This window comes from Cornus florida, unplaced genomic scaffold, assembly GCF_030987335.1.
Source record: "Cornus florida cultivar Cherokee Brave unplaced genomic scaffold, ASM3098733v1 CherokeeBrave_3.0.0_Hap2_Chr11, whole genome shotgun sequence".
Lineage (NCBI taxonomy): Eukaryota > Viridiplantae > Streptophyta > Magnoliopsida > Cornales > Cornaceae > Cornus > Cornus florida.
In genome coordinates, this window is record NW_026775581.1 from 11,292,737 (window position 1) to 11,364,825 (window position 72,089).

General features: G+C 37.0%; 5 protein-coding genes, 2 long non-coding RNA genes and 2 pseudogenes across 7 annotated transcripts; 5 read left to right on the forward strand and 4 right to left on the reverse strand.

Annotated features, from left to right (window-relative positions):
• Positions 1 to 6,317: 6,317 nt before the first annotated feature.
• Positions 6,318 to 6,416, forward strand: LOC132287339 (small nucleolar RNA R71; annotated as a pseudogene).
• A 13,418-nt stretch (positions 6,417 to 19,834) lies between these two features.
• Positions 19,835 to 20,455, forward strand: LOC132280831 (early nodulin-like protein 19; annotated as a pseudogene).
• Positions 20,456 to 20,556: 101 nt separating this feature from the next.
• LOC132280832 (uncharacterized) lies at positions 20,557 to 21,162 on the reverse strand. The gene is made up of 2 exons (XM_059782586.1): positions 20,934 to 21,162; positions 20,557 to 20,831 (listed from the first exon to the last, which is right to left on the reverse strand). Exons 1-2 carry the CDS (start codon positions 21,160 to 21,162, stop codon positions 20,557 to 20,559), a joined length of 504 nt encoding a protein of 167 aa, XP_059638569.1.
• A 10,353-nt stretch (positions 21,163 to 31,515) lies between these two features.
• LOC132284546 (uncharacterized) lies at positions 31,516 to 33,313 on the reverse strand. The gene is made up of 2 exons (XR_009472310.1): positions 33,160 to 33,313; positions 31,516 to 31,696 (listed from the first exon to the last, which is right to left on the reverse strand). It is a non-coding gene; the product is annotated as an uncharacterized LOC132284546 (long non-coding RNA).
• A 400-nt stretch (positions 33,314 to 33,713) lies between these two features.
• On the reverse strand, positions 33,714 to 35,840 carry LOC132280833 (uncharacterized). The gene is made up of 5 exons (XM_059782587.1): positions 35,799 to 35,840; positions 35,448 to 35,585; positions 35,007 to 35,339; positions 34,534 to 34,847; positions 33,714 to 34,413 (listed from the first exon to the last, which is right to left on the reverse strand). The coding sequence occupies exons 1-5, from the start codon at positions 35,838 to 35,840 to the stop codon at positions 33,714 to 33,716; spliced, it is 1,527 nt and encodes a 508-aa protein (XP_059638570.1).
• Positions 35,841 to 38,722: 2,882 nt separating this feature from the next.
• On the reverse strand, positions 38,723 to 40,520 carry LOC132284967 (uncharacterized). The gene is made up of 2 exons (XR_009472403.1): positions 40,369 to 40,520; positions 38,723 to 38,913 (listed from the first exon to the last, which is right to left on the reverse strand). It is a non-coding gene; the product is annotated as an uncharacterized LOC132284967 (long non-coding RNA).
• A 5,979-nt stretch (positions 40,521 to 46,499) lies between these two features.
• LOC132280834 (uncharacterized) lies at positions 46,500 to 47,525 on the forward strand. The gene is made up of 2 exons (XM_059782588.1): positions 46,500 to 46,871; positions 46,959 to 47,525. The coding sequence occupies exons 1-2, from the start codon at positions 46,500 to 46,502 to the stop codon at positions 47,523 to 47,525; spliced, it is 939 nt and encodes a 312-aa protein (XP_059638571.1).
• A 443-nt stretch (positions 47,526 to 47,968) lies between these two features.
• LOC132280835 (protein ALP1-like) lies at positions 47,969 to 49,228 on the forward strand. The gene is made up of 3 exons (XM_059782589.1): positions 47,969 to 48,215; positions 48,489 to 48,701; positions 48,783 to 49,228. Exons 1-3 carry the CDS (start codon positions 47,969 to 47,971, stop codon positions 49,226 to 49,228), a joined length of 906 nt encoding a protein of 301 aa, XP_059638572.1.
• Positions 49,229 to 50,834: 1,606 nt separating this feature from the next.
• Positions 50,835 to 51,776, forward strand: LOC132285741 (early nodulin-like protein 19). The gene is made up of 2 exons (XM_059787937.1): positions 50,835 to 51,113; positions 51,208 to 51,776. Exons 1-2 carry the CDS (start codon positions 50,942 to 50,944, stop codon positions 51,555 to 51,557), a joined length of 522 nt encoding a protein of 173 aa, XP_059643920.1. The 5' UTR covers positions 50,835 to 50,941; the 3' UTR covers positions 51,558 to 51,776.
• Positions 51,777 to 72,089: the final 20,313 nt, after the last annotated feature.

Genomic DNA, 72,089 nt, shown 5'->3' on the forward strand with positions numbered 1-72,089 from the left:
TATCCACCTTTATCAAGAATGAAAGCTTTCAATGCACTACTAGCTCAATTTGGATATAACCAATTCAATAATCAACAAAGCATGTACCCACAAATGAATGCTAGTATGCGCCTGTGCTAGTGTAGAATCCTAGAGTGAATCTCAAAACAATCATAAAATCAGGATGATGTGGACCACAAGTGTAAGCATGATATCAATCTCAAGAAAAATTTACTCCTAAATGGCATCCACAAGGCATACAAGGAGTTTTGGACTTTCAAGTCAAGCTATTTTTAAATTTTAAGCAATATAGTCCTCAAAAGATCAAAATCATAGCTAGTTATGGACCAATCATAGAAAATCCCTCAAATACACAAGTCATGCTCAAAATTTTGAATTTAAAGCAAACACTACAAATCACACTATTACCCCCAAACTTAAATGGCACAGTGTCCTCAATGTGCAAAGAGAACAAAAGGAAGGAGTATACCAGTGCAACTATAGCAAAGAATAGCTAGAATAGAAGTATCCGAAGTAGGTGGCATAACCCCCCCCCCCCCCCCCCCCCCAAAACTTGAGATTAACTATGGTCCTGAAAATTTGGCACTTAGATAAAACTCATCAGATAACAAAAGGGATAATAACAGTGCACAGTGGATATGCAAGTGTAAATGGGATGGCAACTAAAAATAGAGAGAGGTATAAGGGTGGTCCTGAAAATTTTGGGCAGTACTCTCTTTCACTGAAGTCACTGGGATACACCTGATGGAGTCAATCACAAACAGATATATCAATACAGGGTATGACATCCAAAATATAGCATGTATAAATAGAAATAATATACATCATATCACAGTATCAGGGCCAACAGGTTGGCCGCAAAAATAGAGTAACAGTAATAATGTATCACAGATATATAAAATGACAGGAGTAAAGGGATAGAGAGATTGGGAAGAGGAGGTAGGACGGGCAGGGCATGCTCCGAGGATATCTCGACATAAGTCTCGCAACGTAGCCATGACATCGGTACGGAGAGATGTAATATCAGCTCGAATAGAGACAGCATCCTCTCGGATAAAGACCGTGTCAGTACGGATAGATACTACAGCATCCTCCAAAGCCTGGAGTCGCTCTCCATAGCCGGGTGTCTGTGCTGGAGTCTCAGGTACCGCTGGAGCGGGAGAATGATGATCCTGAGCCTGCTCCTCATCATGAATGGGCAACCCAGCTGGAGAGTGATACTCCTGGTCCTCTGTGGACTGCTCCAAGTTAATATCTATGTGCATGGCATGTGGATCGACTGGTATATCACCCGCCGCCTGCGCTGCTGCTACTGCCGCTGCTTACTCTATCTTCTTTAACTCTAACTCCTCAGCTGCCTCGACAGCGTCGTCCTGCAGACTCTTGATAAGAGCTTTATAGCTCTTATCCCAATCCTTCTTCTTGAATGAACAAGCCCCGGACTCAGTATGCTCCTGTGCCTGGAAGGGATAATGCTGGTCTCTCAGAATCTGTGTGATGAGATAGCCGAATGGGAGATACTTAGCCCTTTTGGGCATAGCCTTGCTGATATGGTCAACATATAGCTTCATCATAACATTCCAGATGAGTGCAGGAATGGACAACTAATGCCCTGTATAGAAGGTGTATAGAGCTGTAAGATAGTCGTCGCGCCTCTATATCTTGTGGCCGGCCATAAAAATATTTCGGTATAGCATCGAATCAAAAAACCATAAGTCGTCTGGCAGATAAGTCTGGGTAGCGAAGATCTCGCCACCGGCATAGTGACTTGTGAGTAAAACAGCCATGTCTGCATATGTGGGCCTCCATAGAGTAGGGTAGGTATCCCTAAGATTGGGAGGGCAGACGTATGAACAACGGCAGGATTTGGAAAGAGTGTCCACCATGATACTGATAGGGTGGCCATTGATGGTAGTCCACAGCTCTACCAAGTCGGAGGTTCTGGAAGAACATCTGGACCAACCTCGGGTATATTGGGTATCTGACAAGGGCTAGCATGGCTAAGATGCCCCTTTAGTCTATATCGCCATATGCTGCTCTGGTAAGAACATACCGGGAGAAGTAGTCTATGTCAAAGACCGACTTGTACGCCACCCGAAGGCGTGAGTATCTAGGTAATGGCCGGTCTAAGTGCTAAGCTGGCTGGCGGTGGTGATGGAGATGGTATGTGCTCAGCCTCAGCGTCAGCCTGTGAAGAAGATGCCTCGGCTGAAGACTGTAGTCGACTGTCAGATGGAGACTGAGGTGGAGTGGGCTCTGCTGGCTCCTCCTGAATGGGGTCTTAGGCATGAGATGGACCTACCTTATCGTCCAAACTCTGCCTAGCCCTGCAGTGATAGTGTCCGCGAGCAACAATCTTGACCCTAGCCATGGCCTGTAAAATAAAATGAAAACTTGTAAAAAGGAAGTCAGTGCCGGTATAAAGAATTAAAGCACAATTTATAGAATTATGTATGTCAAATAAGATAGACAAAGCAGATAAGGAACATGAATCTATGCAAGTGACAAGGAATGAGTGACATGATGTGAAGCATGTTAGATAGTATAAGTATGGAATGCATCCAATGTGGAAAACACAGGCATTGGGCATGTATGAGATAGCATGAAACACAAGAGATGGTGTGTAAAATGTGTGAAGTATATCTGTGAAGTTCGATCGATCACAAAAATGTGAGATCGATGCAAGTTCGATCGATCGAGAGTAAATGAGAACGATCTGTTACAAACCGATTGGAGAAAAAGTTCAATCGATCGAACTGTGAGGTAAAACTCAAAAAGTCACAGATCTGTGACGTAGATGGCACAGGGCCTTCACGAACATGGTCGTGGGCCCATCTACACAACAAAGCATCAACATTAGTCACTTGATTCGGCTCGTGACCCCCGAAATCAAATCAAATCAGGAACTATTCAAAACATATATACATATATATACATATATATACACAGAGGTTCAAAGCTTCGTCTATGGCGATATGTATCATCAAAACAACAGAGATCTAACATTTAAAGTATGGATTCATCAAATCGAAGCTTGAAGTCATAGATAAGATCTCGGATCTTACCAGAATTGAAAGAGAATGTGAGATGAAGATGAGATCCTAGATCCGAGAAGAGAGAGAGATTCAGGATGAGATGAAGATTGGTGGAGTTTCACCGGAGATGGAGAAAAGTTGGGATGCAGCGGCGAAGGGTGAAACGAGGGTTTGAGATCGATTCTTGTGAAAGCGATCAAATGACCCTAAATCAACTTTTTAAAAACATTCCCTTGCCAGTTCGATCAATCGAACTGAATCCTCAGATCGATCGAACTGACATCGATCTCTCTTCTTAAGTGACAAAATATTTTTATGATTTTTGAAAAATATAAATAAAAATAAAAATAAAAATAAAATAAATAAAAGTAAAAATATTTTTATGATTTTTGGAAAATATTTATTTATTATATTATTTTTATTTATTTATTTATTTATTTATGTAAAAATAAATAAATATGTAAAAATAAATAAATAAATAAAAATGACAATAAAAATTAAATAATAAAATATTTTTTTGGAATTTTTGAAATTAAGAATTTAAAACAAAGTCAAAATTGAAAATCAAAGAACAAAGATCGATTTCTCCAAGATCGATCTCAGAATACTTTCGATCGATCGAGAATGCAAAGATTTGAATAAATGTTCGATCGATGAGACAGAAAGGCTTTTGGATGCAGGTGGATATAGGTTCAAAATTTTTTAAGTGTTAGAACTGCAAATCGATCCAAGATAAAGTTGGATCGATCGAAGAACTAAAGATCGATCTAGGAATAAGTTCGAACGATGGGACAGAGAGCTGAAGTATGCAGGTTTTGTTCCAACGATTGGACAGAGAGTGATTTGGAGGTAGGTTTGATGCAAGTGGGAAGTTTGATCGATCGAACTCATTTTGAGATCGATCGATCGAACTTATGTAAAATGCTCAATTTCAACATAAAAGTGCATGCAATCCTAATCACAGTTCCTAGCAATGTATATGAACCCAAAGCCAACATCTAGACTTCGCAAGAAATGAATTAAAGATAGAATGAGGGAGGAATAGGGTTTTGACACCCTACGAAATGCTTTGCTAGTCTTTAATGTCTCTAGCAAGACGTTGGGCTCTTTTAGCCCAGATCAAACATCTTATAGTGCATCCCCTCCTTGATGGGGTGATAAGTGTTTTGAACTCCACCCAACAAATGGTTCCCTAGAGAACTTGTTGGATTAGGCTCAAAAGAAATTTTTGGTCCTTGGTCACAATGATCTTTGGGCTTCCATGCCCTTTCAAAGCAAGAATTTGAAACAATTTTCTTAGAATACAAGGTTGAAGATGGACTTTTTGAAACTTCAGTCTCACACAAAAACTCAATTCCTTCATATTTAAGGTCATGACATTTCTCCACAACATTAACTTCTTCATGCTTGTCAAATGAATTGGGGGTTGGATTGAAGATATTCAACTTCACCTTCATGTGGCCAAATGAGATCTTCATTATCCCCGTCCTACAATTAATGTTGGCATTCGTAATTGCCAAGAAAGGACGGCCAAGGATAACGGGAATTTGGCTCTTAGGATTTGGGACCGGTTTCGTGTCAATGACAACGAAATCAACGGGGAAGAAGAATTTATCAATCTTAATCAATACGTCCTCAATGATACCCCTAGGCTTTTTGATGGATTGGTCGGCAAGTTACAAAACCACCGACGTCGATTTCAAGTCTCCTAAGCCTAATTTGGCATATACCGAGTATGGAAGAAGATTAACTTTTGCTCCTAGGTCAAGAAGAGCCCGATTAATGATATGATCTCCAATGATGCATGAAGTGGTAGGTGAACTGGGGTCCTTAAACTTTGGAAGAGTGTTATGCTGCAAAATTAAGCTTACTTGCTCAGTTAAGACCATTTTCCTAGGTGCTTGGCTTTTGTTCGTCCTTTTTTGGGTGCATAAGTCTTTCAGAAACTTGGCATAAGCCAGAATTTACTTGATTGCATCCAAAAGTGGAAGATTGACTTTCACTTGCCTAAACACATCCATAATTTTATTTGTTTTGGCCTTTTGCTAGTCAATTGAAATGGATCCTTTTAAGGCATCCAGGAATAGAGCTCTTGGCTCAAAAACCTTTTCAGACATTTTCTTTGAAGTCTCTTCAACACAAGAAGTTTTGATATCAATTTGCACATTTTTCTTTTCAAAATTACTTTTCAAATCACTTTTCAAGATATTCTAATTTGAAAAATCATGCATATGCAATGAAAGAGGAATAGGATGAGAAACGGGACGGGTGTCAACTTGTGGTTGCGCCGGTTCACTTTCTTCATTGGACATATCCACTTGGTTGTCCACAATCTTCCCACTTCTCGAGGTAGTCACCGCATTGACATGCTCTATTGTGTGACCTTTCGATGAGGAATGAGTCTCCACAACACATTGTTGCTTTTATGGGACATTCAAAGGCATTTTCCCTTTCTCTCTAGCATTTAAAGTACTAGCTATTTGCCCTACTTGGGTTTCTAGCTTAGCAATGGATTAAGAATGAAAATGAAGCAATTGAGTGTTAGCCTCTAGAGTGCCTAGAGCGGTCAAAACTTTCTCTTCAAAAGCGAGACTCCTAACATTTCCTTGAGAATATGATGGTTGATTAGGAAAATGAGAATTAGAGAATTGGTTTCCTTGTGATTGAAATAGTCTATATCCTTGGGAACCTTGGTTTTGCATCGGAGGTGGAACATACTTCCCTTGGAAACCACATTGGGGAGGGTTTGAGCCTTCCCCTTAGTTTTTCCAAGAGAAATTCATGTGATTCCTCCAATTAGGATTATAATGATTGTCGTAAGGGTTGTTTCCTTGATAAACAAAAGTTGCATTGACTTGTTCATGATGCTCATTTTGCACATGTCCATGGCGACAATTAGAAGTAGAATGTAAAACACTTGAACAAGTCATACATGTCTCATTGGATGCATGATGGGAATGGTTAGGGATGGAAGATACTTGATTTGCCGAGTTTTGGTTAATTAAAAATTAATCAAACCTTTGAGATAAGGATTTCATCTCGGCGACTATTTCATTGGAATGGTTGACTTGATGTAAGCCAACAATCTTCCTTCCACTTGAATTCCTACCATTCTTGGAAGATAAAGTTCGATGCAAAGAATTCTCACTCATGCTCTCATAATGACGCCACACGTCATTCTCATGCCTATCAATGTAAGAGCCACCCATGGAAGTATCAACCATGCCCTTGTAATTGTCCGATAAGCTCTCAAAGAAATATTGAACTAATTGCCACTTGGGCATGTCATGATGTGGACACTTCCTAAGCAATTCATTGAATCTTTCCCATGCCTCATGGAACGTTTCCCCATCCCCGTGTGAAAACTCTCGAATTGAGGTTCTCATGGCATTGGTCTTAGAAATTAGATAGTACTTCTTCAAGAACTTTTGCTGTATTTCTGCCCAAGAAGTTATTGAAAAAGGTCTAAAATTGTTAAACCAATATTTTACCTTGTCTTTAAGGGTGAATGGAATAAGTTTAAACTTTAAGACCTCTTCCGGCATGTCCGTGTATCTCACAGTGGAACATACTTCAAGAAACTTATCCAAATGCTTGTAAGGTTCTTCACTTGGAAGTCCATGATAGTTAGGAAGCATTTGACTGGTTTATGGTTTGATCTCATAGTGGTGTGCTCTAAATGGTGGCAATTGAATGCATGTGGGTGCATTGTATTCATTAGGCACATAGTGATCTCTTAAAGCAAGGGAAGTATTAGCAATTGGAGGTGCAACATGGGCACCTTGATTGCCTTGAATGATGGGAGGTGGTGGAGCATAGATTGGCCTTGGCATTCCCAATGGAACTTGGCCTTATTGTTATGGTGGGTGAATAAATGACCTCGGCATGCCTAATGGTACTTGCATGTTATCATGATGTACATTGGGGTGGAGGATGCCTTGTTGGTTTATGTGACCAAGGTCCTCCACATAGTCCTCATTATATCCTTCCATTGATGAACTGGATTGACTAGAACTTCCTCTTCCCCAAAGGTTTTGAACAACGGATTCAGTATGAAAATTTAGAGGGACAAGAGTGGGTCTCAATGATCTACGACCATACATGCACAATGTAACACAACAAGCAACAAGTAATGAACAAACACTTCACCTTCACAACAAATCAACAATCAACAAACTTCCTTCACATACAATGATCCCATACTCCCATGTTATCAACAATATGCAAGAAAAGTAAATTGTCTCCACGTGGGCTCACGATTTATTTAAGAATTGAAATACAAGCCTCCACATGGGCCGACGATTTAACTAGAGATTGAGTTAAGAAAGAGCTCACAAAGGGTCCTTTAGCACTTTAATTTATTTTTCAGTTTTTAGCCTTGCAAATTTTCTAGAATTTTGCCTTTTTCCTTTACTTTTGCTTAGCTCCTTGCTTGGAATGCTCCTTTGCTCACCTTCTTGCTCAATGCACCTAGTCAAACAAAAACCAACACAATAAGTAACCAAAATGAAAACAAAGTAAAGACACGATCAAAAGAGTACTAATTCCTAATTGATTCCACAAATACGACGTTGCCTTCAATCAATCCCCGGCAATGGTGCCAAAAACATGGTGTGGCTCGGGGCGTCAACCCAAACCCGCGGTTTGTGATACCAAAAGATAATGGTGTAGAGCTATGATGAATGTGGCCAAGTTTTACATTTTGAAATTGCCACTACTACCTTTCACTAAAAATATAGTTAGGGCAAGTAGGGATCGTCCTAAGGGATTGGTGGGTCGTACTACGTTATGGAATCAAGATTAGGGTTAGTAGGTTGAGTGATCAAAAGATTGGTTGGTGGTTGAATTACACTAAGATGCAATTTAAACTAAAGTAGGCAATTAAATGTAATGGAGAGAAAATAAGAGAGAAATATTGGGGTTTAGAGATCACCACTAAGCATAGCTTTTCTACGCCCTTAATGAATGATTAATAAAGGGGAAAACATGTATTGCAACAAAGTGTATATGTATATGTGTGATTGTTTCAACAAGCATCGATTGACAAATTAAGCATATGTTGTCTAAGCAATATGGTGGATAGCACAACATATCAAATTAAGCCATTAATCTATTTTTTAAGCTCACAACCAAACACATCACAAGGTTAGAGATATATGTTACTTGCTTTCATAAGTATGGAACATCAAACAACAAGCATGGATTGTCCTCTCATTTAATACCTAAACTACAACTACACTACAATTAAGTTAATGACGTGAAATTAAACTAATTAAACTAAAGGAGAGGTACAATCCATCAAGAAATGAGTATGAACCATCAAATAAACCACAAGAACATTACATTAAGCACTATGTCTGCACAATCTCTAGATCTATAGCATTAATGCACATAGACATGCATCAATAACACAAAAAATAGAGATAAAAACATGAACATCTATTCTAGCATACATAGACATATGGATAGAATGAAATGATCAATTGGAAGCATTAAACCACATAAATCATTGAATAAACAAGATCTATATATATAAAAGTGTTAAAACATGTATCACAATACAAATCCCCTTAAAAATACATAAATCAAAATGAAGAAAGCATACTTAGGGCTAACTCTAGCCCCAAGAGGATGTCTAGCCACTTATGGATGGTGTCCTCCAACCCTCAAGGGCTAACTTCATGGTAGAGATTGCTCCTCTTCTTGGTTGATGGAAGAACTCCAAACTTGTGTCTCTAGCCTCCTTCTTTCTTCACTAAGAATATCAATAATGTGCCTCTATCGACTTTAAAGCATATCAAGTATCTCCTCTCAAAAAGTGGCTTATATTCCTTATATAGGTAGGTCAAATATCACCCTAAATGAGCTAGGCTCGTACACCAATATTCCTCCCAATGATTGGATATGAGAAAACTTTTAATGAGCTAGAATTTGGATTTTCTCGGGATTTGGAAAGTTCGATCGATCGAACTTGTGGTGAGATCGATCGAACATGGCTGAGATCTATCGAATTTAAGCTGGATCGATCCTCTATGGCGGTGCCTTTTTGGATAAAAACAAATTTGAGATATTTTGAAGATATTTTTGGGAAAGAGACAAATGTGGTAGGTAGGGTGGTACAAATGGATAAGATGGAATCTTTTCGATCAATCGGAAGAAAATTGGATTAATCGAACTTTGTGGGATCTTTGGATAAGGACAAAAGAGCTTGGATCCATCTTGGAATCCGGAGATCAATGAACTTTCGATCGATCGAATATTTGCTAAAATCGATCGAACTTGCTGAATTTCCACCACTTGCTTCTTTTTACTCCCACTTTGCTCCTTTCTTTGATTCATCTCAAGGTTGCTTCAATTATGCTCTTATTTAGCTGAGTTAGCTTATTTTGGGGACAAGTACCTAAAAATGGAAATAATACGAAATCAATCTAAAGCGGAAAAATAAGATAGAAAAAGGTCCTAGAACACCTAAGCTTAAGGGGTTTAAATGCGTACTTTTCAACACTCATCAATAGACATATGGATATAATTAAATAATCAATTGGAAGTATTAAACTACACAAATTATTGTAAAAACAAGATTTATATATCTATAAGATGTCAAGACAAGAATTACAACACAAATCCTTATTAATTACAAAATATCATAGTCTAGGAGGCATGCTTAGGGCTATCTCTAACCCCAAGAGAATGGTTTGGCCACTCATTGATGTTGTCATCTAACCCTCAAGGGCTATCTCCATGGTAGAATTCATCCTCCTTCTCTTGTGTTCTTGGTAGAAACCCTAGATGAGTGGAAGAACTTTCCCAAATTGTGTGTTTCTCTCTCTAATCTCTAGCCTCTTGCCCAAACCTAATCAACCTCTTTTACTCAAAATAGCCCAAATCCTTATATAGGTAGCTCAATTGTCACACCCAATTGTCAAACCTCGTTCACTAGGACATTTAAATGATTACACCACGAGCACACCTTTAATTTGGCTGGAACTCTATTTTTTGCGCAACTTGAGGCAGTTCTTCACAAGGTTGCTTGGATCGATTGAACCATGGCGGCGCACTTTTTGGATAATGACAAGGCTGAGATATTTTTGGGAAGAGGACAAAAGTGGTAGGTGAGGATAAGATCAAAAGGGTTCGATCGATCAAAGGAAAGGTTAGATCGATTGAATAGGAAATTTCCCTGAGGATAAGGACAAAAGGCTTGATCCATTATGGCATGGTTGGAACGTTCACATTGTGATCGATCAGAGCTTGGTTCGATCGATCGGCGAAGGGTTCTTTTCTCCACTTTGCTTCTACTTTGCTCATTTCTTCTACTAGGCTTGAGATTGCTTCTTTAAATGCTCTAATTCAGCTGAATTGACTTATTTTGGTGATAAGTGCCTGAAAAGGAAAATAACATAAAATTAGACTAAAATGGGAAAAGAAGATAGAATAAGGTGCTAGAACATTCAAGATTAAGGGGTTTAAATGCGCACTTTTCAGCGCTTATGATTGAAGAATGTTTTAAAAATGACAAAAATGAGTCTTTGCTTGATGTTAAAACTTTAAATGGTTTGTCTTTTAAAAGGATTTCAAAAAATGTTGTTTTAAAACCAAGTGTTGAAAGGGCATGGAAGCCCAATAGTTTCATTGATACAGGGTCATCAATTTCATTTGAACCAAATTCAATAAGTTCCTTAGGGAATAATTTGTTGGGTGGGGTTCAAAATTCCCTTCACCCCATTAAGGAGGGGATGCATACTAAGGTTTTTTATCTGGGCTAAAAGAGCCCAATATCTTGCTAGAGACGTTAAACATTAGTGCTTCATAGGGTTTCCAACCTTATTCCTCCCACATTTCTCTTCTATTTTCTTACGTCGTCTAGATACAATCTGGGATCATATATGCTGGTTGAGACTTTGATAGGGAATGCATGAACTTTTATCTTCAAATTAGGCATTTAGTGCTTGTTCAATCGATCATAAGAGATATTCGATCGATCGAACATCATCTCTGCATATTTTCATCTCTCTGTCCCATTATGCGAGATTCTCTGCATATTTCAGGTCTCTGTCTGTCGTTCGAACTTTCTGTTTGATCGTTCCAATATCCCTCGATCGATCCAGATATCCCTGTGATTAATCTCAGTTCTATACTTAGAAAATTTTTGAATCTCTAAAAATTTCATCTCTCTCTCTATCGTTCGAATATGTCTGCAGGTTTTCAAGTCTTGGATAGATCGAATTCTGATCAATTATTCTCCGATCATTCAGAGTTCCTTATTTTTCCTTCTGTTGACTTTGAATTTTTAAAATTCAAATTTCAAAAAAAAAAAAAATCCAAAAAGATTTTAAATTTTCAAAATTCAAAAATTTTCAAAAATATTTTGTTGTTTTGTAGGTTCGATCGATCTGAGCACCTTCATGATTGATCCAAGTTCAATCAATCTGATGAACCATGTGATTGATCACACATATCGAGAACAGTTTTTTAAAAAAAAAAAGACCCAAGGGTCATATGGATCGTTCATTTCATCGATCCAAAGCCCTTCTCTTTCCCCCGAGGCTCTCCAGTCATCTTCCCCATCTCCAGCGAGATTCCGGTATCTCCAAGCTCCATCTTCTCCATTTCCGATCTTATCTTTCTTCTCTCTTCATCTTTCTTCTCGAATTTCAGTGAGTTCAAATTCTCTTTTAAACTTTGATGTTGATTCATGTGTTCTCTTGTTGCCATGCTTAGATTCCATGCTTTTACGGTTGATTTTCTTTCCATTTTAGGTTTGCAAGCATGCGTATATATATATATATATATATGTGTATATATAGTTTTTATTTTCGAATTTGATTCGGGGGTCACGTGCCGTTTTAAGTGACCGTATTTTCTTTGTTGAGGTGTATGGGGGTTACGAGCCTTGAAGTGACTATTGGGTTCCACCCCATGTCTTCCACGTCACGAATTAGTTACTTTTCATTTTTCAACAGGTTTGATCAATCATACCAGTACTCTGATCGATTAGAGCACGATCAATCCAATGTATGTGATGATCGATCCAACATGGATCAATCACATTTTTCCATGATCATTCGAACTGCACTGTTTTACATATTGATACTCTTATACCCTCTCCTGTGTTTCATGTTATTATATCTTTGCCCAATGCCTGTGTTTTCCACATTTGTTGCATTTTATACTTGTCATGTCTAGCATATTCCACATTGTTTGATCCTTCACTATTTATACTTGGCTTGCATAACCACTTGCATCAATAGGTTCATGTGTTCTATTCTGTGTTGTCTATCTTAATCTGACAAACATGTTTCTATCTGTTGTGCTTTCATTTCTGTATCTCATATACTATTTCCTATTACTGACTACAATTGCAAGTGTTCTTCCTTTTTGCAGGCCATGACTAGGTTCAAGACCACAACTTACCGAACTTATGACCACCGGGTGAGGCAGCGGACAGAGAAGCCTGAGAAGCCAACTCTTATTCAGTCCGAGCATTCCTCTTCTCCTTTTTCTTCATCTCAGGAGGGTGAGCCCATGCCACCTCCTTCACCTGCTTCCGTGCCACCACCGGCACAGCATGGCATAGTCCGAGACAGGGTTGCTCGAAAGTTTATGCACCTTTCAGTGGCGCATAAGCCTATATTTACTGAGGATTTCTTTGCATGGTCGGCCACGACCAAGTGGTCGTATAACGAGATCCATTGCCACCGTCTTTCTCCCATCTTGGCCCCAGTGACCAATCCAATTTACCCGAGACTTGTTCGGCTGTTCTACCAGAACCTCAAGCCAGCTCCGAGTAACTTGGCAGAGCTGCGGACTACCATTGATGGGCATCTTATCCGTATCACTGTCGAGACACTATCGACAGCATCTCAATGCCCCTATACCTATCCCCCGGGCATTGAGTACCCGACTTTGTAGAGGTCGTCATTTGCAGATATGGCCACAGCTCTTCATAGCACCATTACTACCGTCGACACTTATGCCACTCAGACTTACTTGCCTGACAGCCTGTGGTTCTTTGATTTAGTTTTATACCAAAATGTTTATATGGCTAGGCACAAGATCTAGCGGCGAGCAGATTTCCTTATAGCTTTATATGCCATCTATACAGGGCAGTGGTTTTCAGTTCTTACACTCTACTGGAGTGTCATGATGAAGCTATATGTCAATTTCATCAGCAAGAATAACCCAAAGCAGCCCAAGTTCCTCCCTTATGCCCACCTGATTACACAGATCCTCTGGGACCAGCACTACCCATTTGACCCAGAGGAGTTCACCGACTCTGGTGCGTGCCATTATGGAAAGAATGACTGGAATAAGAGCTACAATCCTCTTATTAAGAGTCTGGATATAGAGGTAGCCCAGACGGCGGAGGATGCAGTGGCAGAGGAGGAGGAGGCAGCAGCAGTAGTAGCAGCAACGAGAGTTGGTATTGACTTGGAGCAGGTGCCTCAAGTGGGATCACTACACCCCTCTCCGGAGCAAAGCCATCATTCCCAAGGCCAAGATAAGCATCAATATTCTGATGACTCCAGATTGCACCGTCGGGATGATCCATTCATTCCTAACGTTCAGGCTCAGCCAGACAGCTTAGGGGAGCGTATCCGGACGTTAAAGGATCTAGCCCTCTCCCTCGGAGCAGATGTGACCACTCTCTGCACGGATGTCACAACAGTGCTGTAGGACATTTTTACACATATCCAGGGTTCACGCCTTGCTAGACCATCTTCTTCTGCCTCTCTCTTTATCTATATACCTGTGTTTTTAGACTATTACTTGATATTATTATTCCATTTTTGCGGCCAGTCTATTAGCCTGATTACTGTGATGTACATTATAGTGTTTTTATTCTTAGATATTATGGATGTTTTGATCTTATATTGCTATATCTATTGATAATTGACTCCATTATCAGGTGCATTACAGTAACTTCAGTGAGAGAGTGCTGCCCATATTTTGCAGGACCACCCTTATCCCTCTCTCTCTATTTCATTTACTATCCCACTTGCACTTGCATGCCCACTATCCACCATTATTATCCCATTTGTTATCTGATGAGGTTTTATTCCTATGCCATCTTTTCAGGACTACAGTTAATCCCAAGTTTACGGGGGTTATACCACCCACTTCGGATACTTGTGTCTCGGCCATTCATTGTTATAGCTACACTAGTATACTCTTTCCTCCTTCTTTTGTTCTCATTGCACATTGAGGACATTGTGCAGTTTAAGTTTGGGGGGGGGGGGGGGGTAATGTGTATTCTTTGCATTTAATTCAAGATTTTAAGCATGACTTATGTATTTGAGGGATTTTCTATGATTGGTGCATGACTAGTTATAATTTTAATCTTTTGAGGACTATATTGCTTAGAATTTAAAAATTGCTTGACTTGAGAGTCCTTGTATGCCTTGTGAGAAATGATTAGATGGAGGTTATTTTGATTTGTAGCCAAGTTAATTTGAGCTTGTAAGTCCTTAGGGTGTTAAAACACCTACTGCCCTAAAGCCATCCGGTTTGGGAGTCATTGACCTAACGTTCGACCTCATGAATCGCTAAAAAGCTTAATAGATGAACACATTGCACTATACTTCCATCTTTGATCCTTAGGGTTAGAAAAAAAAAAAAGTCAAGTGAAAAAATAAGCGCACCTAGTTGAATAAAGCTTTAATAAACGGTCTATTCTTTGACTTGATGATCGGTACTAGATTTGTGTGCTAGTTTGAGGCTGGATGTGATTATTTCTTTAATTGGCTTAGATAGCAACATATTTGATGCCAATTCACTTAAAAATGATTCTAGAGTTGTTTTGATTTGCATAATCATTGTCTTGATGTGTGGAGGACTATACTTGCTTACTTAATGTTAAAATTTTGGGAGATTGCTTGGAAATGGTTGAAAAATTGCATATTTGTGGTAGTTTTTTCCCAATCCTTGTTTGTAATAACGGTACCTCTTTTATGTGAATGAGCTTAATGTTTGTGGGTATCATTTCTGGAAACCCTCACGGGACTTCACTCGTCCACTAGGGGTAACCTAGGGGTTTAAAAGGCTTGTTGCATATGCTAAATGCAATCGTGTTCCCTACGAAAATGACGTTATCTATTTATTATTTTCTAGTTCATAGTTGTATAGTTGTTCATTTCTTATTTTTTTTGTAGTTCATTGCTAGGGACTAGCAATATTTAAGTTTGGGGGTGTGATAAACACTGAAAAGTGCACATTTAAACCCCTTAATCTTGAATGTTCTAGATCTTATTCTATCTTATTTTCCCGTTTTAGTCTAATTTCATGTTATTTCCCTTTTCAGGCACTTATCCTCAAAATAAGTCAATTCAGCTAAATTAGAGCATTAAAAGAAGCAATCTCAAGCCTAGTGGAAGAAAGGAGCAAAGTGGTGAAAAAAGCCTTCTCTGATCGATTGAACCAAGCTACGATCGATCACACTGTTATCATTCTAACCTTGCCATGATGGATCAAGCCCTTTGTCCTTATCCTCAGGAAAATTTCCTATTCGATCAATCCAACTTTTTCTTCTATCGATCGAACCCTTTTTATCTTATCCTCATCTACCACTTTTGTCATTTTCCTAAAAATATCTCAGTCTTGTCTTTATCCAAAAAGTGCACCGCCATGGTTCGATCGATATGAGCAACCATGTGATCGATCGAACTACCTCAAATTGCGTAAAAAACAGAGTTCAACCCAAATTAAAGGTGTGCTCATGGTGTAATCATTTGGAGGTCCTAATACATAAGGTTTGACCATTGGGTGTAACATTTGAGCTACCTATATAAGGATTTTGGCTATTTTGAGTAAAGGAGGTTGGTTAGAGAGAGAGACTTAGCTAGATATTAGAGAGAGAAACATACAATTTGGGAAAGTTCTTCTACTCATCTAGGGTACCATGAACACAAGAAGAGGAGGATGAATTCTACTATGGAGATAGCCCTTGAGGGTTGGATGACAACATCAATAAGTGGCTAAACCATTCTCTTGGGGCTATAGATAGCCTTAAACATGCCTCTTAGACTTTGATGTTTTGTAATTAATGGGAATTTGTGTTGTAATTCTTGTCTTAACATCTTAGATATATATATATATATATATATATATATATAAATCTTGTTTCTACAATGATTTGTATAGTTTAATACTTCCAATTGATCATTTAATTCTATCCATATGTTTATGTATGCTAGAATGAATGTTCATGTGTTTATCTCTAGATTTTGTGACGTTAATGCATGTCTATGTGTGTTGATATTATGAATCTAGTGATGGTCAAGGCATGGTGCTTAAATAGATTATATTTGTGGTTTGTTTAAAGGTTCAGACTTATTTCTTGATGGATTGTGCCACCTCCTTAGTTTAATTAGTTTAATTTTCATGTCACTAGCTTAGTTGTAGTGTAATTGCATTACTTTCTTAGATAGGTGGACAATCCATTCTTATTGTTTGATGTTCCATGCTTATGAGTGCAAGTGGTAAATTTCTCTAACCTAATGAGTGTGCATTAATTGTGGACTTATGGAAAGATTAATGGCTTAATTTGATAGGTTGCGTTATACACTAGATTTACTAGACTATGTATGCTTACTTAGCCATCCATGTTTGATATTTCAATTAATGGCACACACTTTCATTTATAACACACAATCCCCCTAATCCATCAAATATTGAATGTTTAGGAAGGTAATGCTTAGTGGTGAACTATATGTCCCAAGACTCCTCTCTCATATCCTCTGCACCTCAATTGTTTTAGTTATTTTTCATTGCATTTCTTTAGTTTAAAGTGTAGTATAATTCAACCAACAAACCATATTTTGATCATTCGACCTATTAGTCCATCATTGATTCCAAGAATACTACTCCTTTCCCTTGGGACGATCCCTACTTACTCTAGCTACATTAATAGTTAGTAGTGGTAGTGGCATTATATAAATTCAAACTTGGACACACTACATTTCACACACCACTTTTGTGCTAATTTGGGTGCTTGACGATGGCACGGTCAGATTTCAATTCAATTGATAGGATTTTCCTATCCTTTAAATATTTTGAAAGCCCTCCAAAATTTGCTCTCGGTCCGATCAATCGAATTTCAATCCGATTGATCAAATTTTCCTAGACTTAGAAAAATTTTAAGTTGTCAAAACGCTTGGATTGGCCACACTTCAAACAATCATAACTTGGTTATTTCTAACCCACATTAAGCCATTCTTGAGTCTTGATTGATGAATTTTGAGCCACCTTTCCATTGGCATCAATATCATTTTAATATTTTAACTTGAAAGGACTATTTTACCCCTCGTGAGCCTAGGTTTTTGGCATGAACTCGAAGTCAGATTTACTATTCTTTAATAATCCAATGTGGTTATAAATTACTAGTATGACTTCATTATGACTCTTAACTATAGTAAGGTGCATGAGGATCATTTTGCCCTTCGTTAAACTCAGGCTTGGGTAAGAACCCAGATAGTGATTCTGACCCCCGAGTTCGGGTTGTTACAAGTTTGCTATCTGAGCCTTAGGTTCTAAAACTTAAGGACGACGGGTAGGGTTGACCTAGGTGAGAGTCAGAATTTGAATTGATGTTATTACATGCTTAAGTGCTATTTGTTTGTTAAGTTGAAAATCATGTTAAAGTGTTATATGTTTAGTTGTAAATTTCATGAGATTAATGCAGTAGATGTTGTTTCTAAGCATGTTTTAGTTTGGCTAAGTGTGCACTTGTTGGTTGTTCATGTAAGCATGCAATAATTAGAAATATAATTAATTGAGCATGGTAAGTATGATTCTTGTTTTGTGACACACCTAGGTGTCGGAGTATATGTCGTGGTCATTTGTTCACGAGCCAATTGTCTCATTTAGAGTGAGCACGCTATAGTTGTTGACACGATTATGTATTTATGGTGATATGGTGTAATTGTAAGTGGAAGGTTGTGACCTAAGGAAGTGAGGAGTTTTCTCTTTTTGATTTAGCATGTGTTTTAGTCCCTATCGAACAAGTTGCGTGAGTATTTTAGCTTGTTGATTGAGTTATGTAGCGTAATTTCATTTTGATATTTCATTTTTATAGTATTGCGCTTAAGGATGGCGTACAAAGATGGATCTGAGTAGAATTGAAGAGAGAGTGGATGAAGGGTAGTCCCTACAGAACGGGATTCCATTGGAACAAGGCCAAGGTGTAGAAGCGGATGCTAATCCATAAGTACGGTAGATGAGGCATTATTAACGAGAGCTGTGGCCTCATTTTTTCAGAGCTCGACACGTACCACTATTCCATAAGTGGTACGAAGGCGAATTCCTCAACCATAAGAGACAAAGATAGAGAGGAACCTTCAGTGCATTATTCAGTTTGATAAGCTTATGAAGGAGTCGTTTGAACTAGGTCCAGACGCATTGGTTGTGGATAATTGGTTAGAATAGGTTGAGAAGCATTTGGGGGCAATGGCAGTGCCCAATGATTAGTTAAAGATCACTTTAGCTATGTATAAGTTCACCAAAGATATGGTCGAAGACCATGAGTAGTGCTCATGGCATTGACGATATGAGTTGGGATACTTTCAAGGATCTCTTCTTTGAGAAGTTTGACCTGCATCACTCCATTAGGCCCAGTGTGGCGGCTTTCGAATTGGAGGTGTATTCAGAGGCAGTGAGGAAGGCATTGATAGTTGAAGCCGAGGCTAATGATTGGCAAACTAAGAGCAGAGGTGTTTCTTCCAAGAGACAGGAAGGAACGAGGCATAAGAGTAATGTGTCTTCGTCACACAATTAGAAGATAGTACAATCTGCACCCATTGTTTCAGTATCGGCAGGGTCTCATGGGAATGAGATAGTGTGTTATGTCAACATCACAGCCAGCCGAAGGGGCAGTTTTGCAGTGAATACATATTCTCGTTGGTCACTTTTCAGAGCTCAGTCAACTAATTAAATAGAATTAGTTTGCCCAATCATTTTCAAAAAGAAAGGTCTCGATCTTCTTCTAAAGGCCCTGCTTCGGGGAGACTGATGCAGAGAAAGAACGTGGGAGGAGAGTCAGGAGACAACTCTATTGCAATGAAATTCATAGTGCTTTTGGGTATGAGTTCAACTTCACTAACTAAAATGATTTTTTTAGCTAGTTATTTAATTTTAAAAACTTTTAATATTTTCTTACCAAATATGTTTTCATGGATTTGTTTTCAAAAATCTTTTAACAAATATATGTTACCAAATAAGTCTTAGAATAGTATTAAACAAACTTAAAATCAAAAACATTACTTTTGTTTTGAGTCAAAGCAAAAACACAAAACAACTATAATTATCAAAGTGATTATTTGCATAATGTTTTTCATATAAATTTGGTGCTATCAAGTGAATGTTTAAATTAATTTGCTTTCTGCTTTACTTTATTACAATTATTAATTCCACGGTTAACTATTATGTTTATATTTTTAATTCGCTATATAGATTTAGTTCAGGATCTTAATGTAATAGCGTTGCTTGCATTGTTCTCAATCTATTTAAGATGGGTGTGTTGCATTCAAATTAATTAATTAATTAATTGCACTGAAAAGTAAAGTACCTATAGTGTGAGTATAGAGGCGAGTATTCTGATTCCTGGAAAGGGAATTTAGTGCCTTGTTTGCACAACTAGTTTCAAATTTTATTAGATCCGTTATATAACTGCTGTATGGTATACCACTCCATAGTCCATACCACCAAGCTGTATGGTATACCACTCCATAGTCCATACCAAGTGGTCAACTGTAGTCAACAAAAAATAAAAAGTAGCTACGGACCAAACCAACCTAAAATCAATCATGTCCATCTCAGCCTCAACTCACCGCCTTATCTCCTTCGTCCTCCTTGTCCCCGCCGTCTCCACCGTTTGCACTACCGACCACATTGTTGGAGCCAACCGCAGTTGGAACCCCGACATCAACTACACTCACTTCACTCTCTGGGCCAACAATCACACCTTCTATGTCGGCGACCTCATCTGTAAGTACTATATATATATATATAGATAGATAGATAGACATTCACCTCCATCGCTCTCTAGATCTATCACACTCTCTCTCTTTTGTTGTTGCAGCTTTTAGGTATCGGAAATTTCAGTATAATGTGTTCGAGGTGAACCAAACAGGCTACGACAACTGCACAATCGAAAGTGCTGTGGGTAATTGGAGCAGTGGAAAAGACTTATTCTCCTCGACAAGGCGCAGCGCTACTACTTCATCTGTAGCACGGGCAGGTGCTATAACGGGATGAAGGTTTCCGTTCTCGTTCATCCTCTTCCACCGCCGCCTTCTGCCTCCGTTGTGGCGGAGAACAACTCATCAAGTTTCTCTGATCCAGTCGTGGTTTTAAGCAGTGGGGCGCCGTTGGTTGCTAGGGTGCCAACATTGGCATGGCGCTCATCTTTAATGATCATGTTATAAAGGATGATGCACATTTTCATTATATGGCATAAGTCCCCTTTATCCTAAAAACGCATTAGTCCTTGCATTATTGTCCACTTGATCTGCAAAATCCTAAAAGCTCATTCCACATCTTTCCAACAAGCCTCTTGTCTCTGAGCAAAAAGTTTTTCTTTTGCTGTAGTTGGGTGCGGGATGGTCTGCATCAAAGTTGTCCACTTAGGGTATATACCATCAGATAGGTAATACCCCATTCTATAGTAATGGCCATTCACAACGAAATTAACCAGAGGAATTTGGCAAGTAACGGTACTATCAAATACCGAAGAATGATCCAACACATTAATATCATTATGTGACCCCAACATTCCAAAGAATGCATGCCAAATCCACCAATCTTTTGAGGCAACCACCTCCAATATGAGCGTAGGCATATGAAATCATCCTTTATGCGTGCCATGCCACGCCACCGAACAATTCTTCCACTCCCAGTGCATACAGTCGATAGAACTAGGTATACTCAAGAATCCTCTCTCCTCCCCTTCTCGAAGTAGTCGTGTTATGTCAGCTTCATTGGGTGAGCACATGTACTCTTCCACATACACAGCAACAACAACCTTACAAAATGTCATCAAGGTTTCAATGGCAGTGCTCTCACTGATTTTAATATACTCGTCACAATGATTGGCTACACAACCATATACGAGTATACGTATTGCAGTTGTCATCTTTTATTTAGAACATAACCCCAGACGACCTATTGCATCCCTTTTTTGGATAAAGTAGTTGTCATAAGCTTTAACATCATTTAGGATATGAAGATAGTTCTCGTCGCATCCTGAATCGTCCGTGAAAGTACTCTGGTGGATATGTGCAATTCTCGCCAAAGTAATCCTTCATTAGTTGACAATGGCTTTCCTCTCGATCACGATGAATGTATCGCCTCTTACGCGATTTAAAGACTTGTTCTACTATCTTTGAGTTCACTGAATTCAAAATCAAACGAAAGGCGTCTTGATTATGTTGAATCAATGCATCAATAGGGTTATCTGATAAAGAGGATGACGAAGAAGATGAATAACTAGAGCCTGACAAAGGAAAAAATCGTGATGAGGAAGCCATTGGAATTTTGAGATTGAAGGAGATGTGAATTGATATTTTGTTAGAATAAGTTGAGATGAATAAATGATTGTTTATATAAAATGAAAAATATAACCGTTAGAAATATAGCCGTTAAGAAAAAGTTAAAAAGAAAAATTTATTAAAAATTTTAAAAGTATTAAAATATTAAAAAAAAAAAAATTTAAGCAAAAATACACCATTGGAGTACATACAATAACTAAAATTTGAAAACTCTAAAACGCTGACGTGACTATAAGAAATGCTGACGTTACTATTAAAAAATAATGATATGACAAATTCAGATAGCCTAATTCTAGAAAACCCGTTAGAGATGCTCGATGCCGTTAGCCCTTAGCCGTTAGTTCATTGTTGTTCATACTACTTAATTGATTTACATTTTTAACTTTAAACTTGACTTATTCACATTGTTGGATTATTAACTTGACAAACTTTAATCCGTATATTGAAATTTGAATACATACAACACCATTACGTCAAGACTAATGTAAGCTTTCTCCTGGAGTAGGAGTCCGAAGCAAGTCAGATAGATGCTCCAAAGCTGGATACTGATCATCAGTCAGTGGTATAACCACTTTAGCTTTTGCCCTACCTTTGCCACGGCCTTTTGTGGTATTACCACGGCCTTGCCCATTATGGGGCTGACTCATGAACCCTATAAAAATTCACTGGTTAAAAAATCAGGTAAAGAATTAGAACTGCCTTTAATATATTCAATAGAAAAATCAAAAGCAGATAAATCAGCTTGCCAACTAGCAAATATCTGTTTGGAAACTAAATTTTTTACATCTTTTTCCGGTACTTGTTTAGCAGCACTACAATCAATGCGTAACAAGAATTTCTGGTTGATTAAATCATCCTAGAATTTATAAATGCATTTAACTAAAGAAAGAATTTCCTTCTTAATAGTAGAATAATTTAATTGTGCATTTTTTGAAGCTCCGGAAGTGAAGCGAACAAGTTCCTCTGTTCCTGTTTCGGGATTCTTTTGTTTAAGAATACCGCCATATCCAATGTTGGATGCATCTGTTTCAACAATTTTAAACCATGAAGAATTTGCTTAGGCTAAGCAAGGAATCTGTTTAGCGCGAAGTTTAATCTTCTGGATGGCTCCAGTATGTTCTTCAGTCCAAGGGGAAGGTGACTTCCTGAGCCGTGTATGTAACGACCCGGTCATTTGCCTTCCTTTCCTTTTTCTCGAAATTTTATGAATGAATTTTTTTTGTTTAATTTTATTTTTTGAGCTCTGTTTCGTGTCGCTTAGTGTCATCTCGAGTGCTCGGAATTGGTTCCTGAGACTCTTTTCCGTGGATTGACAACTTCTTTTGAGGATCGAGTCATTTTCACAATTTTCTTTTTTCGACACTATGGGCTATTTCGTCCTTTCCCTATTTTGTCTTTTCCCCATTTGACACTTTGTTGGCGTAACCACACTTCTTGTGTTCAGAGTTGGTTTTTAACTTCATGTATCTCCATCTTGAGTGGTTTCCACGAAATACGTATCTTTACTTTTGCAAGAAAGTACTCTGGTTGCTCTCGGTGTCCATAGGGGTATGGATGCAAAGTTCTTTGAAATTATTTTCTTTTTTTGGGGTATTTTTCGTAAATATCTTTTGAAGATATTTTATTTCAGGGGTTTTTAAGAAAATATTTTTGGAAGATATTTTTACTCTGGGCCATAAGTGCAGTTTTCACTTTTTAGAGGGGTCATTATGTAATTAATAAAAGTTATTGCAAAATGTCTTGTTTTGAGCCTGGATCCTCGTACGGGATTCATTTTCACATTTTGTCGAGTTGTGTACTCTTGAAATTTCCTCCTGGTCGATGTTTTCCAGTTTCAGGATTTCTAACCCCAGTTTGCGCCAAACTTATTTTGGGCATAACTTTCTGTTCGGGACTCAGTTTTTGACGCTGTTTCTTCCGTTGTTCATATTTTATCATTTTGAATCTTTTTTGTTCACAAAGTTTTGCTATTTGAGTATGTTTGCTCAAATTTTACTTTTTCAGACCCGACGGGGCCCGTTCGGGGCACTTTTTGAGATTTCTATAAAAGGGGGGTGAGATATTTCATTTTTCATCTTCTCCCCTCTTCATACACAACCTGGAGCTCCCATGGCAGCCTAAGGGGTACTGCCATCTTCTCTCTCCTCTTTTGGTTCACTTTTCCTTGATGGAAAGTCTTCGGCCTTAACGTTTGTTGTTCCCCTCGCCGTGCTCTACCTTTCCCCCTTATTAGAATTCAGTTTTGACCATTTTTTGAGTTTGGCTTTGAGGTCAAGTTATGATTTTGATGGGGCTTTCATGGGGGTTATGTTCACGGCGTTGTCCCCGACAAAACCTAGTAGTTTCGTCAGATTTAGAGCCGTTCCATTTTGATGGCATTTGAGATTTTCATCTCAAATTGAGGTAGGAGATGTTCTAGGTTTAAATTCTTGTTATATAGCATGCTTGTGATGCTTATAATACTTGTTTGCATGATTAAATATAAAATCTAGAGATTTTATTATTTATTTTTCTTGTACGGGATCTAATTTTCCCGGTTGCTCATAACTTGGTTTAAACATGTAACATGATTTTATATTGCCCCTTGATATGCTCATTGTCGTGTATTAAAATTGGAACATTTGAATAAGTATTAAAGATTTTATTTAATATTTATCTTAGGTGAAAGTTTAATTCACATGACCTTAACTAGTTTGAAATTAATATGTGTTAGCATATTATATTAGGCATTAGCATGCTCTTCAGCATAGTTGAATTTGAAAGTAATTGGAGGTGTTTTGAAAATTAGTAATTATTAATTAATTTGCCCCGAGTGCATTATTCACTCCATTTAAATTCCGACTTGATATTCTTGATCTACATGCCATATAACTTCACATATATTTGATTTAGAATATTCGGTTAGGTTTTGAAACCTTTTATTTAATTAAATTCCATGTTTAAGATTTAATCCTCATGGTGATATACAACTTGGAATTGTATTGTGGCATGCTAGAAAATTAAGCTTAGGTATAGTTGTTCATATATATTAAATTGGGATTAATTGCATGAGAATTGCAACTTTTAATTTATATTTAACTTTAGTGAAAGTTTAATTCACATGGTCTTAAATTGAATGAAATAAACTCGTAATGTGATATTATATTAGTCCTTGGCATGTTCTCTAAGATATGTTAATTTGAGAGCATTTGGTTAAGTTTGAAAATCTAGAGATTTTAATTAAAAGAATTAATTAAAATCTATTTTGTGGTCCCATTAGCTTAATTAAGTTTTTAACTTGATGTTTGTATTGGCCATGACTTGTTTACTAGTATATATTAATTTGGGACTATTTGAATTTGTTTTAGAACCTTGGGATTTAAATTAGCATGATTTAATTAAAGTTCTACTTTGTTGTTCTAACAACCTAATTGAGTTTTAGAATGAATATAGGTGATGACCTTGCCATGTCCTTTAACATGTGTTAAATTGAGGTTAATTGGAATTGAATCGGAATCTATAAAATTTAATTGTGTTTATTTATTTAAATTCTATCAATTTGCTCCATGATCTAGTTGTGTTTTAGAAGTGGTTTCTATATTCAAATCATGGACTTAGACTTGTTGTATATTTGTTTGTTTATGTTTTGAACATTGGATAACATAGTTGTTATGTTTGTATTCATGAGAATATATTTTCCTTATTGAATATATTGTTACCTTGTGTAATGATTTGCACACTTCGTGTTTAACATCTTTCATGCATAACGTGTAACGAATCGCACACTGAAGATTCGATATTCATCATATCATATTAGTTGTGGATTTAGAACATGTATTGTATAGGTTTCCAAATTTGGTTGTGCTTAGTAGATAGTTGATTATCTTGCATATTCCTGTTGATATATGCGTTGTTGCACAACTTGTTGATTTTAGAAACTTGGGGATGTCATTGTTTGACTATGGCTAGGACGTAGTTCTAATACGGAGGATAGTCCCTCTATATATAGTCTAGTGCACACATAAGGAGGTTACCCATGGGCTAGTAACCCTAAAGTAACTATGTTGTCGGTCTGATCCGGCGTGACGTCCGAGTATCCACTTTGTTTGATTTCACATTTCATTTTCAAGTTGATAACTAGATGATGTTGTAACTTGTTGTTTCTTATTTGTCATTCCATTTTAAGTTACAGGATGTTAACTTTGCGAAATTGTGCTTTATGCGTTGTATTGGAAGTTCCAATGTTGGTTAAATTGCATCGATATTGAAAATCATATTTTGACATTCTAATAAAGCTTAGGATTGATCCTATTGATTCATTTATAACATAGATATTAGGTGGCATGAACCACTACTGTTATTTTGTGCTTTAGATTCTAAGTTAATAGCTTTGAGAACTTAAACCTTGTTGCATTGTATAACATGCTCTTTTATTGTTGAATTGCGTGGATAATGTGATTCTTGTTAACTTGTATTCAAATATGCTTTTATCATGTTATATGGATTACTCTAGACCTAATTCAATTGTATTGAAAATGCAATTCATGTTAATCTATGCTCAAGCATTCTTCTTGTCGTGTTCTTAGATTATCCCAACCATGATTCGTTTCATACACGTATGTATATCATGATTCTTATTGCTTAGACTCTAAGGTAGCTTAGGATGCTCCCCGAGTCTTATTTGGACATAGACGTTAGGTGGCATGAGCCCCTTTAACATGTTTCACCTTAAGGTGATAAATTTGTAAAATGCTAGGTCGATGCATGCTCATCTCCTACGAGTAGCTTTATGTTGCTCACCCCTACGATACTGGGGCATATTTCAAGTACGAAGACTTGGTTCGTGATGCGTAGCATTCCTTGGATGTCGTGTAGCTTTCAAGTTTCCATTTCATGCAAATGTTAGCATGAAATGTCATTTTGTAGACTTATATGTCAAAATATGTATATTTGATTCCATATATGTAATGTGTACTTAAGTACACTCCTTTCAATATATTTGATATGTATGAGATGAGGCCGGAGGCCAATGAACATTATATTGTATTCTATGTACTTTTTAACTTTATGAAATATTGTGAAAATCTTGAAAATTCGCAAGTTATTGCTTCACCATAGTTGCATCAGGTGTGGGAATTCCATTCTCATTCTTTCATAGGGTCTCATAAATCATATTTGAAGTGTGGCCAAGGGCCAAACGGTCATTTGATCCCGTTTTGTATTTTTGGATTCTGAGTTTTCATTCCAAGTTCCATTTTTTGTCTTTTTGCCCGTTGGGGGGTCGGATTTTGTATCGGTGGTATTTTTAAGTCGTGGACCATTGTAGCACGTCCAAATAGGTAAGTTACGTTTGCGTGCATGGTCGTTTCCGGGCAAAACCTTATCGTGTGTGTTTTGAGCCTCTTGTGAATTCATTTCGCATTTTTTTTGCATATTCTGATCTTGGGGCATTATATACTTTTCAAGGTGGTTTTATTTCCTTCTTTCAACATGGTTGAATAGAAAACGTGATTTTGGGGGGGGGGGGTATTTTCGTGTTTTTCCAGAAAATGTTGTCTTGGTGCCAGAAATCGATCGTAAAGTTCAGCTTTCAGTTTTCTATTTAGCAACTTTTTCGACCCTCTGGACCAGATTTCTTGGGAGGAAATTTTGGGCATTTTACATTGCGGTTTTTTTGAATTCTCTTACGAGTCACATAGAAAATTCAATTTTGAGGGGGGTTTTTTCTTTGTGTTTTTGCAAAAAAATTCATTTAGGCCTCTAAATTCAGCCTCTGTTCCGTATTTTTCCGAAAAACAAACCCACAGCAGCTTTATGGGCTGCTGCTGCCAGCCATGTGTGCACCTGCGCGCGCACTGCGTGCAACGTCAATTCTTCTTTTGGGCTTTTCTCCTTCGTCCGGACTCCGATTCAAGTGAATTTTTTTTTGAACTTGACTAATTTTTCACTGTTTTTCTAACGATGTACTCGGTTGTACCCGGTTCTTCCTGGATAATTACCAATTTACCCTTTTTGCTTTAAGTGCTCCTTTTTCTTCGTCATGCCGTTTCTCCTTCGTCTGGACTCCGAATCATGCGATTCTTGAGTCCATCTTGATTAGTTTTTCATTATCCTTCCAGCAGTGTACTCAGTGGCACCCGAATCTATAATTTTTAGAAATGACTATTTTACCCCTGGGGGCTTATTTGTCATATTTTTGATCTTTTGCTTCCGCATCAGTTCTTGTTGAGTTCCACGACCTCATGGAAGGTCACTTTAACTTCTTAAAGTCTTGTTTTCTACTTTTGCTTCCGCATTCGGATCCGTTATCGGATCATCCTTACGGTTCATCACAGGACACGCTGGCCTAAAAACCAGGGTCGTCACAGTGTATATAAAATTGTTGTGTCCTGTGTAAGATTCTTGTAATGGATACGAATACAATTCAAACTACCAAGAAATCTTTGCAATTGAGTTTTATCTTTAATTTCACCAGGGAATTTCGAGGCAAACTCAATACTTTTGTCAATGGGTTTGATTTTTCCATCACAAATTTCATGGCCAAGAAATCTTACTTGAGTGAGGAAAATTTTAAGTTTAAGAGCAGAAACTACTAAACCACTTCGGTAAATAACATCTTTGAAAATTTTCAATTTCTTATAATGTTGTTCTATTAATTTTGAAAATATTAAAATATCATCAATATAAACAATAGAAAATTCAGTATAAGGATTAAAAATGTCATTCAAAATATGTTGAAATTCTGAAGGGGCATTTTTTAAACCAAATGGCATTACTGTCCATTCATGTTGTCCAAAGGGTACACAAAAAACAGTTTTATATCGGTTCTTTTCTGCAATCTGTACCTGGTAATATCCTGACTTAAGATCAAATTTAAAAAATATTACAGCAGATTGTAATCTATAAAATAGATCTTTAATGTTTGGAATTAGGTATCGAATCCAGCTCAAAGCAAGGTTGAGTGGTTGATAATCAATAACCAGTTAAGGAACTCCTCGTTCTTTTTCAGAGTTTTTATTAACATAAAAAGCTCTACAACTCCATGGGGAGTAACTTGCCGTAACTAGCTTCTTTTCCATTAAAGAGCTAATTTCAGTTTTGCAAAGTTCCAAGTAGTCAGCTTTCATATGGCTGGGACTAGCTTTGGAAGGGATCATCAGATCGGTAAATCCTTTCTCATAAGGCAAAAAAACAATCTGCTTCTTTCTGTCCCAAAAAGCATTAGGAACATCACTGCAGATATCCTTTAGAAAACTTTGTCTTATAGACTCAATTTTCTATTGCTCAGTGGCATGTACCAATCTTTGATTAATTGTTAAGGAAGAGACTTCCTTTTGCAAATAATTCAGTTGTTTTTCTTTAAAGATAATGCTATCTTTAAGAGCATTAATATGCTTATTCACGGGTCTGGTCAAAAACTCAAATGTGATTGATTGACCCTGTAGAGTTGAGCATATGCCGTGAGAATCAATTTTCTCAATTGGCATAATCAAGGCTAAAAAAAGGGTGCCCAAAATAACCTGTTGTGCCATGTTTTTAATAAGTAAAAAGGTAGATGGTAAATAAATACCTTGTTTACAAATAAAAACATGATTAAGCTTATACTTAATCTGCATCTTACCACCACTTGCACTGGTAAGACCTTAAGTAGTTTTCTCAAAATATTAAGTCGGGACCAATCCTTTTTGAATACAATTCATGTCAGCACCACTATCAACCAAAGCAACAGCATTAGTGATAGTAAATTCCTGATTGATTACCAAATTAATGGATATATACCATTTTTGGTAAGTGACTTGATTCAAAAGATTAAGATAATCTTTATCTTTAGGCACTTCAATCTGTGAGGAAGAAGATTATGTAGCATGATTTGTCTTGTCTTTTAAAAGCTTAATTTCTAAATCCATATTGGTTTGATGGATCTTTAATTGGTGAATTTCAGCTTTTAAATTGTTAACCTCCATCCTTAAATCTGGAAGATTAGCAGGACGAGAGTTCTGGCTTTGATGTTCTAATTTGCTTAGAACTTCTTTCATGCTATAATGATTTTCAGATCTTAGAAAGTCTGGATTATCATTATCTTCTATAGATTGTGCAATCGCATAACCTGTTTCAAATATCTTCATTTTAATCTGAGGATCTTGAACTTGATCTATAAGATCCAACAATGATTGTTGATGGGCAGTTAAGACATTTAAACTGAGCCCATTCATTTCAACAATAGCCTTGTAATAGTCATTCTTCTGGTGACAAGAACATTATGGATTACTATTTTCTTCTTCAGAGGAAGATGAAGATTGTAATTCCATGAGTATGTCCTCGGAATCAGAAGATCCATTTTCAGAAGAACTAGTATTAAGCATTAATTTGCTTAATTAGAGTTTTAACTCTTCACTGATTGGAAGACTGTTAAGTTTCTCCTTAGTTCTGCACTTATTGGTATAGTGGCCTATCCGTCCACATTTGAAACACTTAGCCTCTGTCTTGGGTTTTCCTTTACCCATTGCTTTTGGATAGGTTTTCCTTTTGGGCTTAGTGTACTGTTTTGAATTATCAACCTTCTGTTGATATTTCCTTCGAGAATATTTCTTTTTATAAGGCTTGTCAACCTTATGTCTTTTCCTAACTTTAGGATAAGATAAAGGAGTCTGATAGGCAAATTGATCACAAAATTCACCTACTTCCTTTTTACTTGTTAATCTTTGTTGTTTTAACTGAGACTGCAACTTCAGATCATTATAGAGAGCTAAACCTTCTTGGATTACGATGTTGACTAATCCACCATAGGTATAGTTTCTGTAAAGGATAGAGATTCCATTGTTTATATCCCTTAATTTCTTTCTGATTCTTTCAGCAAAAAAGGTAGAAAGACCATCCACAAATTTTGCTTTCCAATGTTCATGATTGGCATCACGAAGCTGTAAGACCTTGGCTAAGAAGACATCTTTGTACCACCGGAAATGAGTTAAAGATGGACATCTGAGATTCTGTAACAACTCTCTACTTCGTTCACTGTTAGCTCCTTCTGGACCAACGAAATGTTGAATGATTGTGGTGATGAAAGTGTAAACCGCATTAGCAGCTGGGCCTTCTTGTTGAGTAATTTCATCCTTGACAATCTTGACAGCTGAAAATATCTCTGCCTTCTGGACATCAGTGAGAACATTATCCCACCATCCTTTAAGGATGCCTGTAAAACCCGCAACAATAAATTTTGCAATTGTTGGGTCAGTGTTCTGGCTAAATTTACAGACTTGACTGTACATTAACATTTGATGTACAACCTCATAAATCTGATAGTCAGATTTACCATCGATGTTCCATTCATAAATGGTTTTCCCATGGAAAGATTTCTGAGTATGAAAATAATCCTCTTCATATAAGATATCTTGAGGGGTTGGTCTAGGATAGTAATATCTACTCGGAGCAGGGGTTGTATTTGAGTGGATATTTTTGTCATAGACAATTTTGTTGAAATCAGGCATAGTTGAGATTGAAAAAGCAGCCTGAAAATCCTCAATATGAGGAGAAAATTCATTTTCAGAAACAGTGTCAGATTTAGTATGAGACAAAGTTTGGATTTTGAGTCCTTGAATTTTCTGAGTAAGGAGTTGAAGAAATTCCTCATTCTTTATCTGATGAGACAACTTGAAACCTGAAACCTCAATAGCAGGTTGAACAAGAGCCTTTGATAAGAGCTTCTGGGGAAGGTTTGACAGAGATGGTCTTAGTATTAATAATATTTAATACCATGTCTATACCTGTCCCAATTCTTCCCAATTGGGACCTTATTGTTTGCATACAGACATTGTCACGCCCCTAGACCGTAGTCCGGATTGTGAACACAACACACAAATAATCACAGTCTTAAAATCACTGAATATCCCTGTAACATATCTGAACCACACATCCACCTATCTATTTCTCTTTATAAAATCAAGACTGAAAATAAATAGATAAGATGCAAATATTAAAACTTTAAAGTTTTAAAGTCTAAAAGAAAATTTATTACATGCCAGGAAAATTCTAGGAAATATAATACAAAACATAGTCTATTATGCGGAATATAACACAACAACACCAGCCCCGACTCTGTCTATAGCTGAGGAGGAACACCCTCCACACCATCCATGCTATGACCTGAAAAGATGTGAATAAGATAGGAATGAGCAACCACAGCTCAGCAGGAATTGCCTAAAGCGCACTCCTTAATACCTCCGTGAATCCAAACAAAGAATAGACAAAGGATAATGGGATCATAAAAACTCGGGAAAGAAATAATGTCATGTAGGATAATAAAATGAAGTGCCATGCAATGCGGATGCTAATGCTAATGCCACAGACACTTCTCACTTCCCAAAAATCCAATTTCCATCACAAAAAGTTAATGTAATCCGGCCAGAGCTGCTACCTGTACCACGAAAAGAGAATTGATCATCTATCCCTGATCCAAAGCAACTCCTTGTAATCATTTGGGGCCTAGTGACACAATTATGCGTAGGCAACTCCTACGTCTTCTCTAGATTTCCATTAACTGCACAGACAAGGCAACTCCTTGTTCGGTTTTGAAATCATTGAATCAATCCCACTTTCCTAACTCACAGATACAAGGCACCTCCCTGTTATCCGGTTTTCAAAATCATTTTATTGAACTTTCACTTCCTTTTTCCATTCTAACCTTAACCCCATGACCATGCAAGATGAATGCACATTTGTGTCATATTCCGAAGTTTCTAAACAGTAAACAGTTCACATGCAGCATTTTACTTCCATCTTCGAAAATTCATAACAAATTCAATTATAAGTCAAATTGAGTGATTCCAAAGCCTAATGAAAGCTTAAACAATTTAATTTGAGAGTGTTAATTTAGTTTAACAAAATCCCTTCCCAATTGGAACAGTTTTGACCCAAAAGTTCGAACTAAAATCTGCCAGAAACTGATTTCCAGCCTGTAGCTTCCATCTTTGAAAATTCATAACAAATTCAATTCTAAGTCAAATTGAGTGAGTCCAAAGCCTAATGAAAGCTTAAACAATGTACTTTGAAAGTGTCAATTTAGTTTAACAAAATACCTTCCCAATTGGAACAGTTTTAATCCACAATTTCGAAATAAAAATCTGTCACACTGATTTCCAGCCTGTAGCTTCCATCTTCAAAAATTCATAGTAAATTCAATTTTCGTCCAAATGGAGTGAATCCAAAGGCCACTGAAAGTTAAAAGACTATATTTTTAACATAAAATTTTATTTCATCAAAATACCATACCATCTAAAGCAGGTTTGATGAACAAAACTCGGACAGAATCGGCCCCAACCCAGAATGCCCAGCAAGAACCCTCTAACTTCAAAAATTCATGGTAAATTCATTTCTCAACCAATTTATGTGAAACCAATTCTCAATGAAAGCTAATTCACTATAGTATCATAATATCAAATCATCTCTGCATGATAAATTACGAATTTATATGAATTAGAGCAAAATAGCAGCATGCAATTTCAGCCAAGCAGTTTCAGCATCAGTTTAGGTTGTTTATACACTTTGCAACTCAAATTGAAAGAGATAACTCACTAAAGGCAAAGGAATTGAGGGTTAGACAATTCTACCTCAAGGGAAGCTTGAACACTTGCTCAACAATTCAAAACCACACCAAAAATGGATCAAAATCAGCAACTAAAAGGTGAAGAACACTTTCCTTCTTTGTTTGTAACCAAAACCCTCTTCTTTTAACACCACTTTCCAAACCCAGCAACAAAAGAAATGGACTCAAGAGTCCTTTTATTTCCTACTAAATACCATTCATACCATTTGCATGATAAAAGTCAGGAATACGCTTTCACAACCAACCAAATGCCAATTATGCTATTTTGCATAGTAAAAGTCTACTTTGCCCTTGATCAAATTATCAAATACCATGTATTCCATTTGCAAAAAAAAAGTCCATAATGCCCTTTATGAAATACTAATTGACAAATATGTTATTTGCATAATATAGTCTATAAGATCTCTTAACACATAATGATGTTTAATTCACATTTGCAAAATAATCATATTTTTTACAATAAAAAAAAAAATGCATGAATGCTAAAATGTTCGAAAAAAATGATAAAAATGCAGGTCCTCACAGTCTCCCCAACATACAAGGATTTCGTCCCCGAAATCAAGTCGTAGCTGGGGAAGAAAACAAACTCGGATACGCAGAACGAACATCCTGTTCCCGTTCCCACGTAGCCTCCTCAATACCGTGATGTCGCCACAAAACCTTCACGAGAGTCACCGTTTTACCCCTTAACACTTTGTTCCGAGTGTCAAGAATCTGAATGGGTCCCTCCTCATAAGAAACATCCTCATCAATGTCAACATCAACCCAACTCAATACATGTGATGGATCCAGCTCATACTTCCGCAACATCGAAACATGAAACACATTATGGACCCTGTCCATCAGTGGTGGTAATGCCAATCTGTAAGCAACCTCGCCCACTCGGTCCAAAATCTCAAATGGCCCAATGAAACGAGGTGACAACTTGCCACTCTTTCCAAACCGTAGCAATCCTTTTCGTGGAGAAACCTTGAGAAACACGTGGTCTCCCACCTCAAAGGATAATGGCTGTTTCCGTCTATCTGCGTAACTTTTTTGTCGGCTCTGAGCAGTCAACAATCGCTGCCGAATCAACTTAATCTTTTCAGTGGTTTCCAAGACAATGTCTGACCCTAAGGCAGCTATCTCACCCACCTCAGTCCAACAAATAGGAGAACGACAAGGCCTACCATACAATGCCTCAAAATGAGCCATCTCAATGCTCAACTGATAGCTATTGTTATAGGCAAACTCAACAAAAGGTAAATGATCCTCCCAACTACCACCAAAATCAAGTACACAGGCCCGAAGCATATCTTCTAAGATCTGGATAGTACGCTCCGACTGGTCGTCCGTCTGCGGATGGAATGCCGTACTAAAATGCAACGGTGAACCAAACGCTGCATGAAGCCCTTCCCAGAACTTCGATATGAACTTGGCATCCCTGTCCGAAACAATAGACAATGGAACCCAATGCAATCTAACAATCTCTCTGACATACAATCTGCCAAGTGCCTCAACAGAATCTGTCGCCTTAACAGGCAAAAAGTGAGCGGTCTTAGTCAATCTATTAATAATGACCCAAATAGACTCATTACCCCTCGGTGACCTCGGAAGTCTTGTCACAAAATCCATAGCAATACATTCCCATTTCAACTGTGCTACTGGCAATGGTTGCAACAAACCTGCAGGTCTCTGATACTCTGCCTTTACCTGCTGACAAGTAAGACATCTGGCAACAAACTGAGCTACATCTGCCTTCATCCCATTCCATCAATACTGGCGTTTCAAATTATGATACATTTTAGTACCACCTAGATGCACAATAAAACGAGAAGTGTGAAACTCCCGTAACACATCCTCCCAACAAACCGTAAGAACCACAAGCAAACCTCTAAACCATAAACCACCATCCGTGTGTAAGGTCCAGTCCTTTACTGTGTCCCCACTTGAAATCAACTGATGAATGGCAGCTAAATCTGAGTCCTGTCTCTGTGCCTCAATCACCCATGTAACAAGAGTAGGTTGAACCACAAGACTAAACAGAAAAGCTGACTCATAACCAACACTGTCATCATAACACTGTAATCCCATCTCTGCTAGATCCTCCAACATCTTCCATTTCCGAATGGCTAACCCAGCCAAAACTCCACGAGACTTCCGGCTTAAGGCATCTGTTACCACATTCGTCTTACTCGGATGATACTGCAAATCAAAATCATAATCTTCCAAATATTCAACCCATCGCCTCTACCTGTGATTCAAGTCCTTCTGAGAGAAAAGGTACTTAAGACTTTTATGATCTGAGAACACCTCGAATCTCTCACCATACAAATAATGCCTCCAGCTTTTCAAAGCAAAAACAACTGCTGTTAACTCTAAGTCATAGGTGGGAAAGTTAAGCTCATGAATCTTTAACTGTCTAGTTCCATAAGCCACTACCTTACCACCCTGCATCAACACACAGCCCAAACCATCCCGAGAAGCATCACAAAAGACAACATAATCCAAGCCACGCTCAGGTATCACCAATACTGGAGCTGTAGTCAATCTAGTCTTCAACTCCTGAAAAGACGACCACAAGCTTCAGTCCAATCAAATCTGATCCCCTTTCGGGTCATCCGAGTCATAGGAGTAGCTAAGCGAGAAAAGTCCCTCACAAACCTGCGGTAATAACCCGCTAAGCCAAGAAAACTCTGAATCCATACACATTCTTGGGACGTTCCCAATCTAGAACTGCTTCTACCTTCGAAGGATCAACTGACACCCCATTACCCGAAACAACATGTCCCAAAAACTTCACCTCTTGCAGCCAAAATTCACACTTTGAATACTTGGCATACAAATGGTGCTCTCTCAGCATCTGTAACACTATCCTCAGATGGATCTCATGATCCTCTCGAGATCATGAATACACCAAAATGTCATCCACAAACACTACCACAAACTGGTCCAGATATCTATGAAAGACACGGTGCATCAGATCCATGAATGCCGCTGGCGCATTCGTCAAACCAAAAGGCATCACAAGGAACTCATAATGACCATACCGCGTACGAAAAGCTGTCTTTGGAATATCCTCATCCCGAACTCGTAACTAGTAGTAACCAGATCTCAGATCAATCTTGGAAAAGCAAATAGCTCCTCTCAACTGATCAAACAAATCATCAATCCGCGGTAAAGGATACTTGTTCTTGATGGTTGCATGATTCAATTTTCGATAATCAATGCACAACCTCATAGAACCATCCTTTTTTTCTTTGCAAACAACACTGGCGCGCCCCATGGTGAAACACTAGGCCGAATAAAACCCTTCAACCTCAAATCATCCAACTACTTCTTTAATTCCTCCAGCTCTGCTGGTGCCATACGATATGGAGCCATAGAAATTGGTGCAGTACCAGGCATCAAGTCAATCACAAACTCAACTTCTCTTCTATGAGGTAAATCCGGTAAGTTATCCGGAAACACATCCAAGAACTCACAAACAACTAACGGATAAACTATCCCCACATCACCATCTTCTTCAGCTAAAATGCTAGCTAAGAAGAAATCACAACAGTCCCAACCACGAACACCATAACAAGCTGAAACCAAGGAATCACCCCGATCTCCCACAAACACAAAACAATCTCCCTCCGGCGTACACACTGAAACTCTACCACTAAAGCAATCAATGGTGACATGAAACGATGATAACCAATCCATCCCAAGAATGACGTCAAACCCTATCATCTCAAGAAGGATAAGATCAAAAATCAAAGTCCGCCCAGCAATCACAATGGTGCAATCACGCACCACCCTGTTCACAACCAATGAACCACTGACTGGCGTATCAACGCACAATGCTCGATCCAGAAAACCAACCTTTAATCCCGATGCAAGTGCAAATGTGCATGAAATGAATGAATGAGATGCACCAGAATCAAACAAAATGCGAGCCCAAGATCCAAAGACTGGAAACATACCCCTCACCACTAATGGTCCCGAAGATGTCTCAGGAAGTGCATACACTCGGCCCTGGGCTATCTGAGCCTATGAACCTCCAGCCTAAACCCCGGACTGCTGACTAGTCCTTGTAGAACTACCCCTCCCAACTGGTCTCAATCCCTATGAAGATGAAGTTGGCTGTAGTGATCTAGACCCAGACTGTACTTAGCAGACTGAGATGGTCTCTGTTGTGTACCACGACCACTACCAGAACCTCTGTCTGAGCCACCAGTCCTCCTCGGACAGTCTCTAACCCTATGGCCCTGCTTCCCACATCCAAAGAAAGCTCTCGTAAAGACTGTGGACAATCAGACACATAATGACCAGGCTGCTGACATCCGAAACATATAACCTCACTCCTACCTGCTCCTGATGGTACGGAAGTAGAAGTAGTAGGTCAGCCTGACTGCTGTCCTCTAGACCTAGATGAACTCCCTCTATGCCTCTTGCTAGACTGACCCTCAGCCCCTGAACCACTGGCTCGTCTTTACTTCCACTGATCCCGAGTCTGATTTTTATCATTCAGCTCAGCTTCAACAATCAGTGCCCTTTCTACAGCCTCAGGATAAGTCTGTAGGCACTGTGCTACCACAAAAGTCCTAATCCGATGATGGAGTCCCTCTACAAACTTATAGACTTTATCTGATTCCTTACTTACAATCTCTGGAGCAAAACGAGAAAGAGAAGTGAATTTATTCTCGTAGTCTGTCACTGTCATAGAATTGTTCTGGAACAGAGAGATAAACTCTTTGTGCAGCTCTAATCTTTTAGTTGCAGGAAAGAACTTAATGTAAAATAACTCTTTGTAAGCATCCCACGACAATGTCTTCACGTCCACTCTGTTAGACACTGACTTCCACCACAATTTGGCATCCCTAGTAAAGTTGTAGGTAGCCAACAGAATCTTCACAGAATCGTTTTCAACTGCCAGAGCATCAATATGCTTTTCCACCTGGTCAAACCAATCATTTGCCAACAACGGATCAGTCCCACCCTCAAACAGTGTAGGCATGAGTCTAACAAATGTGGAGATAAGTTTGAGACGTCTTTTTGTCTCATCTTCCCCTGCAAACATCACTGGCGGTGGCAAACTTCCCTGTCCCATCGGGTGAGATGCAGGACTCTCCCCAGACCGTCCAACTGCAGGCCCACTCTTTTGGCCTCTCGGTGCCTTGTCCTTCCTACGAGGTGGCATACTACAATGAAATGCACGTCAATAACAATGTCACTATCCACAGTCCAAAACTAACTCATATGAATAAAAGTCATAAAACATATAGCATGCTTTGTCGTAATCAAATAAACACATAATCACATATTCACATAACCATGCTTACAAGACAAATACCAGATAAACATATAAGCACATAAGACAATGCAAACCCCTACACACACAGCTATAGACAAACCTCTACCCGTCGTCCCTAGGTTATAAGAACCATGCTCTGATACCATAACTGTCACGCCCCTAGACCGTAGTCCGGATTGTGAACACAACACACAAATAATCACAGTCTCAAAATCACTGAATATCCCTGTAACCTATCTGAATCACACATCCACCTATCTATTTCTCTTTATAAAATTAAGACTGAAAATAAATAGATAAGATGCAAATATTAAAACTTTAAAGTTTTAAAGTCTGAAAGAAAATTTATTACATGCCAGGAAACTTCTAGGAAATATAATACAAAACATAGTCTATTATGCGGAATATAACACAACAACACCAGCCCCGACTCTGTCTACAGCTGAGGAGGAACACCCTCCACACCATCCATGCTATGACCTGAAAAGATGTGAATAAGATAGGAATGAGCAACCACAGCTCAGTAGGAATTGCCTAAAGCGCACTCCTTAATACCTCCGTGAATCCAAACAAAGAATAGACAAAGGATAATGGGATCATAAAAACTCGGGAAAGAAATAATGTCATGTAGGATAATAAAATGAAGTGCCATGCAATGCGGATGCTAATGCTAATGCCACAGACACTTCTCACTTCCCAAAAATCCAATTTCCATCACAAAAAGTTAATGTAATCCGGCCAGAGTTGCTCCCTGTACCACGAGAAGAGAATTGATCATCTATCCCTGATCCAAGGCAACTCCTTGTAATCATTTGGGGCCTAGTGACACAATTATGCGTAGGCAACTCCTACGTCTTCTCTAGATTTCCATTAACTGCACAGGCAAGGCAACTCCTTGTCCGGTTTGAATCAATCCCACTTTCTTAACTCACGGATACAAGGCACCTCCCTGTTATCCAGTTTTCAAAATCATTTTATTGAACTTTCACTTCCTTTTTCCATTCTAACCTTAACCCCATGACCATGCAAGATGAATGCACATTTGTGTCATGTTCCAAAGTTTCTAAACAGTAAACAGTTCACATGTAGCATTTTACTTCCATCTTTGAAAATTCATAACAAATTCAATTATAAGTCAAATTGAGTGATTCCAAAGCCTAATGAAAGCTTAAACAATGTAATTTGAGGGTGTTAATTTAGTTTAATTAAATTCCTTCCCAATTGGAACAGTTTTGACCCAAAAGTTCGAACTAAAATCTGCCAGAAACTGATTTCCAGCCTGTAGCTTCCATCTTTGAAAATTCATAACAAATTCAATTCTTAGTCAAATTGAGTGAGTCCAAAGCCTAATGAAAGCTTAAAAAATGTACTTTGAAAGTGTCAATTTAGTTTAACAAAATACCTTCCCAATTGGAACAGTTTTAATCCACAATTTCGAAATAAAAATTTGTCAGACACTGATTTCCAGCCTGTAGCTTCCATCTTCAAAAATTCATAGTAAATTCAATTTTCGTCCAAATGGAGTGAATCCAAAGGCCGCTGAAAGTTAAAAGACTATATTTTTAACATAAAATTTTATTTCATCAAAATACCATACCATCTAAAGCAGGTTTGATGAACAAAACTCGGACGGAATCTGCCCCAACCCAGAATGCCCAGCAAGAACCCTCTAACTTCAAAAATTCATGGTAAATTCATTTCTCAACCAATTTATGTGAAACTAATTCTCAATGAAAGCTAATTCACTATAGTATCATAATATCAAATCATCTATGCATGATAAATAACGAATTTATATGAATTAGAGCAAAATAGCAGCATGCAATTTCAGCCAAGCAGTTTCAGCATCAGTTTAGGTTGTTTATACACTTTGCAACTCAAATTGAAAGAGATAACTCACTAAAGGCAAAGGAATTGAGGGTTAGACAATCCTACCTCAAGGGAAGCTTGAACACTTGCTCAACAATTCAAAACCACACCAAAAATGGATCAAAATCAGCAACTAGAAAGTGAAGAACACTTTCCTTTTTTGTTTGTAACCAAAACCCTCTTCTTTTAACACCACTTTCCAAACCCAGCAACAAAAGAAATGGACTCAAGAGTCCTTTTATTTCCTACTAAATACCATTCATGTCATTTGCATGATAAAAGTCAAGAATACCCTTTCACAACCAACCAAATGCCAATTATGCTATTTTGCATAGTAAAAGTCTACTTTGCCCTTGATCAAATTATCAAATACCATGTATTCCATTTGCGAAACAAAAAGTTCATGATGCCCTTTATGAAATACTAATTGACAAATATGTTATTTGCATAATATAGTCTATAATATCTCTTAACACATAATGATGTTTAATTCACATTTGCAAAATAATCATATTTTTTACAATAAAAAAAAATGCATGAATGCTAAAATGTTCGAAAAAATGATAAAAATGCAGGTCCTCACAGACATTAGTATAATTATTCTGTCGGTAAACTTTATAAATATCTTCTTTTACAATAAAGTTGGTTTCTCTATCAATATAGGAAGATGGTTGGCTATAAGCCTTAGTTTCTACTTTACAACCAGTATCCTGATCTGTGGTTTTCAAAAGGAGAGCTTCAGTAGGGGGATGGACCGAGTGACTAACTTTATCAGTTTTAGTGGTCCATGTTTTCAGAAAATCATCCAAAATATTTAAATTCATAATGGAATGATGTGTCAGACAGAACCAAGAAACAAAAGGTATAACCATTTGTTTTTCTTGAAGATATTCATAAAACTGTGTTTTATAAAACTATAATTTTTCTTTATCAAAAGTTTTAAAATACCAATTTCTAAACTCATGATATTTCTCCTGTTGAAATTCAGCATTAATGGCTTTTCGATCAGGTGTAAAATCCATTAAAACTAATATTCTTCTCTTTCTTCACTTCTGTCTTCAGCCTTTTCTCCAACACCCATCTCGAATGGTGTGGGACTGAACTCTATTCCAAATTCACGACGTGATGCATTTTTTGGTGCTGGTTCATAAACGCCTTGTGGAATTTTATTCTTTGATTGCTGGATTCCCTTCAGCTTGAGTCGATCATCCTCTGTGAATTCATCTTTGTCCTTACATATTCCTGAAACAGAGTTGTGAGAAGGAGGGTAAGAAACTTTATAAGGAACATTAAGTCCTCGAGATGATGTAGATCTAGGTAGATCTAAAGATCTTCTAAAATTAAGAAGAGCATCACCATCATGATCTTGGATAACACAGTCCAAATTCCTATTGAGAATAGGTTTTGCAGGAACTGCATTAAGAATTGTCCAATGGTCAGGGAATGTTATTTCACTCTAAGGAATCATCCTTTTTGTGGCAACATTCGAAGTGAACATGTTTGTATCCCATATCGCTGTTACTCCTTTAGAGTCTTTGCGAATGACTTTCGGACAGTAGGTATCAAGTACCTTATAATGGATGCGATAAATTACACTTATCACCTCCGATCCAGGTAAGAAATTATATCCATGAGTCTGTACACAAAGACTAGCTGCTTCGTATATGTTTCTATCCGTCAAAAATAGATTCAAACTAAGATATATATCAAAGTAAACCGGTTCATGACATAGACTGGTTTCTAGTGCACCCATCAAAGAAGGGTGAAAATCTAAACACCTAGCATCCCTAAGTGTTGCTTGAATACAAGCATCCATACCAAGTAAGGTTAAAGGTTTAAAAGCAATTTGAATTATACCTATATAGATATAATTGTACTTTTTCATGTATCTCTGAAGATCTCGTGGAGACAATAACTTAATTATTGTGTCCTGATTACTCAATTGCATTGTCTGCTCCATGGTTTTAACTGCCCACAGATTAGCGAGATCGAGCATCCCGATTTTGTAAATGCTGATTGCATGTACGGGTGGAATAGTCCACTTGTTCAATTTATTCTGAACATCAGTAAATTCAATTAACTCTGAATTCTTGATAAATTCAGAATCCTGTGAATCCTGTTATGCCATACTGGAAGATGGGTTTAACATGAATGTTAAATATTGTTAATGCTTAAGATCTGTCTAGAATAATCATTATAAAATTATGTAATGAACAGTAAGTTACTATTCTGTCGTAGTGCTGCTTAAGAGAAGCCATATTACTCGTCTGTCAACGATTTACTGGAAACAACGACCTTTGGAGCATTTTAATGAAAACGCGGTCTAATCTTCCAACGCGACTTTTGGACAACCCATAATAGAATTTACTTATAAGTAGGATTTAAACAGATTAGTAGTCTCCATATTCGTTACATAATTATCATAAGAATCATCCTACCAGAAACTTAAAAGCATTAATAATATAAGTTTAAGCCAATATAAACAGCGTTGGGTGTGGTGCATTCAAATAAATAAATAAATAATTAATAGGTACACACTGAAAAGTAAAGTACTTAGGGCCTGTTTGTTATGTATTTTACTTTGGTGTTTTTGTTACAGGGCTCCATTTCAGGCCCAAAAACATGTTTGGTAGCCCTTGTTATGTTTTAAACAGTACAAAAATATTGTTTTAAACAGTGCACAATTTTGGCCCAAAACTGAAACACCATTTCGGTGTTTTTTGTTGTTTCTGAACTGTAGCCCAATAAAAAGAACTGTAGCGCTTGAAGTAAGTTGGGTCTTGAACTGTAGCGGAGGAAGTAACTTTAAAACGTCGTCTGTAACATTTTGGCCCGATCTTTTCTCTCTCCTCTGAAACCTAGAGAAGCGATTTGGGAGACGATTTGGGAGGCGAAAGGGAATCTGAAACCCTAGAGAAGACGATTTAGGAGGCAACCAAAGGAATCGCAAGCATGAAGTCGTTAACAAGCACAAAATCGAAAGCACGAATTGCGGTGAGTACTCTCTCTTCTATTTCTCTCCTCTTTAAAGACTGTGTCTTCGATTTAGTTGTGAAACAAGAAAACTGTGCTTCTCATGTACTCCATAAGAACTATATTCAATGATTTTCCCTAGCTCGTCTTATCTTTAGAAGTTGGCCTAAAGCCCTAAATTTTTCACTGCCTTCCTAGATCTAGATCTTCAGTGATTTTCTTTTTTTCTTTTTATTTAATTTTTTTTTTTTTTTTTTTTTTGCATTCTGTTCAGATCTTCCTTTGATTAGATGTAAGAATATGTCTATATTTATATATATATATATATATATATATATTAATGTATATATACACGCACTTACAAAATTCAACTCTCAGTGCTATATACAAGGTGGACTACTAACAAGTAATAAAGATCCAGAAACAGTTCTATTGAGGACCCCAAAACTGATAAATTAATAAATTAGAACAAAATACAATATAAGAGTAGGCCACTTACAGAGGAAAATGTTGAAGAAATATGTAGAGCTTTGGAAAATGATTCTTGGTTTTGTAAGTTTAAAGAAAATGAAAGGATCAGAGAGCTTATTTCATCTAATTAATAAAGGGAATGGCAATATACAATTTTACATATACATTAATCTGCAGTCTCATAAAAACTGAACTTAAATTGCACTAAAACTTTAAAAATGGTTGTAACGAATACAGGAATTGCAGTGGTCGGTTCTCAATTTCTCATAAAGAAAAGGTAATGTGAATATTGAACACTGTAATATTTTTGCAATTCACATTTTATTATTTTGAACTTTTTCATTTTTTCTTCTAATGGTCATAACAATTTATGGATGCAAATTAGAAAATATTCTTATGATTTTCTTTAGTCATTCCAACAATTTTAGAGAGAAAAAAAATTCCAACAATTTTAGGTACATCAATACCATATCTCTCTATACTACTATATAAAATGTCAATAGAAATTTTATTTCTTATGTTTTAACTAATATAATATATACTAATTATTGGTAATATATATACTAATTAGTTTGTAACATTTTTTAATATAATTAAAGGCTGTTAGTCTATCTAAATTCCTAGTCATTATAAACTTATTTAATGAATAATGAATGAAAGATTTTTCACTCTACAAAGTGTATCCATCTGCATACATATTTTTTATGCACATTAATTTGTATGATAATTAATCAAATATTTCATTTTTAATGAGAATAAATCACGTAATTACTTTATATGAATTCTCTTCTCTAATTTTTTTGCACACATATATAGATGAGTTATGCATATTTATAGTGTAATTAACTATTATTTTTTCATTTAGGTGTATTTGTGCTGTTGAATTTTTCTTATAATTTTTTAAAGATGGTCTTAATTTATCTAATTAAGAGAATTTTTAAATTCACTGTAGTATTTTATGAGACCAGTAATTGATTTTCTTCTTCCTTTTTCAATGTTTTTTGTTCGTGTTGGAAGCTGAAATATGTTGAATATATAATTTTCTCTAAGCAAATGGTAATATGTTATTTGGTGTGTTATAATTGAATTTCATTTCATTTATAACACATTTACATTTCATTTACAGAATTTTGCTATATTTCTGTCTTTGAAGTTTCCTATAATATTTTTGGGGTTTTAGTTTATCTAATTAGAGAACTTTTTGAATCACTTTTTTTTTTGTTTTTTTCTTCCTTTTCCTCTTTTAATCATTCTAGTTTTGATGGAAATCTTATTGGTGAATTTGTTTGTTTGTGTTTGGATAACTAGTTTGCTGCATAAAGATTGAATGCTGCATAAAGATTGATTTGTGCTAATTTTGCTCTATAATTTCTATTTGGGGGGTTCATATGGTGTGTGGATTTTTTTTTTTTTTTTAATTATGAATGGTATTGGGCCAAAATACTTTCACAACTTCTCTCTAATTGTGGTTTTCGCCAAAATACTTTCACAACTTCTCTCTAATTGTGGTTTTCGCCAAAATACTTTCACAACTTCTCTCTAATTGTGGTTTTCTTTATTTCCAATATACAATAAATAGATGCAGCATATTAATACCTTATTAAACTTTCTGCCTAATTTCTCACTTGTCATAAAGTAATTTTATGTGGGTAATGAAATCAACCTAAATCACAACTATGTGACACTCTGTGGGTGCCAATTGTGTGAGGAAGAATTCATTTACCAATTTGGGAAGAGAGAATTCATGACTTTGATATCATTTTTTATGATTGATTGCAAGATGGTCTTGTTATAGTCACCTTTTGTCTTTGGTTCAAATTCAAGATCAATGGTTAACTTTAAAGATGACAATGGTTAGCTTTGTAATTGTTTAAGAACTTAAGTATTTATCGAAAATTTGAATACTAGATGATATATGCGTGTTTATTGAATTGCATGTAGAATATTGAATAATTTTTTTTTGTTATTTCAGGTTCAGAATCGTTTGGGTTTGAAGAGGTTGATTTTGTAAAATTTTTAAAGCTAAATACTCAAAACTTGATGTGTACATAACATACAGTATGTATAGTATATATAGTATAATAAATTATTGTATTATTTTCTTTAATTTTATCTTCCATGTTGTACACTTGTACACCCTTACTATGAAAAATAGAAATTAGTTTAAAAAAAACACTTATAAGAATAGTGATTTATATTCATCTAATCTTTTTGTTCAGGAGTATGTGTTATTTTAACTAAGTGGGTTATCTAGATAAGGTTTGGCTTGGAGAACTGTTTCGATTCCTATTGTTATGCACCTGTTATTTTTTAATTTTTAAGCATAAATTACACTCATTTTCATCTTTTTATTTCTGTGTAGTTAGATTGTATCTATTGCTTAGTGTCATGATATAATCCTGTTTAGTTTACCACTAATGTTTTGTGTTGTTCTTGATTACCCATAGTTGAAATTGTGTTTCTTTTTTTTTTTATATTTTGATTCAGTATTCTTTATTAAATGTGTGAACTTCTCCAGCACTTATGCCATATTAATTATATGTACGTTTCCTAGGAACTAAGTAAAACCTAAAATCATAAGCTCTTTCTAGCAAATGTATAAAAGAGGAATAAACATATTCTAATAGTATAAACATTCATGAATCAGTAGTTGTGATAGAGTAACTTTAATACCATCAATAGTTTTTCCTAGTTTAATATTTTTTTTTTTTTTGTTATTAATTATAGTGTTGTTATTAATATGTTAGATGAATATGAATGTTAAGAATGTGGAACAATGCGGTGATTCTCTCACAGTTGAAGAAGTGGTTGAAGTTACGAACGATGGAAAATTGTTATGGGATGAGTCACTCATTGAAAAATTTGTGAATATTATGGTGGAAGAAGTTAAGGCTAATAATCGTAGTGGCACAACATTGAGTAAAAGTGGTTGGAGTAATTTAGTCAAACAAATGAATGTTCAAACGGGGAGAAAATTTGGTTTAACCCAACTTCGGAATAAGTTTAATGGTTTGAGGAAAATTTATACTGAGTTTAAGAAATTATTATCGGAGATTGGCGTGGGATATAACAATGAGACGGGCATGGTTATAGTTGAGGAAGAGAGATGGGACAGGTTGTGCAAGGTTAGTAATTTAATTATTAGTCATAAATAAATAATAAAATCTTGTATATTATTGGTTATGTGGTTAATATTGTAACAAAATTTGTAGGTTGTTACGAATGCAAATAAGTATAAAAAGTATGGATGTAAGCATTTTGACAAGTTGTCGACTATATTTGGGGACACATATGCAAGAGGGATGCATGCCCACCCATCCACTACAACACCACCCACAATCATTTTGCTCACTCCCAATGATGACGATGATGAGGAAGAGGGTTATGAGGTCAGTCCCCCACTTTTACGTAAGGGTAAGAAAGCCAAAAGAGATGCTTTATCTCCTGGTATAGCTGCATTCTTGTCAAACATGAATGAGAATTCTGAGAGGAGAGCTGAGAGAATGGAAGCTGCAATAGAGAAAGCAGCTAAAGCATCTTCTACTTCTACTCGTGTATCTTCATGTGAGAAAGGAGATGATGAAGTTCTCTCTCCCTCAAAAAAGGATAGAGATTATGAAATGTTTGACGCCTCCATGCTCCTTTTACAAAAAATACCTGGAATTGAGATGGCCCAATTCGCTAAGGTATCGAAGTTATTACATGATTCTGAGAAGTGGCAGAAATTTTTTCTTTCGGCACCTGAGGATGTAAGAATTGGTTGGGCACTGAATGTTTGAGTTTTTCTTTATGGATGATTGTGTTTTGTGTCATCGTTTAACTTATTACTATCTCACATTTGGATGACTGTAATAACTTAAATACTTTTATTATCTCACATTTGGATGACTGTAATAACTTAAACATTTTTATTATCTCACATCTGGATAACTGTAATAACTTAAATACTTTTATTATCTCACATTTGGATTACTGTAATAACTTAAATATTTTTATTATCTCACATCTGGATTGTTGTAATAACTTAAATACTTTTATTATCTCACATTTGGAAGGCTATAATAACTTAAATACTTTTATTTCTTGGATGCCTATTAGTACTCAAATACTTTAATACCATTATTTAAATGTTTGTTTTATTATTTAAATGTTTTGTTTATTATTTAATTGATTTGCTTATTAACTTAAATGATTTGCTTGTATTAAATCTTTAAATAGGGCAATGGATGTGTGGAACAATATAAGAAGAATAATTCAATTATCTGACGATGAGGAGGATAATGAGAGTGTCTTAATATTTGCTGCTCTTTTAGAAGATCAGAACTTCTATCAAAAGAGGCGTTGTAGGGATTCCATTTTACAAGGGGAAACATATGTTATGGAGATTTTAAACGGCCATAGAGAAAGATGTTATGAAAATTTTAGGATGTACCCTGAAGTTTTTAGAATATTGTGTAGTACCCTGAAAGGTATAGGGCTAAAGGATTCTAAATTTTTAACTGTTTATGAACAAGTGGCAATCTTTTTGCTCACTTTATCTCATAATCAAAGGAATCGTGTTATAGCAGAGAGATTTCAACACTCCACTGAAACCATTTCTAGACACTTCCATGTTGTGTTGCATGCAGTATGTCAGTTGGGCACCTATATCATTACCCCTCCTAATTTTTCTGTGATTCCGAATAAGATTAGAGAGTCTTCTAGGTTTTAACCTTACTTCAGGCATTGTGTGGGAGCTATAGATGGAACCCACATTCCTGCAACTCTGCCAGCAAGTACACAACTTCCATTTCGTGGTAGAAAGGGTTATACCACACAAAATGTAATGGCTGTATGTGACTTTGACATGAGGTTCACATATGTGCTAGCTGGGTGGGAAGGCTCAGCTAATGATTCGAGAATCCTAAATGAGTGTACTGAAAATGAGGCAATGAACTTTCCAACTCCACCAGCAGGTAATATTTTTTTATAAATTCACTTAATATATGGTTAGTTTATCATACTGTATATATCTTTATGTATTCTAAACATGGCAGGTAAGTATTATTTGGTGGACTCAGGGTATACCAATAAGCTTGATTATTTGGCCCCATTTCGAGGTCATACTTACCACTTTCAGGAATACCGTAGGACTAGACAACCTCGTGGTCGGGAGGAAGTGTTCAATCATAGGCATTCATCTTTGAGAAATATAGTTGAGCGATGCTTTGGGTTATTGAAGATGAGATTCGCTATTTTGAGGGCAATGCCTCCTTATAAGTTTTCAACACAAGTATTGATTGTAATGGCTTGTTACACATTACATAATTTTATCAAAAATCAGCATCAGCCTGATGACATATTTGATGGTAATGATCCTCCTCAAAGTGATAGTGAAGATGATGAGATTGTTGAGCATGTGCCTTCGGCTCAGCTTCGAGAAATGGATCAATTGCGTAATACTATTGCTGATCAGATTTGGAATTCTCTTCTGCACTCTTGATCCTTCTGAATGTGATAGTATATTTTTTCTTTTATATGTAATATATTTGTTGCTATTGTGAGCTTGCAATATATATATGTAATATAAATATTTTTTGCAGATATATAATTCAACTTAAATGCTATTATTGCAGATATGAAGTGTGTTAATGCTCTCTTGAAGGCCACATGTGCTGTTATGAAGATGATGTGTCGTTGCCATTGTTATCCACTTTATGAACTTCTTATTAATTTTTAGTGACAACTACGTATTGTTAATGCTTTGTTCCAAACATTTTATGTACAACTTAAACGTGTTTAATTTGTTGGTTGAATATTTCAGGACTTGTAAATGTTATACACTCTATTTCAATTATGCTTTCAATTGAGTTTGTTTTTATTTTAATGCTGTGTTGGACTATACAGGTATCAGAATAATAAAATTGAAGCAGGTTATTGCAAAGAACTTGTAAATAGGTTATTGCAAATTTTTTTTACAAATGTTGACTCTCATGTAGTATAATAAAATGTGATTAGAGATTATTTATTTTTAATATTGAGTTGGACTATACAGGTATAATGATAATAAAATTGAAGCAGGTTATTGTAAAGAACTTGTAAATAGGTTATTGCAAATTTTTTTACAAATGTTGACTCTCATGTAGTATAGTAAAATGTGACTAAAGATTATTTATTTTTAATATTGAATTGGACTATACAAGTATAATGATAATAAATTTGAAGTAGGTTATTGCAAATAACTTGTAAATAGGTTATTGCAAAAATTAATATATATATATAATTTGGTGGGGGTTTACATTTTTTTACAAAAGAGAATGCAAGAATCTGTATTTTGGAGTTAAATTCCCACCAGTGCAGACTTATAAGAGTCGAAAATTATTATCAGAGCTGTGTAGTATTTTTTTTTCTTCTTTCGCTAATGCGAAAAATGAGCAAAATGAATGAAATACAAACCTATGGACAATCATCACCAAAGGAACAAACTATACCAAGAAATTTCAAATAATTTGAAGTGTAGTTTCAGATCAAGATAACATGCAAAATGGTTGAAATTATTGGTTCAATTATTAGAACTAACATTCTACATTTTCGCTAAAGCAGTTGCTTCCTGTAATTACACTTTGGTTATATATATATATATGTGTGTTTGTGTGTTCAAATTTCAATAAATTTATTAAAAATATATAGACTATTTATATAGAAATAAATTTATAAATAAATTTAAAATTTATAAAAATAAATTAAAAATAATGATAACCAAACATATTTTTTATTTCTGTTTTATTTTGTTTACAACAGTTGGAGTTACCAAACATGTTTTGTTTTTAAAATTCTTGAAACGCATGACTTACCAAACGTGTTTTACATATTTTTGTTTCCGACATTTCTACAGCAAAACATCGTTCTCAAATATGCTTCCGATTTTTGCCAAAATACTGTAATAGTAAAAACGCTATTTCTATTTAAGCCAAAAACAAAACACCTAAAGTAAAACGCATGTCAAACGGGCCTTATATTGCGAGTATAGTGGCGAGTATTCTGATTCCTAAAAAGGGGATTTAGTGCCTTGTTTGCACAACTAGTTTCAAATTTTCTTGGATCCGTTATATAACTGCCGTATGGTAGAGATACCACTCCTAGTCCATACCACTAAGTGGTCAACTGTAGTCAACAAAAAAGAAAAAGTATCTACCAAACCAACCCAAAATCAATCATGTCCATCTCAGCCTCAACTCACAGCCTTATCTCCTTGGTCCTCCTTGTCGCCGCCGTCTCCACCGTCTGCGCTACCGACCACATCGTTGGAGCCAACCGCGGTTGGAACCCCGGTATCAACTACACACTCTGGGCCAACAATCACACCTTCTATGTCGGCGACCTCATCTGTAAGTACTATATATATATATATATATATATATCGACATTCACCTCCCTCTCTCTCTAGATCTATCACACACTCTCCCTCTTTTGTTGTTGCAGCATTTAGGTACCAGAAGTTTCAGTATAATGTGTTCGAGGTGAACCAAACAGGCTACGACAACTGCACAATCGAAGGTGCTGTGGGTAATTGGAGCAGTGGAAAAGACTTTATTCTCCTCGACAAGGCGCAGCGCTACTACTTCATCTGCGGCACGGGCGGGTGCTATAGCGGGATGAAGGTTTCCGTTCTCGTTCATCCTCTTCCGCCGCCGCCTTCCGCCTCCGTTGCGGCGGAGAACAACTCATCGAGTTCCGCTGATCCGGCCGTGGTTTTAAGCGGTGGGGCGCCGTTGGTTGCTAGGGTTCTGATGGTTGTGTTGGCATCGATCTGGATCGGATCTAGCTGCTAAGATCTGTCGATCTAGTTGTGCTCTGTTTTCATTTGTAGTTCTCCGAGCATCAGTCAAGTGTGCTACTTGGTGGATAACATCAATTTTTCAAATTTTTTTTTTTTCTTCGGTCAGATCTTTTATTCAAATTTAATTTGGTGTTTTTTTATTTGTTAAGAGCAATGGAGTGGCTAAGCATTGTTGTCCCTGTTTAAATTACAAACATGCTTGCTTTTTTAATGGTGAATAGTCCTTGTTAACCTTTTAATGTTGGGCAAATTACACAAACGATCCCTCACATTACTTGTATACTCTATAGATATATAGATAGAAGATGTTCAATATACCAAAAAAACTCAAATTAACTAGTTAGTAAAAAACTCAAATTAACTAGTTAGTGAATTAATATGAATTGACAATTTTGTCTTAGAGTTAAATTATTTATTTAATAAAAAAATCTAAAAAAAAATTGTCTATTGTTAAAATTACAATTTTGCCCTTAAGATTACTTCACTTTTTTCATGTTTTTAATAACACCAATGTCTGTTTATTTCTCAAATTCTTGCAAATTGGCCCAACATGTCTGAAATTATAGAAAAAGTTGCTAAATTGACCTAAATTGACAACAAAACCTTACACCGCCGCAGCGCCACAACCACACCACACCATACCACAATACCACACTGACGTCGCCACCACCACTATCCCCAAATGCACAATTAGCAAATAACCACCAGGCCTCCACCGCGCCACTATCCCATCGTTGTAACTGCCATCACCATTCCACCCTTACAACCACCGCGGTGCCACTACTTGTGACGGCCCAAGTCTCTACAACCCGGTGTGTCAGTGATGACCATAAGTTGATACGATAATGGATCCGAAATACAGAAGCAAAAGATAAAACAAAGGTATCTAGAGATATAAATCATTCCTAAGACTCCAAAGTGACCTTCTATAAAGTCACGAAATATAAGGAGAACGAAAGAGAAAATGAGAGTCAAAACGGGTAAGATCCGTTTATCAAGGGTAAAATGGTCAATTTACAAATAAAAAAAAAAAAAAGATACTTAACTCTAAACAAGTCAAATTAGGTAAATACAATCTAATCTAATCATTTTACAACATTTCAAGAGGTTCTAAAAACTTTGGTCAAGAATCCCACAAAACACCCATTCCCGGTTGAAGCAAAAATTGACACTATCTCACTAAAACATGAATACCTCCCATTGTGATTTGAATCTGAGAATGGCATTGGTACCATTGGAAAGCTGACTTAAAATTCTTGAGTTTAGGCTCAAGAATCACCCCATTTGGATTAGAAATGAAGGAGATAGACCATTTGAAGTTGGAACAACTATGCTGATACATAATCTGAAAGGCTGGTGTGCATGAGTCATTTAGGTTGACCGAAATGGGCAGAAACTCACCAAAAAACTGAACTTTGAAGATAAGTCATTTCGGTAGACCGAAATAATGCATTGGTCGACCGAAATGAACCCCAAACAGTGTTTTAAGCTACTGGAAGTGGGTTTTTACTGTTCAATTGATTTCAAAAAGGCGCCGATCGACCGAAATGGTGTTTCGGTCGACCGAAACACCTCGAATCCTACTGAAAACTCTACTAAACATGTGAGATTTGCAATAGGACTTATAGGATTCATTTTACCCCCATGCATAGGTCAAAAACTAAATTTTTTTAAAGAAGATTGAGCATGTGAACATGTCAACAAGTATAATATGAATATTTGAATGTAATACAATGGCTCACGGCCTTATATATATCAATTACAAGAATCTCATACGCCAAACCTCCAAAGTTGGTTAAAATACATTTTTAAAGCAAAATATAGTACCAAATGAGTACAAGTGCTAAATTAAACATGTTTGGCTCTTGGCCTCATTACACACATCTAAAGAGTATAAAAAGGTGCACTTAAGCGCACAATACATAGTTTGAACAATAAATACATGTCTTGATATTATAACCCAAAAAGGAGCATGATATGCTAACAAGTGCATACTCAATATCACAAAAAAAAAAAACCTCCAAGTAATCAAGCATGCCTAAAAGTTTTGTACATCCCACAACAAAGCTTCTTTCCCTGAAAAATAACCAGGTAACTTTGGGGTGAGTAAACAAGTTTACTTGTAGGGAATGAGCATGCATAAAACCTAAATTTTATACAACTTGCAATTTGATATAAACAATTCATAATGTTTAACCGACATTGGAACTTCCAACACAATGCAATAAGATGAAATCTCACAAAGTTATCAACTTGGAAATTTAAAGTGCGAAATCAAACCAAAGTAGATACTTAGATGTTACCCGGATTAAAACTGTACTCTTAGGATCACTTTAGGGTTATTAACCCATGGGTACCTTCGCCTAGTACGCACTATAGTGTAGGGTGCTCTCTATCTCCTATACTAGAACCAAGTCCTAGCCAATTCAAGTTCTTGATGATATCCCAAGTTTCCAAAATCATCAAGTTGAGTAACAAGTCATGATATGTGATAAAAACACAATAAAAGCTCTATGAATTTCATGACTAAATCATTAGATCAATAAAATAGAAATTAAGTAGACTAACTAATTAATTTCTCTAGATTTCAAGAGTTGTTCAAATGATTCCAATTTAACATATAACAAGGAGTAAGTCATGACCATGCCATATATCAAGTCTAAAATTGAATACAAGCATGGTACAATTAAATAGAATTTAAATCAATTTAAATTACTTATATCTTTAGATTTAAAAGCTCATTTAAATCATGCCAAATTGATATACAACAAGGTTTAAGTCATGGCCATGCTATATACCAAGTCTAAAATGAGTTATATGCAAGCTACAATTAATCATTAATTTCTCAAATTGATATAAGACATGCATACAACTTATACATCAATATAAAGGCAATTGATTCACTTATATTATAAACTAGAACACCCCTACCTCAATAGAGAATTGAATCTCTATAATCCAAGGCAACCAAGCTTAAAAATGGAAAACCAAATAAAGGTTTTACAAAAGAGAGTAAGAGGGAACTAAAGTATTCCAAGCTTAAAGGTCTAAGGTGAGTGGAATGAGGTCAAAAATGAAGTCAAAAGCCTTGAATCAAGCTTTGCTCCAATGGTGGCTAAGTTAGGATTTGAGAGGAAAGAGATGAAATGAAAATAGGGTGTAAACCCTAAGCTAAATGTGATGGAACCCGCCACTCACTATGTGCTCTTACACTACCTCACACACACACAATGCAAGACCAATTGTGAAGCCTACACTTGTCATTAATCTAAGTCTCCTTCCTAGGCTTAATCTTAATCCTACACTTGTCAACTATCCAAGCCAACAAGTGCTCCAATCTTAGGCCAACAAATGGGTGAATCCTCACCCTCCATGTGTCAAGAGATAAAGCTTCCAAGTAGTTCCACCACAATGACAATAAGCGGCACCATAAGAGTGTGACATTTGTCACATTTTTGGGAAATTGCAAAAAGGTCATTTTTCAAAATATCTTTCAAATTAAATTACAAAATGGTCCCTAAGACAAAAAATAATTACTTTTCATAATTACACAAAACCCCAAAAGTCAAGAATATTTCCAATAAACTACGCATCCATACCCTTTACACAAAAAGTAAACATCTAGCATACTTTTCTACAAAAGTAAAAAATGTAGATATCACGGAAATCAAATATCGTGGATGTATGCAACGCCGGAATCAAATCCGAGCACAAAAAGTGAGGATATGCAAGGAAAAAATAATAAATGAGAAAAGGACAAAATAGGGAAAAAGACAAAAAAAGAAATTACCAAAAAAAAAAGAAAAGGAGGAAAATGACCGGGTCATTACAATCTACCCTTTTTGAAAGGGATTTCGACCTCGATATCATGTCGTACCTGAAGGAGAGAACAAATGGGGAACTAGGAGCAAACCTCCTGCTCGGGTTCCCAAGTAGCCTCCTCAACGCCGTGGTGTCTCCACAAAACCTTGACCAATGGAATGGTCTTAGTCTGCAAGACCTGTTCCCGTGAATCAAGAATATAGACTGGATCTTCCTCGTAGGTCACATCCCCATCAACAACCACATCGGTCCGCCGCAAAACATGCGATGGGTCCGGTTTGTACTTCCTCAGCATAGAAATATGAAAGACGTTGTGAACCCTATCCAGGTCTGGCGGCAATGCTAAATGATAAGCAACTTCACCGATGCGCTCCAAAATCTCAAATGGTCCGATAAACCTAAGAGACAACTTGCCCGTCTGTCAAAATCTCAGAAGTCCCTTTCGTGGAGAAATCTTGAGAAAGACATGGTCCCCTATCTCAAAAGACAAGGATTGTCTTCTCTTGTTAGCGTAACTCTTCTGTCTGCTCTATGTGGTAGCCAACCGCTGTCGAATCAACTTGATTTTCTCTATAGTCTCAATGACATTGTCGGGACCCAAAGCAAAGGTATCACCTACCTCAGCCCAACAAACTAGAGATCTACAAGGCTTGCCACATAACGCCTCAAAAGGTGCCATTCCAATACTAGTCTGGTAACTGTTATTATAGGAAAACTCAGCTAAAGGTAAGTAGTCCTCCCAACTGAAATCTAAGATACAAGCCCTTAACATATCTTCCAATATTTGAATGGTGTGCTCCGACTGACCATTAATCTAAGGATGGAATGCCATGCTAAAATGAAGTCCCGTATCAAGAGACTCCTGAAAACTCTGCCAAAAGTGAGATGTGAACCTGGGATCCCTATCCGAAACAATAGATACTAGAACCCCATAAAGCCTGACGATCTGCCTCACATACAGTCCACTCAGTCTCTCTACACTATCTGTCACTGCCATGGGCAAGAAGTGAGCCATCTTAGTCAACCTGTCAACTATGACCCATACGGCATCATTGCTTGCCTGAGACCTCAGAAGTCCCGTTACGAAATCTATAGTGATATACTCTCATTTCCACTCAGCTACTGGTAATGGTTGCAACAATCCTGCCGGTCGTTGATGTTCTGCCTTCACTTGTTGACAAATAAGGCATCGAGCTACAAACTATGAGACATCCCATTTCATGCCCTGCCACCAAAACTGTCACCGCAAATTGTGATACATCTTCGTACCACCAGGATGAACTGCGAGCCGAGAGTGGTGAAAATCCCAAAAAACGTCTTCACGACAAGATAAAGGAACAAAAATCATCCCCTTGTACCTGAGACCACCGTCTGAATGTAAGGTCCAACCCTCTACATCCTCATCTTCTGAAATCTGAACATAAATGGTCTTCATCTCCCTATCCTCCAAACTGTGCCTCAATAACTCTGCTAACAAGGGCCGGTTGAGCCACAAGGCTAAACAAAATAGCCGGTGAAACGTCCTCATATGACTGTAAACTAAGGTCTGTAAGCTTTTCTAGCATCTTCCATCTGTGAACGGAAATGCTAGCAAAAGTCCCCTGTGACTTCCTACTCAATGCATCAGCCACTACATTGGCCTTACCCGAATGGTACTGTAATTCAAAATCGTAGTCCTTTATGAACTCAACCTATCTGCGTTGTCTCAAGTTCAAATCCTTCTGAGAGAAGAGATACTTGAGACTCTTATGATCAAAGAAAACCTCAAACTTTTCCCCGTACAAATAGTGTCTCCACCTTTTAGGGCAAAGATAACCGCTGCCAACTCCAAATCATGTGTCGGGTAGTTCAACTCATGAGTCTTCAACTGTCGAGACCCATAAACAACCACCCGTTCTGTCTGTATCAAGACGCAACCTAAACTATCCCGTGAAGTATCAAAAAAGATCATATAACCCAAACTACGTTCAGGAATGATCAAAACTGGAGTCAATGTCAACCTGACCTTCAACTCCTGAAAGGCAAACTCACAAGCCTCGTTCCATTTGAACTTGACCCCCTTGCGGGTAAGTCGAGTCATAGGTCTCGCTAAACGAGAGAAGTCCCGAACAAATCTCCAGTACTAGCCAGCTAGGCCAAGAAAACTCCAAATCTCAAACACTGTCTTCGAGCGCTCCCAATCCATCATGGACTCAATCTTTGACGAATCCACTGCAACACCACCCCCTGGCACAATATGTCCAAGGAATCTCACTTTCGATAGCCAAAATTTGCATTTCTCGAACTTGGCGTACAATTAATTATCCCTAAGGATCTGTATTACTGTCCTCAAATGATACTCATGTTCCCCCACGAAGCTGAGTATACGAGAATGTTGTCGATGAAAACCACAACGAACTGATCAAGATGGTCCTTGAATATACGGTTCATCAAGTCTATAAAAGCTGCTGGAGTATTGGTCAAACCAAATGGCATCACCAGGAACTCATAATGGCCATACCGCCTATGGAAAGTGGTCTTAAATATATCCCCATCCTTAACCCTCAACTAATAGTAACCCGATCTCAAATCAACCTTTGAAAAACAAGTGGCTCCATTCAACTGATCAAAAAAGCCATCAATCATAGGCAAATGATACCTGTTCTTGATTGTAACGTGGTTCAGCTTGCGATAATCGATGCAAAGTCTTAAAGATCCATCCTTCTTCTTCGCAAAAAGAACCAGTGCTCCCCAGGGTGAAGCACTAGGACGAATAAAGGCTTTAGCTTTTAAATAATCCAATTAAGCTTTCAATCATCAAGCACTGTAGGTGCCATATGGAACGGTGCCATAGAGATCGGCACAGTACTGAGAATGATGTCAATGGCAAAGATGAGTTCCTGAAGAGGAGGAAGCTCCATCAACTCCTCTGGAAAGACATCCAGAAACTCCATAACAACTGCTGGAAAAACACGGCCCGAACTACTGTCTTCGTCAGCTAACAGGCTAGCCAAGTAAGACCTGTGGCGACTCCAGTCACCAATACTGAAAATCATCGTCGAGTTGGAATCGCTTCGATCTCCCACAAAGTGAAAATAATCTCCCTTGAGAGTGCAAATAGTTACCCTCCCGCTGAAGCAGTCGATCGTGGCATGAAAGAAAGATAACTAATCCATCCAGAGAATTACGTCAAAACCCATCATGCCAAAAATGGCAAAATTGAATTCTAAGGTCCGCCCAGCTATCTCGATAGCGCAACCCCGACAAACATGGTCCAAAAACACTAGACCCCCAACTGGTGTGTCAATACAAAGGAAACCATCCTATTGCGTGACCTTTAGACCCAAAGAATATGCAAATGATGTAAACATGAATGAATGTGATGCACCCATGTCAATAAGAACTCTAGCCTAAGAACTGAAAACTGGAAAGACACCTTGAATCGTAGAAGTCCCTGCGGAGGAATCGGCCTATGGTAATGTATAAACTCATCCCTGAGCCCCTGACTGTTGAGAACTGCCTTGGTGACCCAACTGATGTCTAGAAGCAGTAGGCGTAGAACCTTTACCGGGATAAGAACTAACTGACGGTGCCACTGGTTGTGGTGCTTGAGGCATCCTAAAACCTGACTGTATAACTGCCGACTGTGCCGATGTGGCTTGTGAACCTGCACCACTCTATGCTCTGCTCCATGGATGAGGACAATCCTACCTCATATAACCGGGCTGCTTGTAATAATTGCAAGTCCCCTGAAACCCTTCATCGAGGCTGTAGGCTTACTAGCCTGTGATTGACTAGCTTGTGGTTGAAGCTGTGGGCAGCGAGGCTTGATATGCCTCGGTTGCTGACAGTAGTGACAAATCACTCCGTAGGTTGACCTCGAAGATACTAGAACTGCAGGTACAGACTGAGCCTACTGTGATTGTCCCTGAGTACGTGAACTGTCCCTGGTTTTAGCCTTCTTCCACTAACCCCCAATAGATACTGATGGAGCCTCTCTACGAGACTGCTTATACGAACCCTTGATCCTGTGCTAATCGCGGTCCTCTGCCTCAACCATCATAGCCCTCTGGACCACTTCTCCATAGGCCCTCAAATCCAATACTGAAATCTGTGGCCTAATATCAAGGTGTAACCCATCCCGAAACTTCTTTGCCCTGAGCTCATCGGTAGCTACCATCTCAGGTGCATAGCGGGAAAGAGAAGTAAAACGTGTCTCGTACTTAATGACACTCGTCATGCCCTGATAGAGACCTGTGAACTGCACCCTTATGTCCTGGCTCATAGCCCTCGGAAAGAAACGGTCGAAGAACAATGTCCTGAATTCCTCCCAAGTCATCACCTCCATATCGTGGATATTAGTTATAGATTTCCACCAGATATCGGCATCTCCTATGAACATAGAGGCTGTCAAGGAGATCCTCAATCGGTCTGTAGGTACTGCCATGCTATCGAGCTTGCGTACCATGTGATCAAACCATGCCTCTGAAGCAAGTGGATCCATACTCCCTACAAATTGGTCGATCTTAACTTGTTGTAACTTCATGAAGTAGTCCAATGCCTCATTAGCAACTGGTGTCGGTGCTAGTGTTGGTGCCAGAATCTGCATCCCTGCAATATGCTGATGAAACATCTGTTAAATGGACTCTGACATTCCCAGAGCCACTCCCTATGTGATCTGTTGCTCATTAGTCGACACTCATGGTGTATTAGGACCCATGCCATGAACTAGAATTCTAGGCCTTCCCGAACCCCTCGTAAACTAGGTGTCATCCACCTGCTCCTCAATGCCCTGACGTGAAGACTCTCCACGCATGACAACCATGATGCTTAACATACGCAAAGAAAGAGGTTAACAATAACACAAGCTATTATGACCGAATGCAACTCACACAATGAAAGCATGAAACTGTAGCAAGACAAGACATGCAACATACTATCGTGCAAAAGCAGTCAAAGAAAGCCCTTTAAATAGCTAAGCACTTAAGCAAATAAGCATACATGTCAAACAAGGATGCTTTTTAAAGACATAAGAATATAAGCATAACGACATATCCTAATACCAAGCGTGTTACCAAGGACCATGTAAACAGGTTACAATGCCAAAACATGTTATCGAAGGTGATATGCACAAATGTGCACCACTTAAAAATACCACTTATAACAATAGCACATTCATCATTGCAGATTAATGCTAGAGTAGGGGGTTGTCGAACCACAAGGATTGCTAGTTTATGGCAAACATAATTATAAAACTACTTCCTCTATTTGATAAAAGAAATGATAAATCGATTGGTTTGTCACTTAACCTACGAATTTAACTTTCAGAATATAGTAAATAATGTAAAAAGGATAGATTAAACTTATAAAGAAAAGGTTAGGGAATTGACTTCACCTCAACCTTATAAACATGTAGAACTTGCACTCAACTTGGGGATTGACACTTATATATATATATAATGATGTGTAGGAGCATAAAACTGCCACAACATCGTCAAGAAGATCACACATTCAGGATTAAGCATAACCCATCTTTGGTTAGCATGGTTCACCCACCTAAACTAGATTGTGGTATGAACCATCTTCCCTAGGCATTGCCTATCAAGGTCCTTCAATAGTATGTTGTAGCACATGAAATTAATTAAATATTATTGACTATCTTTGTGATACCCCTCGGATCCGAGACACGGGTTGATCAAGTCCAACCCGAGTCCGAGGGATATCAAACAATTTAAAGTATTTTAAATCGAACACGAAATACAAAATTGATTTAAGAAATAAAAATTTAAAAGCTGAAAGGAACTAGAAATAAATATCTTACAAATATAATTATACAAATCCAAGCTTCAAAACCTCTGTAAGTTTACAACTCGGGAATCCATCTATTGGACCCCTTATAAAATTCTCAAATAGGAGTTTAAATCATAGAAATAAATTCTATAGCTAACATAGAGAAGATTCCTACATAGCCGGAGGAATGAATATCTGTATCTGCTCTGCACGTCCAAGCTCTAACCCTGGAACTGACGAACACCTGAAAAATAAAGGAGTGGGTCAGGCCCACATGCAAGTCCTGATCTACTACAATCCAAACAGTAATCCAATACACAGATACATCCTAGGAAGACTCAACCATATCTAGAGTAGTCCATATATGTATATAGTGCACACTAATAGGATGATCGCTAATCCAATAGGTTTGTCTCAGCCTGAATAGAAGGCAACATGCAAATACGCACCCTAAGGTGGGCATGAGTACCTAGACCTACCAGCGAACAATACCTATGTCCAGTTATCCATCCCAAGCGATATATGCGCCCTAACCATGGTCCTGAGACTCAAGCTCATACCATGGCACATAAAATAAATATATAAAGTCCGTACTCCTAATACAAAATATCATCCATCTGTATAGTGGTCTGATATATGTAGCACAAATTCATCCTGAAACCATAGTAGGTCATTTACTTTATTTGATTGACATGACACAAGTAGGTGATGGACTTAACATTTATGGTTAATCCATACCTTAATCCAAATTGGGTCGGACTTAGTGTTTCGAACTAATCCCTTCCCAATATAGGTAGGTCTTAGTGTTTTGAACTAAGCCATCCCTAATATGACACTGTCCCATACCAGTTCATATACATCCATATAAGTAGGGCTTAACCTCTTTATGGTTAATCCAACTCATTCCAAATTAGGTAGGACTTAGTGTTTGTACTAATCCATACCTAGTATGCCACCGTCCCATACCGGTGCATACAATCCTCCAGTTCCATAGTTAATAACACAGCATAAACATGTATCAACTAATTTCCAAAATAAACATAAATATAGTTTAACATATTTATAACCAATTCATGCATCCAATATACCATTTAAATATCACATTACAGTGCCTTATATATATATGAAAAGACTGTACATGTAGGTCCTCCAGTTAATATAGTTGACGGAACAGTAATAAATACCAATCCACCATACTTCAAGATTTGCATATAAACAGTTTAACATGTGTACAACACATTAATCATCCTATATAAGGTTTAGAAATCCCTTTCCAGTACCATTTTATTAAGTAAGACTGAAACCTACCACTCCTCCTGCACAACCATATCTGATGCAATAGTTGATAAATTTAAAACATCCATTAATTCCATTTAAGCATACTTAATCTTCTAGATAGATAAACATATGCTTATAACATATTTGAACATGCTTGATAAATTTAAACATGCAAAAGAACCCAAAACTTTGCTCAAAGCAGTAAACAGTTTATAAAGATTTCAAAGACAACTTCACATATGCAGTTTCTTCGTTTAACCTTAGGTTGCTTCAAGGTTCAACACAATACCATTAACAATACTTCTAACCATTTTTACATCCCTGGAACTATTATACAACCCAATTTTACCCACTGAAACAACCCAGTCATCTTCCATAGGTCCAGAAACAACCCAAAATCACGCAGAAGCAAGTAAAGAAGCTGGAGCCGCCTCCAGAATATTGGAGCTGCCTTCCTTCTTGGTGGAGCCGGCTCCTCCCTTATTGGAGCCGGCTCTACCCTTGTGGAGCCGGCTCCAATCCCTTGTGGAGCCGGCTCTCACACCCCCTAGAGCCGGCTCCCTCCTTTAGTGAGCCGGCTCTCCTCCTTTGTGAGCCGTAATTCCTTCTCTGGTTGTCTTCCTCGCCTCCGGCTAAGTTCAAAACCTATTTAGTATTTTAAAACCTTGTTCCAGTGTTTATACACTATCCTAGATTATATGAGAAACCCCCCAACATGCATCAATAATCCCAATTAACCAAGCTTGAACCCAAGACACAGCATGCATCAGTTCACAGTTCTTTAAAAATTTGCACAGTTTGATTCACGAGATTTATTTCCGTTTGAACATGCATACAAGATAAATTTAATCATTAATCTATTTTTAATCTTGGTTTAATCCTTAGAGTCTTTCTAAGCCTGTACAAAACACAGATTAAAGAGATAGAGTGGAAACAGAACTTGCCTTCAGTTTCAGACTGTGGAACTGCAGACCTCTGTCAACTCCGGCAACGATGGTTGTCTCAACTCCCTCTGCTGCTCCTAATTCAATCCCCAACCTTCTCCTTGAATTCTTCCTTCAATCCCCAAAGGTTCTCTCTGAAACTCTCTACAACTCTCTGTTTTTCCCTCTCTGAAAACCTGATACGTGAATGCAGGTTGTGTGATGTTTGTTTGCTAAACCCTAAACCCACATGAAGAAATATATTTATAGGCTTAATTCTCCAACCCTAATCCGTATATAGCTAGAGCCCTAATGCAAACCCTTAGTCGGCCCATGCAATTGTCCAAGTTACAATACACGACGACTTAATACAACCTAGGTCGGCTACAGTAACTCCAACCCTAACTGACATATACGTCAGTCAACTTGATTATATAATTTAACGTTTAAATAACTTCCACAGAAATATAATCCTAATCTAAAATAAATTAACATTTAACTTAACCCAATTCAAAATAATCCAATAACAAAAACAATAATATTAATAAAAGAAAACAATTAATTCAAATAAAAGGACAAACAAGCAGATAATCAATTATCAAACAAATAATCCAATAAAATGACACATAATAAAATAAAATGTAATTAAATACAATAATTAAATTCCAGAACTGTCCTTTTAAAATTAGGGGTATTACATTCTTCCCCCCTAACAAAAGGAATTCCGTCCTCAGAATTCGCTCTGACCTTCTTCCAGTAATCCAGGAAACTGCGAGCGAATGACATCCTCCCGTTCCCAAGTGGATTCAGCCTCATTGTGATGACTCCACTGCACATGAACTAAAGGAATAACCTTATTACGAAGGATCTGATCCCGACAGTCGACAATACGACACGGTGGCTCCACATAAGTTGCATCCGGCTACAACTCAAACTTCCCAACATTGATATGTTGATACCGCCTCTCATCTCGCTGATAATTCCACAACATGAAAACATGGGACACATTGTGGACGTGATCCAAATTATCTGGAAGTGCCAACTTATAAGCGACAGCTCCAACGTGATCCGTAATTTATGAACCGATAAATTTCGGTGACAACTTCCCTTTCTTCCCAAAGCGCATGACACCTTTCATAGGCTACACTCTAAGTAAAACCTGATCCCCAACCTAAAATTTCCAAAGCATGTGTGCAATGATCTGCACAACTCGTCTGCCTACCCTGGGTGGACGCAAGCGATCCCTAAGAAAAACTATCCTCTCAGAAGTATCCTTGATGAACTCAAGACCCAAGAATCTGCTCTCGCCAAATTCTACTCCGGTATCGGCAGTGGCTGTAGAGTTCCTGGCAACATTTGATGATCAATCTTGACCATCTGACAAGTACTATACTGAAAAACGAAAAGAGCAATGTCTCTCTCTATACCTGCCCACCAAAACTGCCGCTATTCCCTTTTAGACCATCGTACTATCCTGGGGATTCAACATTCGGAAACAAAATTACCCTATCGACTTACACCTGTTCATTTATAAACTCCTTGGTAATCGTCCTGTCTTAACACATCATACACGTAAACAAATATTTGTTTGTTTGTCCAAAACCAATCACTCCACTGTGATAATCCTCCATTATCATACTATACACATACCAATATAGTTTAACAAACCCATATGTATATTTATATCCAAAAATACTATCGTAAAACACAATGAAGATAGCCAAAACCACTAGTTTACGTTATTAAAACTCCTTCAAATCCATAAACCTCCAAAAGAATAATTTTCTGAAATTCTTTAAAACCAAAACTAGTGTAAATAGTACTATTCTTTAAATAATACTTATACTCCTACTAGTAGATAAAATTATAGTACTCTTAAAAGAGCATTTATCCTTGAACTCCGGTGCTCTCCTTCATGGATGCTCCGGTGTCTTCTCCATCTGGATCTTCTTCGGGGTCTTCCTCTCCGTTTGGCTCAGCTTTGAGCACCACCGAAGTTGTGTTAGGTCCACAGTATGGTGGCCAATCTCGCACACCAGAAACCTTCCTTGATGTGTACTCCGAAGCAATACCCCTTGGAATCAATTCCTTATTTTTTAATTCTTCCTTCTTGATCGACCTTCTCAGGGGAATCGCCGGAGTAACCTTCCTCGGCCTTGGGCCCGTCTTTGCTTTCATCACGGACCCCATCCTCTTCCCAGTGCCAACCATTCTGAAATTACAAAATAACCTTGACATCAGTACCTTCTAAATGAACCGTAAAGGAATTCAACGAATCCTAAACTTAAGCTCTAATCAAGAGAAAACGCTACGCGGAAGACTTAATACGAAACACACTAGAGACACTTGAACCTGGAGTGCTCTAATACCAACTGTGATACCCCTCGGATCCGAGACACGGGTTGATCAAGTCCGACCCGAGTCCGAGGGATATCAAACAATTTAAAGTATTTTAAATCGAACACGGAATACAAAATTGATTTAAGAAATAAAAATTTAAAAGCTGAAAGGAACTAGAAATAAATATCTTACAAATATAATTATACAAATCCAAGCTTCAAAACCTCTGTAAGTTTACAACTCAGGAATCCATCTATTGGACCCCTTATAAAATTCTCAAATAGGAGTTTAAATCATAGAAATAAATTCTATAGCTAACATAGAGAAAATTCCTGCATAGAAATAAATTCTGTATCTGCTCTGCACGTCCAAGCTCTAACCCTGGAACTGACGAACACCTAAAAAATAAAGGAGTGGGTCAGGCCCACATACAAGTCCTGATCTATTACAATCCAAACAGTAATCCGATACGCAGATACATCCTAGGAAGACTCAACCATATCTAGAGTAGTCCATATATGTATATAGTGCACACTAATAGGACGCTCGCTAGTCCAATAGGTTTGTCTCAGCCTGAATAGAAGGCAACATGCAAATTCGCACCCTAAGGTGCGCATGAGTACCTAGACCTACCAGCGAACAATACCTATGTCCAGTTATCCATCCCAAGCGATATATGCGCCCTAACCATGGTCCTGAGACTCAAGCTCATACCATGGCACATAAAATAAATATATAAAGTCCGTACTCCTAGTACAAAATATCATCCATCTGTATAGTGGTCTGATATATGTAACACAAATTCATCCTGAAACCATAGTAGGTCATTTAATTTATTTGATTGACATGACACAAGTAGGTGATGGACTTAACATTTATGGTTAATCCATACCTTAATCCAAATTGGGTCAGACTTAGTGTTTTGAACTAATCCCTTCCCAATATAGGTAGGTCTTAGTGTTTTGAACTAAGCCATCCCTAATATGACACCGTCCCATACCGGTTCATATACATCCATATAAGTAGGACTTAACCTCTTTATAGTTAATCTAACTCATTCCAAATTAGGTAGGACTTAGTGTTTGTACTAATCCATACCTAGTATGCCACCGTCCCATACCGGTGCATACAATCCTCCAGTTCCATAGTTAATAACACAGCATAAACATGTATCAACTAATTTCCAAAAGAAACATAAATATAGTTTAACATATTTACAACCAATTCATGCATCCAATATACCATTTAAATATCACATTACAGTGCTTTATATATATATGAAAAGACTGTACATGTAGGTCCTCCAGTTAATATAGTTGACGGAATAGTAATAAATACCAATCCACCATACTTCAAGATTTGCATATAAACAGTTTAACATGTGTACAACACATTAATCATCCTACATAAGGTTTAGAAATCCCTTTCCAGTACCATTTTATTAAGTAAGACTGAAACCTACCACTCCTCCTGCACAACCATATCTGATGCAATAGTTGATAAATTTAAAACATCCATTAATTCCATTTAAGAATACTTAATCTTCTAGATAGATAAACATATGCTTATAACATATTTGAACATGCTTGATAAATTTAAACATGCAAAAGAACCCAAAACTTTGCTCAAAGCAGTAAACAGTTTACAAAGATTTCAAAGACAACTTCACATATGCAGTTTCTTCGTTTAACCTTAGGTTGCTTCAAGGTTCAACACAATACCATTAACAATACTTCCAACCATTTTTACATCCCTGGAACTATTATACTACCTAATTTTACCCACTGAAACAACCCAGTCATCTTCCATAGGTCCAGAAACAACCCAAAATCACGCAGAAGCAAGAAAAGAAGCTGGAGCCGCCTCCAGAATATTGGAGCTGCCTCCCTTCTTGGTGGAGCCGGCTCCTCCCTTATTGGAGCCGGCTCTACCCTTGTGGAGCCAGCTCCAATCCCTTGTGGAGCCGGCTCTCACACCCCCTAGAGCCGGCTCCCTCCTTTGGTGAGCCGGCTCTCCTCCTTTGAGAGCCGTAATTCCTTCTCTGGTTGTCTTCCTCGCCTCCGGCTAAGTTCAAAACCTATTTAGTATTTTAAAACCTTGTTCCAGTGTTTATACACTATCCTAGATTATATGAGAAACCCCCAACATGCATCAATAATCCCAATTAACCAAGCTTGAACCCAAGACACAACATGCATCAGTTCACAGTTCTTTAAAAATTTGCACAGTTTGATTTACGAGATTTATTTCCGTTTGAACATGCATACAAGATAAATTTAATCATTAATCTATTTTTAATCTTGGTTTAATCCTTAGAGTCTTTCTAAGCTTGTACAGAACACAGATTAAAGAGATAGAGTGGAAACAGAACTTGCCTTCAGTTTCAGACTGTAGAACTGCAGACCTCTGTCAACTCCGGCAACGATGGTTGTCTCAACTCCCTTTGCTGCTCCTAATTCAATCCCCAATCTTCTCCTGGAATTCTTCCTTCAATCCCCAAAGGTTCTCTCTGAAACTCTCTACAACTCTCTGTTTTTCATTCTCTGAAAACCTGATACGTGAATGCAAGTTGTGTGATGTTTGTTTGCTAAACCCTAAACCCACATGAAGAAATATATTTATAGGCTTAATTCTCCAACCCTAATCCGTATATAGCAAGAGCCCTAATGCAAACCCTTAGTCGGCCCATGCAATTGTCCAAGTTACAATACACGGCGACTTAATGCAACCTAGGTCGGCTACAGTAACTCCAACCCTAACTAACATATACGTAAATCAACTTGATTATATAATTTAACGTTTAAATAATTTCCACAGAAATATAATCCTAATCTAAAATAAATTAACATTTAACTTAACCCAATTCAAAATAATCCAATAACAAAAACAATAATATTAATAAAAGAAAACAATTAATTCAAATAAAAGGACAAACAAGCAGATAATCAATTATCAAACAAATAATCCAATAAAATGACACATAATAAAATAAAACGCAATTAAATACAATAATTAAATTTCAGAACTGTCCTTTTAAAATTAGGGGTATTACAATCTTCAGTTGGTATGGACCATCTACCTAATTACATTAATCTAAGGGTGTAGTATGGTCCATCTTTCTTAGGTATAACCTATACGAATGCTTAATTTCATGCCAGTATAACCATTCCATAAATTCTTTCCCATTGTTACTATAGGAAATCAAGTGTAATACTTGTATCAATATGATTTCTAAGACAAGATAACAAATCAACACAAATATATATTCATATAATAAACACATGCATCAATTTAATGTAAAGAATATCAAGTCAATGTAAATACTTCTAATTTATAAAACTAATATATACAGTAAAAATCCCCAAATTGAAATACAAATCAAACCATGTTTACTTGGTCTAGGTTACATCAACTCCCTAGACAAGGGATTTAGCCTCTCATGAATATGGCTACACCTTCCAGGATTGAAGAAGAGAATATAATTCCCTCTCTCACAATCTTTGCAAGCCTCCTCCAAGAACCCTAAAGAATCCTTCTCTCTTTCTGTATTTTTCCCAAAAAACTTAAATGAGATAGACTCTTTCAGCCCTTTTCCCCTCTTTATACTCCCGTGAGTTCAAAATACAAAATCCCTCATTTAAAATTCGAAATTACATCTCAGGATAGAAAAAATTAGACTTAAAGAAAAGGGGGCCCGTGGTCTCGCGTCCGGACGCGAAGACTGGCGTATGGACGTGAGGCCCAGATGGTTTGGCGTCCGGATGCCAAAATGGGTGTCCGAATGTGAGTTTCTGGAAGATGGTATCTGGATCCCAGTTCTTGTGTCTGGACGCCAGGCATGCTACTCTGACACAGACTTCTCTCTTTTAGCGCTAGTTACATCCATCGCCTCTTCATGTCATTTCTCTTTGATGATCACTTGAAATGTAGGCCTGATATGACCTGTGCTTCGAAACCCTTTTAAACTATATTCTTATTTCTTTTCAGCAATAAGACCTGCAAAAACACAAAAACATAAAAATGTAGTTAATCTATATAAACAGATCAAATAATAGGCTTAACTAATGCAATTAAGGGTGCTTAAATATGAAATATTTGACGCTTATCAGACCCCCAAACTTACATTTTGCTTATCCCTTAGCAAAACAAAATTGAAACACAAACTTCTCCTCATTCGTGGAAGTGATGATTGCATTTAGCATATGCAACAAGCTTTTTAAACCCCTAAGTATCCCTAGAGGATGAGTGAAGTCTCGTGAGGGTTTATCAAAAATGATACCCACAAACACTAAGCAACAAGGCTCATTCTAGTGTACATTGAAACATATGACTTTGGGAAAAACTCTATCAAGAAGACTACAAAAAGTATACATACAATGAAATCTCAAAACAATATTCAATTCCCAGCCCTCATGCATCCACCGACTAGTCCACATACATGATCTTCAACATCTTATTTATAATAGAATTTCATCTCAAGATCCTTAGAAGTGAACCGAAATTTTATTTTCTTTAAGAATGCACTTTTAACCCTTTTATGACTCATTCAACATTTTCCCATCCTTAATCTATCTTTTGAGAGCATAATCCAAGGCATACATTTATTTGAACACATTTTGTGTGCGTGTGTGTGTGGGTATTTTTTTATTTTTTTATTTTTTATGTATGACTATGTGCAATGTCTAAGTTTCTTAAGCTTTTTAACCACCCCATGTAACAAGCGTTGAGCAAATGACTCCCAAACCAGATGGACTTAGGGTGTTAAGTGTAAAGACACTCCTAAGGGTGTAATAACTTAGAATGGCTAGGCTACAAATTCAAACTAATTATATGTCTTACATTCTTTACTTGTCTTCCTTTTTAATCAGTAAACATGTTAAAAGAATGCAGGTGTTTATTTATTTATTTATTTATTATTTATTATTTTTTATTCCAAGGATTATTTCATTCATCTGACTTACTAATTCAGGGAGTCAATTAAGTAAAACCACAAGGAAGGGAATGCAATTTTTTAGTGTGCTCAATGTGCATTGTGAAGTCACTTAGAGATGAAAGACTCCAAAATAAAACATTTAAATCATGCAATGGACCTTTTTCATTTGAACAATCATGCTAACAACTTTTAATCATTTCTTGATATCCTATATAAGCATATAGGTTGTATTAATCACATAAATTCCCCCCTCCCCCCAAACTTAGTTCCAACAACACCAAAAATTATTTGCCTAAACATGCAATTTTTTTTTTTCTTTTCTTTTCTTTTCTTTTTTTTTTATTTTTATTTTTTTATTTTTAACCATAAATAAGCAATGACAATTTGCCAACTCTCAACACCACCAAACTTAAATGATACATTGTCCTCAATGTATGAAAACAAGTATAGAAACTAAGCATGGATAGAAGTGTAAAAAGAGAGAAACTACTAAGTGTGAAACAATGACTTTAGTGCGACCATTAGTAGTGAAACAGCAAAATTTCTTCCCCCAAACTTGGACCTGATAATCTGTTCAGAAAACTATACACCAAGCATAAAAGCATCAACATATATAAAGATATAAATATAAAGTACCACGTCTTGCTTTATTCAAAACTGGGAAAGAAAATCAAAATATGTGCATATCAAATGTCATGCCAAATATGGCCCAAATCCTAAAATTATTCAAAGCACACAAAACAGAAGTAAATAGCATGACTAAATAAAACTAAAGATAGAATCAGTTCACCCTACATATTAGAGGGTGTAATACCCCTAATTTTAAAAAGGATATTCCTGGTATTTAATGGTATTTAGTTTATTATTTAAGTGCATTTTATTTGATTATGTGTCATTATTTTTTTTATTAGGTGCTTAATTGTTTTCTTTTGTGATGATTTAATTTATTTCTTTTGTGGTAATTTAATTTATTTAAATGATATTTATTTTTAGTTATTTGATTGGAATTACTTGTTAGTGTTTTAATTATTTAAGTGGCATTAATGGTTTAAGTGTAATTGGTTTAGTTAGTTGATTGGAATTACTTGTTAGTGTTTTAATTATTTAATTGGTATTAATAGTTTAAGTGTAATTGGTTTAATTATTCTATGTGTGTCTTATTTTATGTGTGTCTTATTTGGTTTAATGGGGTTTACTAATTATTATTTTGTTCAATTAGATTATTTGTTAAGTATTTAATGGTGAATAGGGTAATTAGGTAAATACATCTAACTAGGGTTTTAATTACAGTACAAATTAGGGTTTTATATTATAGCCGTCGTAGGTTTCTACGTTAATTGGATGGGCCGGTTAGGATTGTGAGTTGGACTTAAATGAACCTAGGGTTTAGGAAAACTCTATAAGTATAAGGTAGACGTCTGTGTAGGGTTTTTTTTTAAACAAAGCACACGTTTTGTGG

Excerpts from the sequence above, each read along its gene's own strand:
- LOC132280835 (XM_059782589.1), top strand. The coding sequence starts at position 47,969 with ATGGATGTGTGGAACAATATAAGAAGAATAATTCAATTATCTGACGAT. Across the intron at positions 48,216-48,488 it reads ATTGTGTAGTACCCTGAAAG|ATGGAACCCACATTCCTGCA; the intron begins GTATAGGGCTAA and ends TGGGAGCTATAG. Across the intron at positions 48,702-48,782 it reads CTTTCCAACTCCACCAGCAG|GTAAGTATTATTTGGTGGAC; the intron begins GTAATATTTTTT and ends TAAACATGGCAG.
- LOC132280833 (XM_059782587.1), bottom strand. The coding sequence starts at position 35,840 with ATGGATTCAGAGTTTTCTTGGCTTAGCGGGTTATTACCGCAG. Across the intron at positions 35,340-35,447 it reads TGTATGGTGAGAGATTCGAG|TATCATCCGAGTAAGACGAA; the intron begins GTGTTCTCAGAT and ends TTTGATTTGCAG. Across the intron at positions 34,848-35,006 it reads GTTTGCTTGTGGTTCTTACG|GTAAAGGCAGAGTATCAGAG; the intron begins GTTTGTTGGGAG and ends ACTTGTCAGCAG.
- LOC132280834 (XM_059782588.1), top strand. The coding sequence starts at position 46,500 with ATGAATGTTAAGAATGTGGAACAATGCGGTGATTCTCTCACAGTTGAA. Across the intron at positions 46,872-46,958 it reads GATGGGACAGGTTGTGCAAG|GTTGTTACGAATGCAAATAA; the intron begins GTTAGTAATTTA and ends CAAAATTTGTAG.
- LOC132285741 (XM_059787937.1), top strand. The coding sequence starts at position 50,942 with ATGTCCATCTCAGCCTCAACTCACAGCCTTATCTCCTTGGTCCTCCTT. Across the intron at positions 51,114-51,207 it reads CTATGTCGGCGACCTCATCT|CATTTAGGTACCAGAAGTTT; the intron begins GTAAGTACTATA and ends TTGTTGTTGCAG.
- LOC132280832 (XM_059782586.1), bottom strand. The coding sequence starts at position 21,162 with ATGACAACTGCAATACGTATACTCGTATATGGTTGTGTAGCCAATCAT. Across the intron at positions 20,832-20,933 it reads TATACCTAGTTCTATCGACT|ATTGGTGGATTTGGCATGCA; the intron begins GTATGCACTGGG and ends TTGCCTCAAAAG.